This window comes from Pholcus phalangioides, unplaced genomic scaffold (assembly GCF_987345545.1).
Source record: "Pholcus phalangioides strain wild (caught in Gottingen) unplaced genomic scaffold, Ppha-v1.0 ptg000008l_1, whole genome shotgun sequence".
Classification (NCBI taxonomy): Eukaryota; Metazoa; Arthropoda; class Arachnida; order Araneae; family Pholcidae; genus Pholcus; species Pholcus phalangioides.
Window position 1 is genome coordinate 8,767,462 of NW_028301601.1, and position 72,089 is coordinate 8,839,550.

Genomic DNA, 72,089 nt, shown 5'->3' on the forward strand with positions numbered 1-72,089 from the left:
CCATTCAATTTTCTCCATAGTTTGAATTTTACAGAAAAAAACCACTTTTCTGCAATTATGTTTATCACTTAATCGTGAAAAAAACACTATTTCTCTACAGAAATTAAGTCGTATAAAGATTCATATCTTTACGGAACTATAGACTCTCTGTCTGATACTCTTAAATAAAGAGATTCACTATGTTCAGGAGGGTTCTCCCTGAGTAAATTTATAGTGTACAGCATCGCAATTGTGTGATTGGCCAACCCGTTCATCTCTTGCTGATCACGTGCTGGAGAGACAAATAGGCAACAGCTTTTTCCGCTAGAAAAACCGTTTTATGATCCAACTTTCGATATTCAGATAAATTTGATAGTTTGTCTAAAAATCGATTCATGGTTATGAAACACTAGAGATCTAAAATCACGATGAAAAATTGTTGTTCATGTTCGTAATATACTTGGCTACCATGTATTTTAATTCGTTTTGAAACTCGTTTCAGTGACTCGCATGAGCGTGATCCTTTACTACGAACAAACAAGCACTTTGGATATCGGCCCCGTCAGCACGTTCATCGATAACCTCCGAATAGGATTCGATCTCAAGAAATTCGTTCAGCAGTTCGACCTTGTGGAACCACCCGTCGCTGGCAATTTCTTGCTGTCCGTGCTCGTCTAGATTGATGCCAAGGATGTATAAGGATGTTTATTAAATGGATAAATGTATTTTTATTGACTTTGCTTTGGATGTTGCGGTTTTTATTGGACATCGTCACACTAGTTCGGTCAAGTGCGATGATCTGTCTTTATACAGTGTGCATAGCAAATAGGGCGTATATGGCATTTTACCGTTGGTCCTGTAGGTATCCCTCCAATTCGAAAAAGTACCCAAATAACGTGTAGCATTCAGATAATTATGTCATTCATGTTTCAAAGGGGTCGTATAGATATTAATATAAAAAAATCAACTTTTTTTTTATACCGTCCCCGTGTCCCCAGTTAGAAAGTTGTTGTCCTGCCTCTGCTTAGAGGCCAACTAAAAAAATTCCCCGTTTCCATGTGCAATGGTAAGAAATAATCACTGAGATATTCGAATTCGAAAAACGGATGAAAGTTGGGAGAAATCAGCTCTAAATGCGGAAAAACCGTTTCACCCGCATTTAACGCTGGTTTTTTTTTTTTAACTTCCCTGCGTTTTTTGAAATCGAATATTTCAGTGAATATATGAGCACTTAGAATTAGAAACATGGGATTTTGTTGGCATCAGGAGAGACAGGGCAAAAACTTTTTAATTGTGTTTTAGGGCACGTGGGTGTATAAAAATTTGATTTTTTTAAATAACTATACAATTCCTTGAAACATTAATGACATATCTGAGTACTACACGTTATTCGGAAACTTTTACTAATTGGAAGTATACCTATAGGATCAACGGTTAGGCAGTAAAATGTCATACCCTCTGTTTGTTATGCACCCTCTATAATGTTACTACCAAAGTCCGCCAGTTGACCCTGCTAATGTCCGAATGTCGGACTTTGACCGATCCCTATATATATATATATATATAAATCCCAAAGATATTCCGATTCATTTGATTGTCAGGGTTGCCATAGCTCACCGTAATTATTAAAAAACGATGATAATTATCATAAAAACACACTCTAACGGAGTGATGACCCCGAATCACAGAAATATATTTATAGGGACCGGCGAGAGAGGGAGAAAGCCTGAAATTCTGACATTGGCTAAAGTCAACTGGGCCGTTGAGTTCGCGCACTGACCGATTTCGGGCTTTGACAGTAACAAATACACACACATCATGTGCAATATCATTGGGTGGTTGGTTGTCTCACAGGGTCATGTTGAAACTTTGTTACGGGATGTCACATAAGGCTGACGATATTGATTCGTTCCTACTTAGCCTGAACCAGAGTTTACCCGATTCATAAAATTAGTACATGTGCTGCTTATGTTACTATGAATCGCGCCAAAATGGACACAAATTTGGTAGAGTTTGGCGTCATTGACAATATTTGTGACGTGGGCTGAAAGATTATGGGTGGTAAAAGAAGAACGGGAGTTCTCTCTCTCTCTCTCTCGCTGTTGTTCTTGAATCTCTGTGAGTAATTGGTGTTGGTGTTTGTAAATAGTGCAAACTGTTCTTCTATGAATATATTTGGGACGTCCTGTATTCTGGTATTTGTGGAATTTGTCAACACTCACAAATGAGATCAAAGGTATCTGCATCTCGGTTTTTTTTAATTGGACAGAGAGACAAAAAAGTAGGACTAATGTGTGGTAGCATACAGATATATATATGAGTTCTCTTAGCCACTTCACGTACAAGCTTTTGGCAAGAAGTTTGGATTATCTCTATTTAACGAATATCGGAGATAAATTTGGTAACCTTTAGTTAAAACAAGGGTTTTCAACCTTTCTAAAGCTAAGGACCTACTTGACCGCACATCAACTCCGGTCGTATATCGCCATTTGCAACCTGTGGATCTGGGTGGGAAATGAAGACTCCGTCCATCGGAGGTCGCTCCAGGCCCGGTAGAAGAACTTGGTAAAGAACTTGCTTCTGACGTACTATGCCCGGATTCTGACCCTTTCTTTCTTTCAAACCGATCACAACTCAGCACAACTCACCATCTATGGGCGATTTACTCTGCATAACGGAAGTATAACGTGTGTGTACCTAACAGTCTGAGTGCGTATGTAGTGTTTTATTTGATTTTTCAGTGCCGTCATCTATATTTCGGAAGCGAAGTGAGTAATGTGTTATGATTGAATTACATTTGTACTGTTTGTAGGTCTGTTGCTCTCTGTGGCGAGCCCTTTTAAAGGGGAGATCGGCTCGCATTCGTTCCTTCAAGTTCAGAACCACAGAAAAGGATTCGAACCCATGGACTATTATGGCAGCCTTCTTAGTGGATAACGAGCATCTTACCACTAAATGTGAGTTGGACTTGAGCAACATATCTGCCATAACTACAGATGGTGCTCCCTCTATATCAGCGGTTCCCAACCTTTTTCGGTCCGCGTACCCCCGACCCGAATCTTCCGGACTCCCCCCTCCCTCCAATCTGTTTCACCCATTACAGTTTTCGAAAACTCCAAAAAAAAAAGGTACACGTTGAATTAAATAAAATAAATTCATTATTTAGCTTTTTTACTTTTCAAGTAAGCAAACAAATTAACACAAATACTGGAAAAAAATTAATGTGATATTTGGGACTGTAAATTGAATTACAAAGTTTTGAAAAATTAAACTCAAAAGAGGATTAATACAAACTCAAATCCGGAGCTGCGTTCAATTTGCTTCTATATTTATTTTTTATGGAAGTATACAAAGAAAACGCCTGTTTAACAAGCTCCGTGCTAACAAACGGCAACAAAAGTATTATCGTTTTCTAGAAAGTTCAACGTATTCGTCACCGCGGCAAGCCCAAAAACTGACCAGGTTCACAGTATGTTCACCATTTTGCCATTGAAGAGGATGTTCAGAGGGGTATTTGATGCGAGCTGTAGCAATTTCTCTTTTTCTGGAATCAACAATGACGCCGCGGTTCAAAAAATATTCTTCTTTGAAAGGATTAGATGTCCACCAATCTCCCATTACCGGTTCTGAAAAATATTTTTCAAACCAGAATTTTAATCCTTCCATGTGACCAACTGTTAAATTTAGCTCAGCTTGTGACAAGAAATCTGAAGTGTTTCAAACGCTTCCTAAAAATAGGGCTACGTCGTGCCGAAGTTCGAACAGCAACGTCAGGACTTAACCCCGGGGCAACCACCTAACTTCGGTGTGGAAAAGGATAGCGTTGTGAAGGATGTCCATGTCTTCACACCACAATATAAACAACCTGTAGTTGGTAGGATTCACCTTGACGAAATCGACAACCTTGACCGCTTCATCAAGAACGTTTCGCAATTTCGGAGGGAACGGTTTCGATGCAGGGATCTGTCTGTGAATATAGCAGTCAGTCCATTTCATTTTGGGGGCGACTTCTGCCCCGCGCGCACGACGGCCTGAGCAGCAACCTTCCGTGGATTTTCCTCCATCTGTTGTGAGCCCAATACATTTTGACCATTGAATTATTTCAACGAAGTAATAATTAATTGCTTCAAATAAGTCTGTAACAGTCGTACGACCCCCTTCAATGGGTAACAAATAAAAAGATTTACTTCGAATTTTTTTTCCAGTGCTTAGCAATTACAAGTAGCACAGAATATTGCGGAAGCAACGTCGATACTTTCGTCGACTTGGATAGAAAAAAAATTCACAACCTTTGACGTAACTTATGACTGTGCTCCCAACATCGTCTGGCATGTCCTGTTCTCTTCGAGACACCGTATTATTTGACAGAGGAATTAAACTCATTATAAGAGCACTTTCCTCTGCAAACATGCATCTGACAGCATATTTTCACCAATAGTGTGATTTTTTTTCTCGTCTCGCAATACGATAGCTAATATAGTAGGAAGTCTCGGTAGCTTTGGCAGCATCACTTTTGGAAGATTCAAAATATGTTTTCAAATTTACAGGTGCACGGTATTTCATTTTGGTGTTTCAGTCCGCTTCCGCAAAGATCTAGTAGGTGTTTGGTAAAAAAGTTGACGTAGAGAATTGCGGGAATAACACGCACACGCCTCAATACAAACGCCCACAACGAAAGATAAACACAACACGAATTAGTTTTTCGCTTTTACGCACTTCCCGGCATATGTGTCAACAATCAAATCTAAAACACCGAAGAAAAGTGAGCCGAGAGGAAGGAGTTCACGAATCCCGATTATAGGTTGGGCGCGGGTGGGAGGAGGGATGGCCGAACCCCTTCCAGCGGACGCAATTTACAAGAAGTTAATAGAAGATTTTATTGATAGGGAGGTCAATTTATATTACAACTGACAATGTTAGTAAAAACCTCTGCCTACTTTTAAAAATTATTTTTAATATTTTTTAACCATTTTGATCTTTTTTTCGATGGATGGCCGCCATTACCATTTTCTTTTCGCGTACACCCTAACGGCCTCTCGCGTACCCCTGGTTGGGAGCCACTGCTCTATATGACCGGTCAGAAGACAGGAGTAATCACATCGATAAAGTCAGTAATATGCCGAAAAATGGGGAAATACGAAGATGATGGCTTTCCACTGCATCATACACCAGCAAAACTTGTGCAAAAAGTTTTTCTTCCAACTTTGAACATGTAAGGTCAGTTGTAGCGAAAGCGGTTAACTTCATTCGATCCGAGGAAGTTGATGAATTCATGAAATCCAAAGGAAAGCTTATTGGAGTGTTTCAAGATAAAAAGTGGGTGAGAGATTTCGCATTTCTTGTCGATATCACTGGTCATCTGAATGATCTAAACTACCGCTTATTGGCAAAAGACCTACTTGTCCATAATCTTTATCACAACGTGTGGAAGCGTTCGAAACTAAATTAGGAAATTTAGTAAAAGTTTCCCAAATCCTTTGGGAACGTCAATTGCAAAAGAAAAACTGCATTCATTTTCCTGAATTGTTGGTAAATAGATGTAATACTTGGAAACCGGACAATTATGTACAACGCATTTCAAATCTGAGAATGAAATTCAGAAGTAGATTTTCCAACTTTCACGAGAACGAAATTTCTATGAAAATGTTTCCTTCACCATTCTCGGTCGATATCGAAAGTGTTCCACTAGAGCTGCAATTAGAATTTGCAGATTTGCAATGTGACTCTGCAGTTAAATGCAAGTTTTTTTGAAATTCCTTCATTAATTGATTTTTTTTTTTATGTGTCCGAAGAAAAGTATCTAGGAATACGCGAACATGCCTTGTTCATGTCTTCTATATTTGACAGCACTTACATATGTGAACAGTTGTTTAGTCGTCTCCCCAGCGTGGTCCAGCCCCTCGGGGTAAAACGCTTACATCCCTCTTGGGACAGAGCGTGGACCATGTCTGGTCTTACAGTTGTTTAGTCGAATGAAGAATACAAAATCAAAAACTTGAACACGTCTGACTGATCGGTATTTGGAGGATACTTTACGAATAGCAACAACAACAACACAAATTTTACCTGACATTGAAGCTTTAGTCAAGCAAAAACAATGTCAAGTTTCGCATTAATTTAGAAATTACATCCACTCCCATTCGTAATGTAAGTAACTAAAGACTTTCTTTCAAAACCAAAAGCATTTTTAAGTAACAGAAATGTATTAATATAATAAAAAAAACATTTTTCGACACTATAATTTAAAATGTTTTTTTTAAATCATTCAAAATTAATATTTGTTAAAATTAATTGGATTGAATGTTTAAAGTTTTAAAACAATTTTGAAATATATTTAGTGTGTGATCTTTGGAAGGACCAATACCCCCCCCCCCCACCTCATGCTGTTAATCTGTAAAATGCTGAGCATTTCGGTGATATTCAAAAGAGGCTATTGATGCTATTGATGCCTGTCCATTGTGCAGCAGAATGGTTCACGGAATCTTTGCCCTCGACATTTGGGGGGGGGGCAAAAATTTGGTACATAACCAAATGTATACCGGGAAAAAATGTCAGGGACGAAATTTCCGGGGTCGAAACGTTCCAGGGGTGAAACGTTTGGGACGAAATGTCGGGGGAGAAATTTCCGGATCCCCAGCAAGAATGAATCCGAAACCATCAGTGAACTACCACCTTGTCCATGACTACAATTAGTTCGTGATTCCTTGCGCAAATATTACTCAGCAAGTATTACTTTTATTATTGAGCAAGTATTACTTTTATTATTGAGAAAGTATTACTTTTATTATTGAGAAAGTATTACTTTTATTATTGAGAAAGTATTACTTTTATTATTGAGAAAGTATTACTTTTATTACTCAGCAAGTATTACTTTTATTACTCAGCAAGTATTACTTTTATTATTGAGAAAGTATTACTTTTATTATTGAGCAAGTATTACTTTTATTATTGAGAAAGTATTACTTTTATTATTGAGAAAGTATTACTTTTATTATTGAGCAAGTATTACTTTTATTATTGAGAAAGTATTACTTTTATTATTGAGAAAGTATTACTTTTATTATTGAGAAAGTATTACTTTTATTATTGAGAAAGTATTACTTTTATTATTGAGAAAGTATTACTTTTATTATTGAGAAAGTATTACTTTTATTACTCAGCAAGTATTACTTTTATTACTCAGCAAGTATTACTTTTATTATTGAGCAAGTATTACTTTTATTATTGAGAAAGTATTACTTTTATTATTGAGCAAGTATTACTTTTATTATTGAGAAAGTATTACTTTTATTATTGAGAAAGTATTACTTTTATTATTGAGAAAGTATTACTTTTATTATTGAGCAAGTATTACTTTTATTATTGAGAAAGTATTACTTTTATTATTGAGAAAGTATTACTTTTATTATTGAGAAAGTATTACTTTTATTATTGAGAAAGTATTACTTTTATTACTCAGCAAGTATTACTTTTATTACTCAGCAAGTATTACTTTTATTATTGAGCAAGTATTACTTTTATTATTGAGAAAGTATTACTTTTATTATTGAGCAAGTATTACTTTTATTATTGAGAAAGTATTACTTTTATTATTGAGAAAGTATTACTTTTATTATTGAGAAAGTATTACTTTTATTATTGAGAAAGTATTACTTTTATTATTGAGAAAGTATTACTTTTATTATTGAGAAAGTATTACTTTTATTATTGAGCAAGTATTACTTTTATCTCTCTGAAGCATCCACTTCTTATATACGTAGCTACACGTGCAAATGTTATTCATTCGACGTTAAGAAACTGCTGTGCAGTAATCCCTTGCATATTAATCTTGCAGTAATCTTTTCTCTGTTACGCGTGGCCTTTCTGATGGGTGTTTGGCACTGTATATGTTACGATAAATGTGTTAAATCGGTTAGTATATATAATATAATATAGTATGTATAATTGTAAATTAATAGTACGCATACTTACCAATCGTCTAATTTAAGTTTGATTAATTTATCTCTTTTACCTATGAATTTGCGTAATACCCGAGCGGAGTTGTTAAATTTAACTAATACTGAAAACATTTTCACTTTTACCGGTGATTATGCATAGCAACCAAGTATCGTTGGCAAATTTGGTAATAATGAAAACGTTTCCAAACGAGTTTAGTACGAGTGGGGGAACATAGTCGGACCCCGATATTACGATAAATTTTATTATCGTATCCCGATGCAATGATACAATGCATGCGTGAATTATCATGTGTAGTATATCAAATTGTACGATTTACCATGTTTACTAACGACGCTACACGTGGGTGTTATGCATAATCACCGGTAAAAGTAATTAATTTAGGGAAATTTATCAAACTCACCAAAATGCTCAGTGATTATGCATAAATGACCGAATTTATCTCATTTGCCACATAACCATACAAATTCCAGATAATAATTGGTAGATAGACATTTAGAATGTTTGAAGATAGTAACAATTTCCTAAACAGTCTTTCTTCCCATATAAGGTTTACTTCTTCGGAACTATTCTCCGTAGCTCGTGGCATCCCAAATACGGGATGCTATCACGTGGAGAACATAAATACAGTACTGGTGGCATCATTTCTGGAGAATTTGCATATTCTGATGATCGATATAGCGGAAATTCTTCATAGTCACTAAACTTTTGTAACCACGAGTTTCACTCCTTCAGAAAAATCAGTGGACAAACAAGCTCTCTGTGTTTTCTTTCCTCTCTCTTCACCATCGGGAAGCTTTGTATTATCCCTTGCTTTTTCTTTCGCCGCTTCCACTTCTGATTTTTCTTCCAAACATACAGCAGAGCCTCCATAATCAGAGGTAGATGGAACCGAATCGACCTCGGATTATTGAAAAACTCCAATCATTCGAAAAACAATAAAAAAATGTTTTAAATGTTGGTTTCTTTTTTTTTGTTAACAAACTACTGCTTCTTGAAAACAAACAAAAAACAAAGGTCAAACTTTTGCTCGGTAGCACAGGTCGATAAGATACTCGATTAAAGTACCAAAGGATGTTTAGAGGCGTCGTGAGTTCGAGACCCGGTTCGTCCTTGTCAGAAAAAGTTCTAGACACGGGGGTACAACAAAAAAAACGACGACATGACCGCAGAAAAAATTGCAATGAGTATAAAAAAGACAAGCCTGCCACTCGGAATCGGCAATAAATTGTAGGTCTAATGAAATGGTCTAATTCCATTCGTGGGAGTCTGATATTTTTATTGCGCCAATTATACCCTTTATAGGGCTGGGTCCTGCCTAGTCCCTTTCGAACTGTAATTACTGTAAAATACGTACGCATACTACATAGTACTACTGGGGAAAAAAATAAAAAAGTTGATTCTTGGAGGGAAAAAAATGACAAAAGAGGGTTTCGAGAAATCGAAAAATTACCGTGCTTCTGATTATCCGGAAACACGAACTTTCGGGGCATGGATTTTCGAGTCTCTACTGCATATTTCTATACATGTAAGAGGGAAAGCGAACACTTGGGTGAGAGTGAAAGAAGACTCTATAAAATGCCTCTTATTTACCTTACCTATAACAATTTTTCCTTCTGTACATTGTTTTTTGTCTTACCCACTTCTTTCGTTTTCTAACGTGCGGTTAGGTCAGGACAAGGTTGCCAGATTTATCGCCGATACGTCACGTAGAGATAATCCAAATTTCTTGCTAAAATCTCGTACGTGAATTGGTTAAATGTCTAAACTTTTGCGGTGCACGGTCGACATTGCAGGGTAAACTTGCGTTTCAACACCCTGAACAAACGAAGTGAGAATACATTGGGTACTATCGCCATCTACAAGTCATTTATTCATGCATCGAGGTGGAAACACTAAAATATTATCTAATAGTTTTATAAAAAATGAAATAGACAAATCAAAATCTGATGTCAATTGAAGTAATTTTAAATTAAACTTGTGAGTATTTAGTAGAGATGTCTTAAAATTCCTTCTGTAATAATCAGATTGGTTATAAACTATATACCTAAGATGTTCTCTGTACCCTGCACTGAATGGAAATTTCCGTGCTTTCGTCAGTAGTGTATATATACATCTCGATAATTTACGCCTATTGAAGCAAAAATAAGAAATAATTTTGCTGAGCACTTGAACTGTAGATTTTTTTACCAAGCGCATCACTTTAATAATTGACCTCGTCATTAAATTTGAACAAAAAAATGTGTCGTTAGACTTCGGAACTTTTGATTTGAAAACTATTTTTGATAACAATTGCAAAATTTTTGATTCGAAAATTATTTTATCAATAAATGCGAAATTTCCGATTATTAAATTTATTTTTTTTGCGAAATCTGGATTTTTTCATGGGAAAATCTACGTGTCTATTGATTTATTGACATGAAATAATGTTGTCTTAAGAGTGAGGGAAGCTATGCTCTGGCTCTTGAATTTTCACAAAAAATTATGTGCACGACATTCTCCGATCCAATCAATAATTCCTATGCAAAAATGAGCCTAATCATTGAGCAATTTTTATTGCATAATCGACACTCCTTAAGCATGCAATTTTCCTATAAAAAAAACTAATAAATTTAAAATTTTTTGCCGCCCCATTGAGCTATTTTATTACAAAGCAATAACGAAATTAATACTTAGTGCAACCTGCGCGCGCATGTTCAGACTTTTTTTTAAAATCAGATTCTTCCGTTTTAACCGCATGCTTACAAGCACGGAAAAATAGACCGTCGTGCGGATTCAGTAGCGTGCTCTTCAATAAGCTTGCTTATTCCGAATGTAGGGTGGTAATCAATTGTTATTGTTAGCATATGCTCGAAATTAGCGTGCTTTCGTGCTATTAGCAGCATGTGTATACTGGTCCTATGTTGCCAAAATGAACTCTTTTCATTTTCAGTTAGGGCAAAAATAAACAATCACGCGTTCGTATCTGAAATATTTACATGGTATTTGATTCAGCCTTCTCTTCCCCGACTTTGGATATATCGAGGCTTATTATGCCAGGTTCTTCGCAAGCTAACAGTTTCGACTTCCAATCAAATTCAAACAATGTATGGGGGGGGGGATATATATAACTAATTGTTTTCCAAATCAATACACCCACAAATTTTCTTTTTTAAGCAGAAATAGCGAATTCATTCATTATCCAGAGTCATACTACGGATACGCTGGGATATCATTATGGCAGGTGCCTCTGACATCAATTTATGAATCGGAAAATATTCATAAAATGCCATTATTTTGAAAAAAAAGTGTCAGTTTTTCGACATTGAAGGTTGGCATGTGTCCAACGCATATTGTCGGAGGGATTTCGATACTCAATTAGGAATAAACGTGGCAAAATTTATATTAAATATAAAAAGAATTAGTAGCGAATACGAATCAGGAAATTCGTCAAATGACATTTTTTGAAAACGCGTGTTATTTCTTGAACTTGACAAAATACATGTCAAACGTCAATCTTTTGAGTTATTTCGATGTTGAATGAGTAAAACACGCGGAAAGAATCGTGTATAAAAGGAAATGATTTCTGAACGGGGCATGCACACAGTGCGGATCAACCGATAGTCATGAAACAGTTGGTATTGTTGGTTCCAGCTCTCGCTGCTCTGATCGCGGTGTGTTTTGCCAATCACCTGGGGAGCGACGAAGCTTTCCGTGCAGCCAAGATCGTTCCGGCAGTCATTGACGAAGCTCCGACTTCCCAGCTCGAGGTATGAGATACAATATTTCTCTTCGTTAGTCACTCAAATTTCATTAAATTGATACATTTTTAGTCATATTCCGTGCCATGTTTCAGTTAATTCGAAGGCCATTTTGATTAATTTTGTCTGGTATGGGATATCAGCGATTCCGTGTGTTATGCGTACGAACTTGCTATACAGGATGTTTTGTGAGTCCTCATTGGGCTTTTATCTCATCATCCGTTCGTCGTAGAGCTATGGTTCTATTTCAGAAATGTTCAAAATATGTTCATATATCTCCCTGTACAGCTTTCAGGACTAAAAATACAGTGTTACAAAAGACAAAATATCTAAATCTTCAAACGGGGTCCCTGTCCTCTAACTTCCAATTGAAAAGTTTTTGCACTGTTTCTCCTGAGGCCAAGGAAAAAAATTCACGTTTATAAGTGTCTTATTCAATGAGACATTTGAATTAAAGAAATTGGAGAATTATTGGGAAAGAACAGCATAAACGAGAAAAAGCAGCGTTGTCCGTTATTTTATGCTGTACTTTCATAACTTTTCCCAGATTTTTGAATGGAAAAATATATCGGCAAATATTGCACTTAGAAAAGTGGAATCTATTTTGTTAGCCTCACGAGAGACAGGGCAACAACTGTTTAATTGGAAGTTGGAAAACGGGGGCGGGGGGACACAGTATAAATGTTTAGATTTCTTATTTTATGACACATATTTTCATCCTGAAAACTGGTTCAGAGTGATTTTCGAACACATTTTGAACATTTCTTTTAAATTAGAACCATGCGTCCGTAGTATAGTTTCCCAACCTTTTTTGTCCCATCGCTCCCTTCTTCAGAATTTCTTTTTTCCTCCCATCGCAATCTAACCCATAGGATCATATGCTAAACCCGTAGCTTCTTCCTCCCCCCCCCTGGAAGATTCCATCGCCCCCAGGAGGCTTTAACGCCCACGTTGGGAACCACTGGTCTATACGATGAACGGTGGATGAGATAAAAGAAGATTTAAAAATAGTACTTTTAGGAAACACTGTATATTGCCGCACATTTCGAGAAAAGATATTTCGCTTCTTACCTATATTCGAATGAAATTATAGCTGGAGCTAGATTATTAATAGGTGCATTATATACGGCCTGCACTTTGTTTTTAGCATTAAATGATTTTGCCAATTTGTGATCACACATCAATTTATTTTTCGAATTTTATTCTGCTTTCAATGTCAAAGCATTTTAAGGAATCATTTTCCACAATGAGTTGCCCCTGACTGGATTTTTTTCTTGTCTTTCTGACTTAAAATATTGCATTTTAGTACGTCGAGGAGGCGTTACTTTAATGACCGTACTTAAGTGTGTGACATTTGTTAATTAATTCGAATACAAGGGTCGCAACAGGAAAATTCCCAACCAGATGGCTGGAAAAAAAATTACACTAATTAAAATATATTGATGTCAAATATAACCGAAATACTCAACCCGGGGCATATCACCAATATATATATAGAAAAAAGAAATAATAAATAGAAATATATATATAGAAAAAAGCGCCACATAGGGGCAGCTGTAATATGTAGTGTAGGGGGATCGAGCGTCTATTTAGGCTATGGAGTTCAAGAAATGCTCTCAGAAACGTTCTGTGTTAAGCCAATGTAAGGGTGTTTCCCCCTGATGTGAGCCCTGGACATAAGCTATCACTTTTTCTCATTTTTCAATTCTATACAAAATGGAACTTTAACAAAAAAAAAACCATATATATATATATATATATATATATATACAGTGGAACTTCGGTTAACGAGCTTAATTCGTCCCGCCAACGTGCTTGTTATCCGAATAACTCGTTATGCGAATCAAACTTCCCTATAGGAAATAATGGAAACGTGGAAAATTCGTTCCACAATTAGTCATTCACATAAAAATGACTGAACAAAACGGCATTCAATCAATAATTAAGGACATTAACAATTATATATGATGCAATAAAACATGTGTAATACAAACAACACCATAAATAAACGTACAATAGGATAATGTTTACAAATTAACTTGCTCTAAACGACGAGAGACAGAAGAAGAGTATCGTTTAGAATGATTTTAAGGGGGTGTTCGCATTACGAGCAAAAATTTGTGCTTTTCTAATTTATTTTCTCGTTATTACAATGGAGCTGATGTGTTTGCTTTCGCCCAAACACGTGTACCTTCCACGTAAATCAGGGTTCGTGTGTTGTATTACAATAACAATTACTTTGTGCTAACGTAATTTCCATGAAGTGTGATAACTTTAATATTAATATCATCAACAACAAAAAACGACTCACTGTTCTCGCGTGACTTTCAAAAAGAACCTTATCCAATGACACTTGCTTTTGCCTCTTTTTTAGGATTTCCGGGAAATCCTAACGATTCCTAACACCTAATTAAAATTAATTAAAATAACCGTTCACCATAACCCGCCGTGACCTATCTAACAACCACGATCCTATAAAATTCAACACGTTGCCACCAATCTCATGTTAAAACGCTTCAAGAGTTTACTATGCTGGACCCGATCTTTCGCCTTCTGAAAATCAAGATAAACTATGTCGATGTTTTTGCCATTTCTCATAGCCTTAAGATCATAATATAGTTATTCAAGATATGTGTAAAATGTGAATACGAGGTGGATCGACCGCCCAATAATTATACCCAGATTCCTTGTGGAAAACTTGCGAGGAAAAGTGTTTTTAGTTTTTTTGATTCGACCGTAATTATGGAATTATGGCGCATTAAAATTGACGACTTCGGTTTTGAATTCCACCATATTCACCGAACGTGCACCAAAACGCATAACTTTGGCGTTTTTAAGGTAATACAAAGGTTTAACCTTGCAGGTAATCAAGAGAGCCATAAAGCTATAGAAACTAGTTTCTTTTCTTCAAAAAAATTGTCTTACAGCGAATGAAAAAAAAAACATTTTGGCAAAAAAAAATGTGGATTTTGGAAAAACAGATTTTCAAATAGATCTTTTGGTTGACGCTCTACAAATCTCGTTATAAATATGCCAATATAGCGAACAAGAGTACCATGTAATAACAAGGTTATAACATCACACTATACATGGAGAGAATAAGAGCCAGTCGCGAGTAAAGGCGGCCGCACTTCGATTCCAACGGGATTGAATACTTTAATTAATTTTTGAAATAGTAGCAACAAGCTGCTGGCGGAGAAATTTACTTTCGTTGGTTTTGTAGAGTGTAACTGACCGCAACAAAACTGACATATGCCACAAAATTTCAAAACGTTATTATTTCCTTTAATATTTGTCTGATCCTAAAATGGGAAAACACTCTCCCTTATTCGTTTTCCACAAGGAAACACGTGGGTAAATATTGGGCTGTCGATAGTGTCCAACCTGTATATAATTTGATTTCCATGTGATTTGGGGGGAGCAACGAAATTCACTTTGCTTAATTAAGTAACGAAATAATCAGTGTACGTCCTTTAGGGAAGTGGCTCATATTACTGTTCAGTATAACACTTTGATATTCGATTATTCTTTTCTAGAAAATTAATAAGTATGTTTTCGAATAGGTGACTTATGGCGAAAAAGATGTTGAGTATGGAACGAAGGTTCCCACGTACCAATCAGTATTGCCGCCAACGGTGTCATTCGCATCAGCGAATAAATCCGCCAACTATACCTTGATCATGATTGGTGGGTACTTGAATATAAATTCCTTTATTTTTGTCAAATAAATTTCTATGAAATTATTTTTCCATGATGATATACGATTTTGCGCTTAGGACCTAACGTGTTGACTGGAAGTCTGAATAACAGCCAGTTCCTGGAATGGCTCGTCGTCAACATCCCCGGCAATAGGATCAGTGACGGTCGAACTGTGGTAGCTTATGTGTCGCCATCACTTCCAAGCGTACTATGTGAGTATCGACATCAAATAACATTAGATTATTTTGTACACTGGGTAGACTTTATGGCTTATAAACAAAATATAGTGGTTCACTGGATAACTTAGTCATAATAATTTATATTTTTATATAATTGTAGTTTGAGGGCTATCCGTCGGCTATTAGTTAGAGCCTTTTGTGTAGCTCCCTGTCTTTAGCGGGGTCCCCAACATCCAAGAATAAACTATTTTCTATTTATTAAATCGGTTTTAGAGTAAATTTGTAGAGCATATTATCGACATTGTCTGATTGATCAATTCTCTTCATTCTATTTTTGACCAAAAGTTTAGTTATGAAATCGCTCTTCAACTAGAAAAATCATTCATGATCTAAAAGAATGTTCACTCTCGTCAAGTAGTTTAGGAGTAGTTTCAAAATGTATACAGATTTTAGGAGCCGTTCAAACGCCTTTCAGTTGTGAAGTTGTCAAGTAGACAAGTACGTAGAATTTTCCGTTAAGCAGGTTCTTTGCGTATGGGCACCTCGTACTATCTGTGACGTGCGAATTCCACGCCGCATAATTTTAATGAATCAGAATTCATAACATCTTTGACGTGATAATCACGTCACGTCACGGGAGAGTACTGTGTTTCGGACTTTTAATCATAATCACCCTGTACTTACGATTATAGAAACTGTATATTGGAAATCTATAATCACGATGAAAAATGATTGTTTGACACATACCTACTATAACTGTATGTTCATACATTTTTGAACTCGTTGCAGTGACTCGCATGAGCGTGATCCTTTACTACGAGCAAACCAGCGTCTTGGAAATCGGCCCGATCAGCACTTTCATCGATAACCTCCGAATCGGATTCGATCTCAAGAAATTCGTGAAGCAGTTCAACCTTGTCGAACCTCCCGTCGCTGGCAATTTCTTATACTCCGTGCTCATCTAGATTTACGACGAGAATAAGGCGAAAATGTGTAGGGAAGGGCAAATGGGAATAAAAATATATTTTTGTTGATTTTTTGAATGATATGGTCTTCATTAGATATCGTCTCACTGTGACTTTGCTATTACTTGTGGTGCCATTATATGAAATTTATTCATAGGAACAGAGCAGCAAAAATTTAAATGATAACTTTGAGAAAATGTGTCTTATTATTGAAAATTCATTTGAATTAATTGCGTGATATTTTATTTCTGTTTAATTCACGTCACATTTATTTATGACTAATTTTGATGGGACTGAATAAAATATAAAATCTACATTTTATTTCGTATGTTTTCCTTCTTGGATTATTCTAAAACACCTGCTGTAATAATCAAACGGAATTACGTAAACACGGGTTACTATTGCCTTGTTGCGTTGTCCCAAAACGAAAAAATGTTAGAAATATGCATGCAACACAAGCTAATTGCTCCAGGTTCGCGTAGTAGCTGACGATTCCTCCAGACCGTAACCACTGGTTAAGGAAACTCTCACCTTCAATAGAGGTCTAATATTCACCGCTATGTTGCAGCAGTGCTGTTCTCATAATCTTGTTGAACACACGTGTTTCGTTGTTGCCAAACCTTTATTTGTGGAAGGTATCCAGTTCATTTTTTAGTTTAGGTAAATAACAAATTTTAAAGCCAATAATTCTGATTAGGAATATATAAAAGCTACTTTCGCTACTTTCGTCCCCAAAAAGTGGGACAAAAGTAACGAAAAACGCTTGAGCCATCACCTGGAACTGCTAGTGATAAACAGCAAGTCTGTTGAAAAAAAATGTAGCATTCGAGTAAAATGTATGGGCTTTTTTATTGTATAAATTTGGGGGTTCTTTAAATCATGGGGGTTCGTTTGCAAATGCCAACGGTTTCCCATGCGGAAATTGGGTCCTGGTCTCATCGCAGAAATTGTTAGAATTATCACAAGTTGCGATCTTTGTGGAGTTTAATTTTTGTATTTTTTTCCTTCCCTTTCAGCTGCGGATGTAGGAGTCGTATACCGGGTGTCCTGCAAGTGCTAGCCTTTGTCTCATCAACCGTCCTTGGTAGAGGTATGATTCCAATTTAAAAATTGCTCAAAAGGCGTTCAAAAATAACTCTGTACCAGTTTTGAGAGCGAAAATGCAATGTTTCACAAAATAAAAAAAAAATCTTAATTTGTATATGGTCTCTCCCTTTTCTCTAACTTCCAATCAGAAAGTTGTTGCCCTGTCTTTCAACAAAACAAGGAAGTTTCTAAGTGCAGTACTCGATGAGATATTCGAATTTAAAATCGGAGAAGAGTTGGAAAAGAACGGCATAAATGAAGGAAATGATCGTTGTCCGTCACTTTTTAGTGTTCTTTCATAACTTTTCTCCGATTTTGAATTCAAATATATTGGTGGATATTGCACTTAGAAACATAGAATTTTTATGTTGGTATCAGAAGCTACAGGGCAATAACTTTTAATTGGAGAATGGAGAACGAGGAGGACGCTGTAAAAATGTATATATATATATATAAATATTTATTTATTTATTTTGTGACGCACTGTATTTTCACTCTAAAAACGTGTGCAGGGTAATTTTTGAACATTTTTTAAATTGGAATCATGCATCTACGACAGACGGTTGATGAGATAAAGGTCGCGTTAGCCCTTACAGCACACCCTGTATATAGATTTGTTATGTGCTTTCATCTTGCGATTGTGATGATTATTGTGTAACTTGTTTTTCAGCTGAAAATATTGAATAAATATCACGCATTTTACATTTACGCTCGGGATGCTTTTGAGCCTCCTACAAACACGCATGCGTTGGTAGCAGAACGTAGTTCATCTGATTAAAACGAGACTTGTACAAGCAACGGATTGAATTTAACGAGTTGTAAAATTTTGCCGGTTGTTAGAAATGAACTTTATAATGATAGGACTTTGCCTTCGTTAATTCCTGGCTTGAATGGAGGTAACTACCGTATTTGGGCAATTAAAACTAGAAGCAGCATTGGATATCAAGAAAAGCCTAATCAGCATATTTGAAAGAGCATCAACTTGGTGCTGCAGATCCGGCGTTATCCAATTGGAAGAGAAGAATGATGAAACGGTCGTCTACATCAAGCTAGCCCTGGCCGATGAATAAGTTCTGCAGTATGCTGATTATGAAATCGCCAAAAATGTGTGACTAAAACTCGTGAGTAAATTTTCTTCGAAATTTGCGAGTTCAAGCGTAGGGTTTACAGGGCCGAAATTTCAGAACGATTCGTCTAGTATTTTTCTGGAAATTTGAGAAAATCTCCAAGTGGGCACTGGCACTTTTGACTATAAAGTGGATATTCAACAGAGTAAACTATGTTTGTAGTTCATTTTTCCAGCACTGCTCTAAGTCAGGTCTCTGCTTATTAGTTTCGACAATACCGCCATTGTTATGGTTTGAGTATCATGTTGCCAATATGAGCTCGTATAATGTTAGGTTACGGCTAAAAAAAAAGCATCATGTGCGGATCTGAAATACAGTCATTGATACAGCCTTTTCTTCTCGACCTAGGATATTTCCTAAAAGACCATAGGGCAAAAGCAGTACAGCGATAGCCTTCGTCGTTCACAACAGCGGCAGTTGTACAGAAAAGTAATCATCCACCAAAACAATGCATGATTAATTTTTTTAGCATTGAATCATGTTTTAATACAGTTTGTAAGAATATGCAATACGCGTGCAATAAATTTTGTCAAATATGATCGTTAGCCTCAATGGCAGCAGAAGATGAAATCGACGAATGTAATCAGGTAAAGTCTGGACAGCGAACGGTTTGATAGAAAGGAAGATCAAGGGAGTACTGGTCAATAGAGACCATTCCCAACTGAATCAAGATACGCTTTATCTAGCGTCGTTTGTGGATCATTAAATCATTAATATCATTAAATTCAATATCATTAAGTTTACGTTTTTCTTTTATAGTTAAATAATTAATGCATATTTGAGGCAATTGACAATTGATAATGATTTTTTCAAATATTGTGGAAAAATGGTTTTACAAATTCATTTGGAAGAATGTTTTACACAGAATCCGAAACTATTTTATTGTTGTTTATGTAATAAGTAACAACAAAGTTATGGCTGATTTAAATCATCTGCAACAATGGTTTCGAAGGCAACTAGCAATTTTCAAACGCGTTTTTTTGAAGATTCATTTTTTCGGTACTTTATTCCACGCGAAACCAAATTTTTAAAAACCTATGAAAGATATTCTCAAGAAATTGTTTGCCACAGTGTTCCAGATAACGTTAGCTGTGCAATGAACTAGGATCTTGTGGATATATGTTCAGAATATAATATTTTAAAACCGTGTTAATTAAAAAGTTTGATTTTTTTTGTGAAAATTCACGTATTGTTTCACGAAAAAAACTGTCATATCTGAAAGAATATATTATGTATCTTAAAACATTTTCAGTTCAATGCCCAGATAACACTCATAGAAACATACAGTATAAAAGTATTCAAATAAATTGTGTGGTTTTCAATGTACAATGTCCGGCGTAAGTACTGGAAATGAGCCAATTTTGAATACATAATTTAGAATAGCTCATTGACATTTCAGAAATTTCACTGGATTTCCTTATTTCATACAGTATTTTGATTCAAACCCCACTTGTTTTGTTAAATCGCAGTTTTTTTTCAAAAACAAAGTGCCCCGTACGTAGTCCGCTGCCTTAGTCAAAAGAATGAAAATTGATCGTTCTTCATTTTTACAGCTGCGCTCCGGGGGTCGTCTCTGAGCACATCAGTTTTAACAAAAGCTCTTGTCACTTTTAACATGAACTCTTACACTCACTATACGGCTAAAAGAAAAATGTCATCGCGTGCGTATCTGAAATCCATGGTCATAGAGAAGCAGCTTTTTTTTCTCGATCTTGCATATTTGCCGCGCGTCAATATGCAAAGATTAAAACAGCTAATAGAGTGTGCTTCGAATTAAAATAAATTATAACGAAGAAACGTTATAAGTGGCAATTATTTTCAAAATCGATACATCTTATAATTGTCTTTTTTAAGTAGAAATAGCCAATTCATTCATCCTTATAATGTCTTACTACGTATGTGCTCTGATATCGCTATGGAACGTGCCTCTTAGATCAAGTTGTATAGCACGAATATGAATCGGAAAATTCATGAGACGTCATGTTTCTGGTAAAACCCGTGTCACATTTCGATTTCGAAATTCAAGGATGACGTGTGTCAAACACTTACTGTGGCAGCGATTTCGATACTTAATTAGGAATAAGCGTGGCAAAATGTATATAAAAAGAAACGATTTGCGAACGAGGCACACACAGTACGGATCAACCGATAGTCATGAAATCGTTGGTATTGTTAGTTCCAGCTCTCGTTGCTCTGATCGCCTCGTGTTCTGCCGATGACACGGGGGAGGACAAACTTTACCGTGATGCCAAGATCGTTCCACAACTCATTGACCAAGCTCCCGCTTCCCAGCTTAAGGTAAGAGATACATTATTTCTCTTCGTTGCTAGAGTCACTCACATTTTACTAAATCGGTACACATTGTTGTGTCATACTCACATATTAGTATAATTCGAGATCCATTATGTTTAATTTGAAATTGCTCTGTTATGGAATATCGGCGATTCCGTGTGTTAGCTGGTAAAAACCTTTGTATGGATAGCGGACAGTGACGTCACACTCAAATAAAATCTTGTTTAGCAAACTTGAATAACTTTTACCGCGAAGTTTATTTCCAATTTCCCCGATTTGATGCGATTTTATGAATTTCCAAACAAGTAATATCTTAGCAGCTCTGAAAAATAGACACCAACAGGGAATTTATAATCTCTCGTTTAGAGAGATAAATTTGTGCAGCAGGATTTTGTATAGTTTTTGACACTAAAAGAGATGTACTTTCTCCAAAATAAAAAATTGTAAAATGGGGTTTTTTTTACCATGTATACTCAAATATACCCGACCAAAGGGTTAACAAAATTTCAACTCACTAAACTCGTAGGTAAACGTTGAAAAATTCTCATTAAACCGTTTTACCCGCAGTTAATGTTGCTTTTTCCCGTCTTTCCTCCGTTTATTGAATTGCAATATCTCAGTGAACATCGCACTTAGAAACATGGGGGGAACTTTTTTTTTTGTTGGAATCGGGAGAGGCAAGGCGACAACTTTCTTCACACTTGCTATACACGATGCCCTGATCAGTATCGGGGTTTATAAATAATCCTCAGTATTGGGGTCGTAAGTAGGGCCCGATTACTGAGAATTACATAAACATAGAGTATAATGTACAAAATGAACCTGACAAGAGACAGATATTGACACCCTAATTGAGAATTTTCGATGAAGTTAAAACAACGTTTTATGCTCTTAAAAAACTGTAAATATATGCCCTATAAGACGGAAAGTATGTCTTAATAATTGTTTCTTTCTTATCTCAAATAACATTAGTTTCAGCAAAATAATATGATAATGTGTGAGAAGTGGTGATAGTCTAAATTAATAGATAGATAGTCTTAAATCATTACCCACTTATTTTTGTATTGAAAAAACTCTTTTTTTTTACTAACTAATCTCATCCAGCTGAAATTTCCCTTTTGTGTTTTTTTCCCTACAAATTCAGAACTAGTGTGCCGCCATCTATAGGTAGAAATGCCTAGCCAAGTACAGTATTTATCTTTAGAGAAAAGCATCGCACAAAATTAAAATAAATAATTCTTTTTATTTGATAGAAACTCTTAAAATTTCCTACAAACAAAAACTGAAAAAATTCTCCCATTTACCAATTTTATACGAGTACCGACACCGATTCAGATGATTAATCTATTTACAGCCACACACCAGTGCCCTTGAAAGGCTAGTGTTTTTACGCTTTAAAAATTCAATGCCATTGCTGATTGGTTGAGAAACCTGAATTTCAGGATTTTTCACCAATCGGCAATGACGTTTCATTGTAAGTGTATAAAATCCCTAGTCCCAGGAGCTCTCGGCACACGCGGGAACCGCAAAAACCAGTTTGAAGCGAAATCGGAATAGCGAGGAAAAAATTAACTTTCTATCGGAAATTATGAAATATGCCAATTATGCCTTCAAATTGTGAAATATGTTGTATCACGTAGTAAAATTAGCGAAATATGCAAAGACATAGAAATCCGAGACCCACTAATTATAGACTAATTATTTATTTTATCTAAAATTATTTTCAATATCTTCAAATAATTTATTTTCACTTTATTTCAAGCACACACAAGATAGGTATGTACATAGTTTCCCACATTATGTGAATTGAACCTTTGTTAACCTGGAACCTGTGTTCAGCAGAAAAGAAAATCTTGGTCCTTTGGATACCGTTGAAGACAGGTTTTTACTGTAAAAAAATATTCAGGATATATCATTTGATGTTTTCATGCAGTTTGATCTTATATTCTTTGAAAATTAAGGAATTCACGGAGGTCACTGCTGATCTATTGCTTTTAGGATTTGAGACAAACGGAATTTTATCGTCCCATCTTCTATGGAGTTCCATAGGATTTCTAGTATTTGTTTTTTGTCATATTTCTTTTTAAATTACTCGAGAAATTTCCAGGACAGGTTGTTGCCATTTTCGCACCTCTAGTTCCAAACCTGCTGTTGATGATCTGAGCTTAGGCGTCCATTTCACATTTCATTCATTTTCATTCGCCCCATATGAGTGATAAATGAGATAAGTTTATGGTGTAAGGCAAGAACACTATATGCATGTAACAAATTTCCAAACACAAGAATGAATCTACTTCTGGAGAGATTAAATTATTTTCTTGGCCCCTAATACATACATTGGGACCCGTGCAGAGAATTTTTCAGTTATGGAACGCTATCAAACCCATTTGCTCAGCAATGAGGTGTTAAGGAAGAGATGACTCCCTCCGATAGCATTCCCATTTCGTTTGTTCTTTTTGTATCCTGTGTATATTATGTATAAAGTGTAAGACAACAGATGAGATGGCATGGTAGCCCCCCCCCCCCTCCAATTGCTTTTAAAATATACGTCCATCCTAATATGCGTACATTCATCCGTCTTAACGAAACCCAGAAACTTTTCTCCAACTCCCAACCCCATCTCGTCTGTAATCACCACAAACTTTGTTAATCGCGAAAGTATCCAATTGTCCGGGGAAAATATATTGTCAAAATGTTTTGTTTGCTCTTTTTTTTTTACACAAAATAAAGTGTCCCAGACTCAGCCACGAAGCTGGGCTTGTAGAGATCTCGGCAACGGGATAAGTCCAGTGGCAAAGTTATGGCGTTCATTCATTCATTCAGCTATGTATGAGACGCTGCAAATAATTTAATATTTATGCGTGCTATAAAAAAAAGAAAGTTCTGTCTCTAGTTTACATAATGCAAGGAAACCTGGATTCAATTCCTGGAGAAGTTTTTTCCCTCAAATTTCGCATCGGCATAACAACCAGGAAAATCTTTCTCCTGAATATACATGTTACTGCCAAAGCTCGAAGTGCAGCCGACTCGCGACGGCGAAGGCCACTTCGCGACTTCACCAAGAGTTTTGGCCAAAGTCCGAATCGAAAAAATGATTCTGACTTTGGGCTGCCATTCCGCGAAGTGGCCTGAGATCCTTGGCAAATGCTCGATGTAAGACGCCCGGTAGGAGCCAAATCCATTTTTTTTTAATCGCCAACGTACGAGACATGTCTATATTAGATTAGCTCCATGTGACGAGAGAGAAAAAAAGTGAAATTTGAAAGGAAATACTATAAAAATAATTATACAAGCACATATAGTTTCTTCGCCAAATTTCAGAAGGAAAAATAATTACAGTATCGTGACTGCAGTTTGATTGACATAATTATCACGAAAAAATACGGCTACTTTAACGAAATTGGCCGTTACATATACAGTATATATATATATATATAAGTTAACAAACGAACGCCAACGTTATATATATAACTTTGGCGTTCGTTTGTTCATTCGTTGCTTTAGAACTAATAATTATGTTTCGAATAGGTGAGTTATGGCGCAAAAGAAGTTGACTATGGGACAAGTGTTAGCGTGATCCAATCACTATTTAGGCCGACGGTGTCATTCCCTGAGGCGAAGGAATCCTCCAACTATACCTTGATCATGATTGGTAGGCAATCGAATATATATAATTCTTTATTTTTGTCAAATAAATTCTGTCAAATTATTATTTTTTAAAACATACGATTTTTTGTTTGCTTAGGACCAGGCGGTTTGTTTGGAAATCTGAACGGCAGTGAGTTCCTGGATTGGCTCGTCGTCAATATCCCCGGCAATAAAATCAGTGACGGTAGCACTGTGGTATCTTATGTATCGCCATCACTACCATACATACTATGTAAGTATAGACATCAAATAACACATTGGAATATGTTGCTGCACGGAATATAAGTTGGTTAAGAACAAAATAGTATTGTTCTCTGGATAATTTGGTCATAATAATTTATATATTTGCATAACTGTATTTTTTAGATGGTCCTTCTTTGTGTTGAGCTATATTTTCTCCGGCGGCTCACTGTACTCAGTCACTGAGCAGGGTCCCTGAAATCCAGTGGTGAATTCCTTTTTTTATAAAGGAGTTCATCGTGCTGAACGCTCATCAGGATGATCCAGACCCCATTGGCGGTACAATAGTGATTGGATCAAGTTGGTTTTCTACGGTGTTCCAACTTCAAGGCGTGAATACGAACCGATCTCTAAAAAAGTCTTCCACGGAGAGCAGGCAGAAATGCAACACGTACGCGCACCATCATTTCAACATATACCGATTCGTTAACAGATCCTGAGGAATATGAACGATGAGCGTTTGTTTTAGTAGTAGTAGTAGACCTACAACACAATACTTACATAACGTAAAAATTCAAGCATTTGCCATCTTTACTTCGAAACATGGCGGACAAATGGCAGCATCAACAAGAACACGAAACAAACGCGTTTTTCACAACATAAATACGTTTACAACTGAAAACTTTTATTCCGGCATGTACCGATCTGTTAGGGATTCCGCAAAGGAATGTGCACGAGGTGCATGTACGGTCATGTAGTAGTAGTGGTACATGAAATGCCTGATTGGTAATCAACTTCAGTCTATTTTGGGGCCACGGCCAGATAACCATACACATGACGGCTGTTTAGCTCCGAAATATCATTCACGATCACACATTCAATATTCAAATACGTTTGCTCATTTTGGGGAAAAAACACTTATTGTTATACCTGAGATCTATAATCACGATGAAAAAGTATGTCGTGTGTTCATTTAGTAATGTATAGCTAATATGTACGTATGTTCAAACGTTTTCATACTCGTTGCAGTGAATCGCATGAGCGTCTTCCTTTACTACGAACAAACTAGCTTCTTGGAAATCGATGCGCTCAACTCGTTCTTCGATAACCTCAGATTCGGCTTCAATGTCAGGAAATTCGTGAAACAGTTCAAACTCGTGGAACCACCCGTCGCTGGTAATTTCATGCTGTCAGTGCTCATCGCTAAATGAATGACGAATTGTATAAGGATGTAGTCAAGTGAATAAATATAATAGTTATATTACGTACAAATGTGTGCCAAGATTCAAATTTCTTATTGCCATAATCTTGTTCCTGGGGTCTCTCTTTCATAACGTACGGCATGTGTTTTGTAAATGAGTTGCGGGGGTCCTCTTAGTGTACATAAAGTCTCCCTCCAGTCTTTCCTACTCAGAATGAAACAGCGTTTACACAACTGAAGATTTGTAAGTCAAAATCATTATTTTCTTTCGAATAGCGGGTTCAATACAATCTACAAGCCAGTACCAGTAACAATCGGAACAGCGCAGTGCGAAAATGTTCGTCTTCCACCCTGAAAGCTACCGTAGGGCTCCACGGGTTCGATTTGGGGGAAGACCATCGAAAGCAAATTCTTTACCTCCTAACCAGATCATGACCCAACGCTCTGTCACAATGAAGAGATTTTAGCTGTTGGTCGAAAGAGACCTGGCCGTGCATGTCTGTGGTCAAGTGCCGCCACCCATGTTTTAAAAGAACGTCTGACAAATATTCTCATGAGTGAAATTTCAATATTGAAATACCTGCCAAAAAATTCACGCGGTTATTCTCGAGAATAATATATTGATAGCAGTTCCCGCTGAGTATTTAGAGCCGATAATCCCCATATAAGTGACTGTCGAGCCTCTGTGACCATATTCTCTTGAATCGACGTTAGCAACCTTGAGCTACCTTCCCACCACCCCCCCCCCTCTCTTAAACTGCTAGAATGATGACTAACCAGATATCCAATGGAATGATTCCAATTTTACTTTGATGATGGGTGCCTTTCAAGTTCTTTCGGCTGTAATGAGAAACGAAGGCAGGGTTTCGTTTGGCTTGTAATGCTCACACATTACAAGGCATTTCTCCTTACGCAAAGCGCAAATTGAGCCGCGTGCAGCGATCGCGACACGAAGCAGGGTAGCAAGCACTCTGTTTTTCTGCCAACGGAAATCAGAAGGACAGCACAAATTGAGACGCGAGGTGACATTACGCTAAGCGCGTGCACGCGCGAAAAACGGACAGCGTCACCACTGGCAGGGCTGCTCTTAAAACAAGTAACTGGTGTTGGGGTCGACCGCGCCGGGTAGGGATGGTCATCTCTGATGCACGGTGGAGCCCCCTAGCGGCTCGAACCAGAATTACAACGCGTGAAAAAAATGGATTTTCCTGACTGAAGTGTCTCCGTCAACAGTCTTTTTCATGAATGCCGACCGGTGAGCAATTGTTTTTTAGAGTCCCGTTTCTCGATTTTCCGGGGCTAAATTTTTTTTTTTTAATTTATTTGAATATTTTGTGGGCTTAAAATAATTTCTGTCAGTTGATAAAAATCAAAGGGGCTTAACAATTTTGTAATATTTTGATGGATAATATTTTACAGCAAATTTTAATAGCTATGGAAAGGGATTTCCGCTGTGCTCTAGGGCATACGCCATCGGTCAAAGTCAAAGCAGCATGGGGCTGCATTAATTACAGTAACTAGATATGCTAATCCAACAGCGGAGAGTTTTGGGGAAAATGTGTTTGAGAAGTTTCAAACACTAGTTGTTGAAATCAATAGACTATAGGATGATAATCTGCCAGTTGGTAGTACAGGTAGTACAGTCTGTAGGGATGCTGTTAGACTTAGAAAACTTATAGAATTATATCATAGATGTAATAGTGCTAAAAGTAGTAAAGTTACGATCAAAAGACAGTTGGTAGATCTTGTTGGGAAAGTAGGGGAATTTTTTTCAAAATGAATGTAGCACAATGGAAAGTTGTCAGAAGAAAATCAAAAGTAAATGCCAGGAATATTGTGAACTCTGAATTACATTTTTCTAGCTCTGAATCAGCATCAGAAAATGAAGTTGTGTCCAGAGGTATTTTCAGGTTAAATTGATTTACATACACGACAACACAAAAAAATACTCCGGACAGTAAAAGTACGGATATGACAGAGGATAAAATTAAAGAAATGACGTCAGAAAATGTTGACATGGTGATCGCCAAAATAAGGGACAACAAAGGGATAAACATTGAGAAGAAAAGTGTAATAAACGATGATCCCTCAATCGTAAGGGGTGGGGCCCTTTGACACTAGAAATGGGGAAATCATGCAAAAAGAAGAAAACAGTTTTAACAGAGAAAAATAAGGAGAATATGAAGGTTCGGGCAAGTACATCAAAAGAACATGACAGTACTACAGTAATACCCCCTGTGGAAGGTATTTCATATAAAGGGATAGATGACCCAGATATAGAGAACACTGAAGATGAGGAATTACAATTTGCCACCAAATTACGTCAAGAAATTAAAAAAGACAATTTCCAAACAGTAATCAGTAAGGACACAAAGAAAGCAATGAAGAAAAACTTCAAAACCCCTGGCATCTATCTTACAAAATTGGATGGAGCCTAGAAACAAATTAAGTGAAATTTGTAAAGTGGCATTTAAAGGTACACAAAAAAGAGACGCATGTGTTCTACAGATAGAATCAATACATGACTAGACAAAAGTAAAAATATTTCTGAGTGCAAATAAATATGAATACCACAGTTCCAAGATCAAAGAGAGCAGGAGGAATTAAAAATTGCCATTAAAATTATACATGAATCATGTGAGTAACGATCCTCCTCTTCGTGGCCGAGTAACTGCACACATACTCATTGACGAGTCTTTGCAACATTTTTCATGTATTCTTTCCTAATATACAAATACAAATACAACGCCACAACAGGCAAAATACCCAACCAGGTTTTGGATAAAAAGATGCCCATAAAGATATGGTTGTCATATATTTCAAAAATACAGCAACCCAATTAAAAATGCAATTAACACAAATTATAAACAATATATACACATGAGAAAATATTATACAGCGCCCATAAAGAATACTTATGGTTGTCTTATTCTAAGAATGGATAATTTTCTCGATTTACCTTAACATGTTAATCGTATTTCTTTTTAAACGTGTCAATTGTGTTACAATTTACTACCTCCGGGGGTAAGCTGTTCCATTTATGAACAACCCTATTGGAGAAAATTCCCTGCGACACCATAACCTCGCATTTTTCCTTACCAATCGATAATGGAAGCCCCGTGTGCCAATAAGGACACGCGTAGCTCTTCTCTGAACCCCTTCAACCAAGTCTATGGTGTGCCCTTGTGTCCCCTTGTAAAAGCAGTCGATTGGCGGTGTACTAAAAGTTCATGGTCCATTCTATCCATCTCATTGAAAATTTTGAACACTTCGATCATTTCTCCTCGTTCATCCAATGTGAACATATTCAAAAAATGAAGTCTCTCTTCATAACTCAAGCCCTGTGTGCCAATAAGGACACGCGTAGCTCTTCTCTGCACCCCTTCAACCAAGTCTATGTCCCTCTGTAGGTATGGTCTCCAAAACCTTACAGCATACTCCAGTCCAGGACGAACTAAGCCTCGAAAAAGCGGAAGAATGACTTTAGGAGAACGCGAAGAGACTTTTTTGAAAATGAGACCAAGCATTCTATTCGTTTTTTTGACCACCGCTGAACAATGCTCAGGAAACCTAACCCGCTCGTCAATGAGAATTCCCAAATCGGTGACCCTAGTTGCATCCGGAATAGTGACACAATTCAACTCGTAAGAGAACCGTGGGTTGTTCGAACCAAAATGAGCGACCATGCTCCATTCATTTGCCCATGCTGCAATCCTGTTTAGACTGGTCTGGAGCGACTCCCTATCGCTTTGATTCCCGATTACCCCCATTAACTTCACATCATCTGCGAATTTGCTAGAAATCCCATCAATACCCTGATCGAGTTTAACGATAAAAAGTGAAAAAAGTATGGGGCCAAGGACACTTCCTTGAGGAACTCCACTTGTGACGTCTGTCCAACCAGAGAATTCCCCGTTCACCATAACTTGTTGCGACCTATCTCTTAACCACGATCCTATCCGATTCAGCAAGTTGCCCCCAATTCCAATCTCGTGTAAACGCTTCAAGAGTTTACCATGTTGGACCCGATCGAATGCCTTCTGGAAATGAAGGTAAACAACGTCGACATTTTTGCTCTTACCCAAAGCCTTAGTCACGTAATCATAGAAGCAAAGGAGGTTAGTTACACATGACTTGCCCTTCCTGAACCCATGCTGATTATCCGACAATACATTATTCTCGTCTATCCACTTCACAAATTGCCTTTTGATGATAATTTCCAAAATTTTCGAGAGGGAACTCGTCAAACTCACTGGACGATAATTTGACACCGCTTCTCTACTACCTTTCTTCAATATCGGAACAACGTTAGCAAGTGTCCAATCCCTTGGGACGATACCATCAGCAACACTACTCTTGTATATCTGTGCGACTGGCCCCAACAATTCATTAGCACATTCTCTGAGGACAAATCTGAGGACAGACACCACCAAATCATCGCTCCTTGCACGCCCGAGGTATGCCATGTTGCTTGGTATATCGTTGTCTTTTGTTTTTGTTTTTTAACTTATAAATGTCCACACTTAGTCTACGTCCACCGTCGTATGCTAATGACTAATAATTCGAGAAAAAAAAATGCATATATAGATAGATATATGCTCAATAATACTCACGTATTTCCAACAAAACCAAAAAAAAAAATAAATAATAAAATCGTGCATTCAAAGGTATTCAATCGTTGAAAAAAATAGTATGTGCGATAATGCTGCTGCTCAAAAAAAATCATATTTTCAATAACAAACTGACGTGTCAAAAAGAAAAAAAATCATTTGCTCAGCGAATAATACTGACGTATTTTCGAATGACAATAATAAAGAAATCGTACGTGAAGCGAATAATACCGACGTATCTTTCCAGAGGAAAAAAATCAGTATTAACGTAATTACCGCCGTTTCACTGACCGTATTTTTTCAAATACGTTCCTTAAAGATATTTTTCTAGTAATAACGTCTTTCGACGCCTCTTTTCATCTTGCACCGGACGCACTGCCCTAAGACCTCCCCTGACTGGAGAGAGTATGACGTCATCGGTCTCCGCTTTGGCAGTGCTGAGAACGGTGTCCCCCAACATCTTTCGTCGGAACATCACGTGACTCAGTGAAAACAAACACGATTCCCCGTTATTTTCTTATGGCATAAATAGGAGTTTAAAACAATAAATGAAAAATATAATTTCAGCATCGATGAGATAATTCCAAAATTAATGAAAGAGATAATTTCAGCATTAATGAAAGATAATTTCAGCATTAATGAAAGAGATAATTTCAGATTAATGAAAGAAAATATTCTAGAATAAATGTAAGAAATAATTTCAGCATTGATAAAGGTGATAGTTCCAAAATTAATGAAAGAGAAAATAATAAAATTAATGAAAGATAATTAACAAATGAAGGAAAGAAAATTCCAGAATGAAGGAAAGAGATAATTCCAAAATTAATGAAGGAAAGAGATAATTCCAAAATTAATGAAGGAAAGAGATAATTCCAAAATTAATGAAGGAAAGAGATAATTCCAAAATTAATGAAGGAAACAATTTCAGAATTAATGAGATAAAATTTCAGGATCAATGAAAGAAATAATTCTAGCATTAATGAAAGAAATAATTCTAGCGTTAATGAAAGAAATAATTCTAGCGTTAATGAAAGAAATAATTTCAGCATTAATGAAAGAAACAAATCCAGAATTGATGAAAGCATTTATTCCACAAGTAATGAAAGAAATAATAATTAATAAAGGAAATAATTCCAGAAATAATGAAAGAAAATTCAAGAAATAATGAAAGAAAATTCAAGAAATAATGAAAGAAAAATCCAGAATTTTTGAAGGAAAATTCAAGAATTGATGAAAGAAATTATTCTAGTATTAATGAAAGAAATTATTCTAGTATTAATGAAAGAAATAATTTCATATTTTTTCATCTTTAGAAGAGTTCTCTATCCCTTTATTTAATCTTTAAAAAACAATATTTAGAGACCGAACCGTATATTTCTATGGGAAAGTTGCCAGGCGGGAACTTTGTTTTCACGGAGTCACGTGATTTTCTTGTATTTGATGTCGCTGCAGTCGCGGTGGCTGGGTGCTCAGATTCTCTGTCGTCTGCTTCTCTCCAGGTTCCTTGTTTTGGACGTGTCCTTGTGTCCTGAAAAAATTACTGAACTTCCAGTTCTGTTTGTGAGCTTAGCTTGTAGGGAACCGAACAAACCGTCTGTCGTCTGCTCATTAAGAGGGTCTTAGTTTCGGACGCCTCCTTATGCTCAAATAAAATAACCGATCATTTAGTTTGAATTCCCAGTTCAGTTTATGAGTTTTTTTTATAAGGAACTGAACGGAATAAAGAATATAGTTTTTTTTTACTTTAAACCTCATCATCACCACATGAGTCACATTTAAATGTGTGATTAGATGGCAGCACATTACTATAAAGTGGGAGTGTGGAAAAATTCACTTTTTACGACCTTACCTGTCGGATGCTTGTGTGGAGGTCCTTTGTTTAGGATAGCTCATTGGCATCGAGCTTATATTACTGGAGGGAACATCCACAGACGCCGCGACGGCGTAGACATCAAATGCAAAGAAACCACGTGACTCGGTGAAAACAAAGCTCGTTTGCCCATAAAAATGCACAGTTCGTTCTCTAAATATTGCGTTTTAAAGATTAAAAAAAAGTGATAGAGATGAAAAAAGATTCTATTTATAGACATTATTTATTTTTCATTAATACTGGAATCATTTCTTTCATTAATGCTGGAATAACTTTTTTCGTTAATGCCAAAAAATTTCATCAATGCTTGAATATTCCTTCATTAATTTTTCTTCATTTATTTTCCTTCATTAATTCTGGAATTTTTCTTAATTTATACTTGAAATTTTGCATTAATTTTTGAAACTTTCCATTAATTCCGGAATTATTTCCTTTATTAATTATTATTTCGTTCATTCCTTCTGGAGTAATTGCTTTAAACAATTCTGTATTTGTTTGTTTCATTAATGCTGAAATTATTTCTTTCATTAATTTGGAATTCTCTTTAATAAATTCTAGAATTTTTCTTTCATTAATTTTGGAATTATTCCTTTTTCTTAATTATGAAAATATTTCTTTCATTAATGCTTAAATTATCGCTTTCATTTATTTTGGAACTGAAATTATCTGCTTCATTATAACTAGAATTTTTCTTTCATTTATTCTGGAATCATCTTTCATTTATTCTGGAATCATCTTTAATTTATTCTGAAATCATCTTTCATTTATTCTGGAATCATCTTTCATTTATTCTGGAATTATCTTTCATTAATGCTGGAATAATCTTTCATTAATGCTGGAATAATCTTTCATTAATGCTGGAATTATCTTTCATTACTTCCGGAATTATCTTTCATTACTTCCGGAATTATCTTTCATTACTTCCGGAATTATCATTTTCATTAATTCCGGAATTGACACTTTCATTAATTTTGAAATTATCATTTTCATTAATTCTGGAATTGACACTTTCATTAATTTTGAAATTATCAATTTCGTCAATGCTGAAACTATCTCTCATTAATTGTAGAAGTATCTCTCATTAATTGTAGAAGTATCTCTCATTAATTGTAGAAGTATCTCTCATTAATTGTAGAAGTATCTCTCATTAATTGTAGAAGTATCTCTCATTAATTGTAGAAGTATCTCTCATTAATTGTAGAAGTATCTCTCATTAATTGTAGAAGTATTTCTTATTAATTCTGGAAACATCACTTTCATTTATTCTGGAAATATCACTTTCATTTATTTTGGAAATATCACTTTCATTTATTTTGGAAATATCACTTTCATTTATTTTGGAAATATCACTTTCATTTATTTTGGAACTGAAATTATCTGCTTCATTATAACTAAAATTTTTCTTTCATTTATTCTGGTATCACCTTTCATTTATTCTGGAATCATCTTTCATTAATTTTGAAATTATCAATTTCGTCAATGCTGAAAGTATCTCTCATTAATTCTGGAATTATCTTTAATTGCTCTCATGAAAGGAATGACACATGAAACTCATGAAAGGAACAAATCGAAATGAAAGAAACATAGAAATGAATCGATCTGCCCCCTGTTTTTGCTTCAAAAAATGCTTGATTAAAGCTGCGGAATTTCTTCAATGTAATTTATATGGACCCACAATTAATTTCAAAACATCCTGAACTATTTGGATTGAGATTTAGTTAAGACAATACAAATACAAATACAACGCCACAACAGGCAAATTGTCCAACGAGGTGGCTGACTTAAGAACATCATGGATCCCGGAGCCATTTTTGGAGGCCCTACCTACCACTGCTACACCACACATGCACCCCCCCCCCGTGCGGAACCCCCAACGAGTCGGTACATGCGGGAATGTGCGTGTACGTGTAGTGAAACCTGACGTGAAGTTTTTTGTTTCTCTGTAATGCTTGTTATGTGTAGTGCTGCCATCTGCCACCAGTTTTTCTAACTATGAGTGAAGTGTTATGATTGAATGATTTATCGTTGTAGGACTGTTGCTCTCTGTGGCGAGACTTTTTAACGGGGAGATCGGCTCGCATTTGCGCCTTGAAGTTGGGAACCACAGAAAACCAACTTCAGCCGACCACCACTGTGGGGTTCGAACCCGGATCCTAGCATCGCGAGTCCGTCACTATTAAAATTACGGAGACATTGATTTTCGTGCTTGAGAAGTTATAAATGACATGCTGAAATTAATGTTATTGCATGGATATCAACCTCAAAAGGGAGTGTGGCTCATTATTTTATATTTAATTTTCTGGGCTTCGTATCTATAAGCGAACTCAATGTTTCGAAAATCCAAAATTCAATTCGAATTTTAAAATTATTGATGTGGCGGAAAACCTTACCAAATTTCCGCATTCCTATGCTAAAATCGGCAATTTTAACATTGATCTCTATATAGTATCGTGCTTGTTTGCACCAAGGGATCTTCCGACGGAGATGTTGGGGGCACCGTTCTCAGCACTGTCAAGGCGGAGATCGCTGATGTCATACTCCCTCCAGTAATATAAGCTCGATGCTCATTGGGTCTTGAAAAAATTACTGAACTGCAACTTTTTAATCATTCAGGTCAGTTTATAAGCTTTGTTTATAAGGAGCAAAGCTGAATGTGTGAAAGAATTTAGTTTTTTTTACACCTGAGCTTCGTCATCACCACATAAGGCACTTCTGATTTTGAAAGTAGATAGCAGCACCAACAATATTTTTAAAAATGAATGTCTTAAATTATTCTAGAGTATTAAATTAGTTTTAATTTCCTTGAAATTGTTAGTGCCATTGTGAATTCGCTGCAAGTGCTACAAGGCAAAAAAAAAACAAAAAAAAAACTGTTCCTAATATTTTAAACCGAGCACAACTCAGGTCTATCACCATCTATAGAGGATTTACTACTTAGTGAGCTGTGCCGGAAGTGCAACTGTGTGTGTACCTAACAGTCTGAGTGCGTATGTAGTGTTGTGTTTGACTTTTCAGTGCTGCCAGCTATATTTCAGAAGTGAGTGATGTGTTATGATTGAATCACATTTGTACTGTTTGTAGGTCTGTTGCTCTCGGCGGCAAGACTTTTTGAAGGGGAGATCGGCTCGCATTCGCGCCTCGAAGTTGGGAACCACAGAAAACCAACTTCAGCCGACCACCACTGTGGGTACGTTGGGGTTCGAACCCGGGACCTCGCGAAGCGAGTCCATCACCATGACCACTCGAACGCCAGGGCGGCTAAAATGAAGCTGCTATTGGCGGACGGCGTAACGTTTCGAGTCACCCGGTATATACGGGGCTCATTACTTCAAGCACTACTCTAAGAAAGGGTGCCAAAAAATGAGGGAAAGGATCGTCGTCCGTCAGTTTTTGCTGTTGTTTCTTAACTTTTCTCCGATGTTTGAATTCAAATATCTTGGTGGATATTGCAGTTACGAACATAGAATTTTTCTGTTGGGATCAGAAGCTACAGGGCAATAACTTTTTAATTGGAGGGTGGAGGGCAATGGGGACGCTGTAAAAATGTATATATATATATAAATATTTATTTATTTATTTATTTTGTGACGCACTGTATTTTCACTCTAAAAACGTGTGCAGGGTAATTTTTGAACATTTTTTAAATTGGAATCATGCATCTACGACAGACGGTTGATGAGATAAAGGTCACGTTAGCCCTTACAGCACACCCTGTATATAGATTTCTTATGGGCTTTCATCTTGTGATTGTGATGATTATTGTGTAATATCTGTTTTTGAGCTGAACGTATTGAATAAATATCATGCATTTTACGTTTACGTTTGTGCTGCTTTTGAGTCTCCTGCAAACACGCATGCGTTGGTAGCAGAGCGTAGTTTATCTGATTAGAACGAGATTTGTGCAAGCAACGGATTGAATTTGACGAGTTGTAAAATTTTGCCGGTTGTTAGAAACGAACTTTATAATGATAGGACTTTGCCTTCGTTAATTCCTGGCTTGAATGGAATCAACGAATTTCTTGAATTCTGGCTAATAATAAACTACAAATGGATGTAGGAAAAAACCGCTTCTTGTGGCCGCACCCAAAGAAAAAGATGAAACCTAAGATCTACATTGGAGGTATACGAATTCGACCGTCTCAGATAATACGATACCTTGGTTTGTACTTTGATAGTAAATTGAACTTTATGGCGCACAGGTCGACAAAAACAGGTCGACAAAGTAAATGGCACACTGCAATTACTGCGCAGATTGACCGGATCGAAATGGGGAATGCAGCGAGCGTTTCGCAACATCTTGTATAAGACTATTGTACAAAGGCAACTTTCATACGAATGCGCCACTTGGTATCAGCACCCAACTCAAAAACAAAAGAGAGCTCTGGATATCGCAGAGCGTCCCTTTCTTCTACATGTTACAGAAGCATACGTTACAACCGCGAACGAAGTTCTGTATGTGGCCACAGGCAACCAAGTTTTGAGTATTTACATGGAGTACGAGGCTCTTAAGACCAGACTGCTACATCTTGAAAAGGACATAATATTGGACGAGCAGAGAATTTCGTCAAACCAATTTGAGCAGCGGCATAAGCAATGGCTGTTTCACCCAAGCAGACATCTCACCAAGTCTCAAATAATGCCATTTGGTATTGATAATATAGATTCCTTGGGCTCTAAGAAAATATTCTCTGATGGCTCTAAAACAGAAACGGCTACTGGCTGCGCGTATGTGGTACAAGCGGAAGATGGTTCAATAGAGGAGCAATGGAGTCGAAGGTTAGCTAAAGAGAATAGCGTATTCCAAGCCGAGATTTTTGCGATACTCAATGCTGTTAAACGTGCGGAAGAGATGCTTTGTCCAGTAACAATCTTGACAGATAGCGCATCTGGCCTCCTAGCCATAAAAGATCCTCGTTCACCTAACCCTGACGGACGAAGTATTCGTCTTATCCTACGCGCTCACGACAGCATAAGGTTAGTCTGGGTCAAAGCGCACGTATGTATTGCTGGAAATGAAAAAGCGGATCAACTTGCCAAGGAAGCGACGACATTGAAAGACTTGGTTGTTCTACCTTGGCCGAGGAGTCATGCCCGCAATATCTTGAAAGACAGAATGCTTCATCTTTGGCAAGTTGAATGGAACAAGAACTCAACGGAAGACGCCTACAAGATACAACGTCGAGTGACTTTGCGCAAGTGTGTATGGCCGCGAACAAAAACAATCCTTTTAACTGAGCATGGTCCATTTCCGACATACTTGCAGCGCTTTGGACGATCATCTCACAATGCTTGTAAGTGTGGTGCTACGGGCTCGCTATGGCATTACGTCTGCCAATGTCCACACACATCAGCGTTTCATTTTGGTCAGATGTCACAAAGTCAGATGACGGCATTCAAAAGAAGAATACTAAAAAGTCCGATGAACTTCTCGCTCATTCAAAATTTGATTCAATTTTTAGACCATAACCTATATTTGCTGCACGACAAGAAGGGAGGACTACGGAAGAAGCAGGATGAATTTCAGCCTTCCAAACCAGTAAAGCTGATACCAGGGAGAGTCTACACCTTGCGGCCACGTAGGGGTACTGGAAATTCACGAAACTGATGCGTCGTTGAACGGTGAACTTTATTGGAGAAACTATAAACACTTAACATGCTAACGAGGTGAATCAATGCCGCCCATAATCCAGCTAGCCAGCCGATGTAGCTTCGGGAATGATGAAAATCTTCTAATTGCCCAGGAGAATTGAGACGTTGGATGCTTATGGAACAGTAATGTGTGCCTATAATGAGCTAAAACATCTGGGTGTCCGAACATTGGCTGACTTGGACACTTGGACCATGACATGTGACGTAAACATGACATCGATTCGTCGTTGTACGGCCTACACGATTAGTGACATCCAACGAACGCGGACGGACCGCCACCAACGGAATTTGATTATCGAGTCCGGACATGCCAAGGACGTTATAATATCAATTAACATTTCGATTTATCATAATTATTCCGTTGATTTACTTCTGTAATTGGACTTGTTATTCTGTTATACAAATGTATATACTGTAGATATATATATTCATATACTGTAGATAAATATATATATATATATATTTAATAAAATTCCGGATGCACCCATCTTTCGGGAATGCTTTGATATCTCCTTGAGATGGGAAGCGGGGTGCGTCCGGTCCTTCAATGTTCAATGGCTTGAATGGAAGTAACTACCGTATTTGGGCTATAAAAACTAGAAGCAGCATTGAATATCAAAAGCCTATCAGCATATATGTCTAAAGAGGGCCAACCTAATGCTTCAGATCTGGTGTTATCCGAGTGGAAGCGAAAGAATGATGAACCTATCATCATCCTTTCCCTTCCCTGGCCGATGAATACGTTCTGCAGTATGTTTATTATGAAATAACCGAAAAAGTGTGAGTAAAACCCGTAAGTAAATTTTCTTCGGAATACGAGAGTTCAAGCGTAGGGTTTACATGTCCGAAATTTCATAACGATTCGTTTAGTATTTTTCTGAAAATTTGAGAAAAAATCTCTATGTGGACACAGGCACTTAATGACTATAAAGTGGATATTCAGCAGAGAAAAATGTATGTTTGTAGTTAATTTTTCCAGCACTGCTCTAAGTCAGGTCTCTGCTTATTAGTTTCGACAATACCGCTATTGTTATGGTTTGAGTATCATGTTGCCAATATGAGCTCGTATAATGTAAGGTTATGGCTAAAAGAAAAAGCATCATGTGCGCATCTGAAATACAGTCATAGATACAGCCTTTTCTTCTCGACCTAGGATATTTCCTAAAAGACCATAGGGCAAAAGCAGTACAGCGATAGCCTTCGTCGTTCACAACAGCGGCAGCTGTACAGAAAAGTAGTCATCCACCAAAACAATGCAAGATGAATTTTTTTAGCATTGAATTATGTTTTAATATAGTTCGTAAGAATATGAAATACGCGTGCAATAAATTTTGTCAAATATGATCGTTAGCCTCAATGGCAGCAGAAGATGAAATCCACGAATATTTCCGGTAAAGCCTGGACAGCGAATGGTTTGATAGAAAGGAAGACCAAGGGGAGTACTGGTCAATAGAGACCATTCCCAACTGAATCAAGTTCAGTACGCTTTATCTAGCGTCGTTTGTGGATCATTAAATCATTAATACTATTAAATTCAATGTCATTAAGTTTACGTTTTTCTTTTTTAGTTATATAAGTAATGCATATTTGAGGCAATTGACAATTCATAATGATTTTTTCGAAAATTGTGGAAAAATGGTTTTACAAATTCATTTGGAAGAATGTTTTACACAGAATCCGAAACTATTTTATTGTTGTTTATGTAATAAGTAACAACAAAGTTATGGCTGATTTAAATCATCTGCAACAATGGTTTCGAAGGCAACTAGCAATTTTCAAACGCGTTTTTTTGAAGATTCATTTTTTCGGTACTTTATTCCACGCGAGAAACTAAATTTTTAAAAACCTATGAAAGATATTCTCATGAAATTGTTTGCCACAGTGTTCCAGATAACGTTAGCTGTGCAATGAACTAGGATCTTGTGGATATATGTTCAGAATATAATATTTTAAAACCGTGTTAATTAAAAAGTTTGATTTTTTTGTGAAAATTCACGCATTGTTGCACGAAAAAAACTGCGATATCTGAAAGAATATATTATGTATCTTAAAACATTTTCTGTTCACTGCACAGATAACACTCATAGAAACATACAGTATAAAAGTATTCAAATAAATTGTGTGGTTTTCAGTGTACAATGTCCGGCGTAAGTACTGGAAATGAGCCAATTTTGAATACATAATTTAGAATATTTCATTGACATTTAAGAAATTTCACTGGATTTCCTTATTTCATACAGTATTTTGATTCAAACCCCACTTGTTTTGTTAAATCGCAGTTTTTTTTCAAAAACAAAGTGCCCCGTACGTAGTCCGCTGCCTTAATCAAAAGAATGAAAATTGATCGTTCTTCATTTTTACATCAGCGCTCCTGTCGTCGTCTCTGAGCACATCGGTTTTCACAAAAGCTCTTGTCACTGTTAACATGAACTCTTATTACACTCACTATACGGCTAAAAGAAAAATGTCATCGAGTGCGTATCTGAAATCCATGGTCGTATAGAAGCAGATTTTCTTCTCGATCTTGCTCATTTGCGGCGCATCAATATGCGAAGATTCAAACAGCTAATAGAGTGTGTTTCGAATTAAAATAAATTATAACGAAGAAACATTATAAGTGGCAATGATTTTGAAAATCAATACATCTTAAAATTATCTTTTTTAAGTAGAAATAGCCAATTCATTCATCATTATCCAGTCTTACTATGGATGTGCTCTGATATCGGTATGGAACGTGCCTCTTAGATCAAGTTGTATAGCACGAATATGAATCGGAAAATTCATGAGACGTCATGTTTCTGGCAAAACCCGTGTCACATTTCGAAATTCAATGATGACGTGTGTCAAACACTTAGTGTGGCAACGATTTCGATACTCAATTAGGAATAAGCGTGGCAAAATGTATATAAAAAGAAACGATTTGTGAACGAGGCACACACAGAACGGATCAACCAATAGTCATGAAATCGTTGGTATTGTTGGTTCCAGCTCTCGTTGCTCTGATCGCCTCGTGTTCTGCCGATGGCGTTGGGACGGACGAACTTTACCGTTTTGCCAAGATCGTTCCACAACTCATTGACCAAGCTCCGGCTTCCCAGCTTAAGGTAAGAGATACATTATTTCTCTTCGTTGCTAGAGTCACTCACATTTTACTAAATTGGTACACATTGTTGTGTCATACTCACATATTTGTGTGGTGTTTCACATAACTCGAGATCCATTATGTTTTATTTGAAATTTCTCTGTTATGGAATATCGGCGATTCCGTGTGTTATGTGTACACACTTGCTATACACGATGCCATGATCAGTATCGGGGTTTATAAGTAATCCGCAGTATCGGGGTCGTAAGTAAGGCCCGAATACTGAGAATTCCATAAACATAGACTATAATGTACAAAATGAACCTGACAAGAGACAGATATTGACTCCCTAATGGAGAATTTTTGATGAAGTTAAAAGAATGTTTTATGCTCTTAAAAAACTGTAAATATATGCCGTATAAAACGGAAAGTATGTCTTAATAATTGTTTCTTTCTTATCTCGAATAACATTAGTTTCAGCAAAATAACATGATAATGTGTGAGAAGTGGGGATAGTCTAAATTATCTTAAATCATTACCCACTTATTTTTGTATTAACAAAAACTCTTCGTTTTACTAACTAATCTCATCCAGCTGAAATTTCCCTCCAAAATTTCCCTTTTGTGTTTTTTTTCCTACAAATTCAGAACTAGTGTGCTGCCATCTACAGGTAGAAATACCTAGCCAAGTACGGTATTTATCTTTACAGAAAAGCATCGCACAAAATTAAAATAAATAATTCTTTTTATTTGATAAAAACCCTACAAAAATTCTCCAATTTACCAATTTCAACCAATTTCATACGAGTACCGACACCGATTCAGATGATTAATCTATTTACAGCCACACACCAGTGCCCTTGAAAGGCTAGTGTTTTTACACTTTGAAAATTCAATGCCATTGCTGATTGGTTGAAAAACCTGAATTTCAGGATTTTTCACCAATTGGCAACGACGTTCCATTTTTAGTGCATAAAAGGCCAGTCCCAGGAGCTCTCTGCACAGGCGGGAACCGCAAAAACCAGTCTGAAGCGAAATCGGAATAGCGAGGGAAAAATTTACTTTCTATCGGAAATTATGAAATATGCAAAATATGCCTTAAAATTGTGAAATATGTTGTATCACGTAGTAAAATTAGCGAAATATGCAAAGACATAGAAATCCGAGACCCACTAATTATAGACTAATTATTTATTTTATCTAAAATTATTTTCAATATCTTCAAATAATTTATTTTCACTTTATTTCAAGCACACACAAGATAGGTATGTACATAGTTTCCCACATTATGTGAATTGAACCTTTGTTAACCTGGAACCTGTGTTCAGCAGAAAAGAAAATCTTGGTCCTTTGGATACCGTTGAAGACAGGTTTTTACTGTAAAAAAATATTCAGGATATATCATTTGATGTTTTCATGCAGTTTGATCTTATATTCTTTGAAAATTAAGGAATTCACGGAGGTCACTGCTGATCTATTGCTTTTAGGATTTGAGACAAACGGAATTTTATCGTCCCATCTTCTATGGAGTTCCATAGGATTTCTAGTATTTGTTTTTTGTCATATTTCTTTTTAAATTACTCGAGAAATTTCCAGGACAGGTTGTTGCCATTTCCGCACCTCTAGTTCCCAACCTGCTGTTGATGATCTGAGCTTAGGCGTCCATTTCACATTTCATTCATTTTCATTCGCCCCATATGAGTGATAAATGAGATAAGTTTATGGTGTAAGGCAAGAACACTATATGCATGTAACAAATTTCCAAACACAAGAATGAATCTACTTCTGGAGAGATTAAATTATTTTCTTGGCCCCTAATACATACATTGGGACCCGTGCAGAGAATTTTTCAGTTATGGAACGCTATCAAACCCATTTGCTCACCAATGAGGTGTTAAGGAAGAGATGACTCCCTCCGATAACATTCCCATTTCGTTTGTTCTTTTTGTATCCGGTGTATATTATGTATAAAGTGTAAGACAACAAATGAGATGGCATGGTAGCCCCCCCCCCCTCCAATTGCTTTTAAAATATACGTCCATCCTAATATGCGTACATTCATCCGTCTTAACGAAACCCAGAAACGTTTCTCCAACTCCCAGCCCCATCTCGTCTGTAATCACCACAAACTTTGTTAATCGCAAAAGTATCCAATTGTCCGGGGAAAATATATTGTAAAAATGTTTTGTTTGCTCTTTTTTTTGACACAAAATAAAGTGTCCCAGACACGAAGCTGGGCTTGGAAAGATCTCGGCAACGGGATAAGTCCAGTGGCAAAGTTTTGGCGTTCATTCATTCACTCAGCTATGTATGAGACGCTGCAAATGTTTTAATATTAATGCGTGTTATAAAGAAAAGAAAGTTCTGTCTCTTCCTGGAGAACTTTTTTCTCTCAAATTCCGCATCGGCATAACAACCAGGAAAATCTTTCTCCTGAATATACATGTTACTGCCAAGGCTCGAAGTGCGGCCGACTCGCGACGGCGTAGGTCACTTCGCGACTTCACCAAGAGTTTTGGCCAAAGTCCGAATCGGAAAAATGATTCTGACTTTGGGCTGCCATTCCGCGAAGTGGCCTGAGATCCTTGGCAAATGCTCGATGTAAGACGCCCGGTAGGAGCCAAATCCATTTTTTTTTAATCGCCAACGTACGAGACATGTCTATATTAGATTAGCTCCATGTGACGAGAGAGAAAAAAAGTGAAATTTGAAAGGAAATACTATAAAAATAATTATATAAGCACATATAGTTTCTTCGCCAAATTTCAGGGGGGGGGAAATAATTACAGCATCGTCACTGCAGTTGATTGACATAATTATCACGAAAAAATACGGCAACTTGACAACGATTATAGGATTTTGGCCGGAATCAGTGGCCACTTCGCGAACTGGTGGGTTATTAACGAAATTGGCGGTAACATATACAGTATATATACGGGGTGATTATAAAAAAAACTATCCCGACATATGGGCCCCTAACTATCATACCATTCACAGAAACTGAATGAAATTTTGGCATAAGGTATTTTGAGGTATGCGCTCAAGAATGATATGGGAAACAACAGTGTCACTCTAACAGTTACGGTTACAGTGAGAAAATTTCGAAAATATCAAATGGCAACACCAAGTTTTTTGTATTGGAATGCGATCTCCATTGTGAAAACCCCTAAATAGCGTTGGAATGGCACCTGTAGCACGAAAATCCCCGGAGCCAGGCAAGGAAAAAGTAAAAAGGACTTTGCCGTACACCAGAGCATTAATGTTCGTTTCATTCGTCACACCGTTTCTTCGATCCCATCCTGATTAGTCCTCCACAAGGTCATGTGGAAAACACAATAAAATGCTTTATTTTATGCCGCTTCTCTGTCCTTATTGGTTGTCCTCACTTTTAGCCTATCTACCGCCGGTGATTTTCATGCTACAGTTGCCGTTCGAACGCTATTTAGGGTTTTTCACAATGGAGATCGCATTCCAATACAAAAAACTTGGTGTTGCCATTTGATATTTTCGAAATTTTCTCACTGTAACCGTTAGAGTGACACTGTTGTTTTCCATATCATTCTTGAGCGCATACATCAAAATACGTTATGCCAAAATTTCATTCAGTTTCTGTGAATGGTATGATAGTTAGGGGCCCATATGTCGGGATAGTTTTTTTATAATCATAGATATATCTTTGGCGCTCGTTTGTTCATTCGTTGCTTGAGAACTAATAATTATGTTTCGAATAGGTGAGTTATGGCGCAAAAGAAGTTGACTATGGGACAAGGATTAACGTGCTCCGATCACTATTTAGGCCGACGGTGTCATTCCCTGAGGCGAACGAATCCGCCAACTATACCTTGATCATGATTGGTAGGCAATCGAATATATATAATTCTTTATTTTTGTCAAATAAATGTCTGTCAAATTATTATTTTTATATGACATACGATTTTTTGTTTGCTTAGGACCAGGCGGTGTGTTTGGAAATCTGAACGGCAGTGAGTTCCTGCAATGGCTCGTCGTCAACATCCCCGGCAATAAAGTCAGTGACGGTAGCACTGTGGTATCTTACGTATCGCCACAACTACCATACATACTATGTAAGTATAGGCATCAAATAACACATTGGAATATGTTACTGCACGGAATATAAGTTGGTTAAGAACAAAATAGTATTGTTCTCTGGATAATTTGGTCATAATAATTTATATATTTTCATAACTTTATTTTTTAGATGGCCCCCTTCTTTGTGTTGAGTTATATTTTCTCTTCCGGCTCACTGTACTCAATCACTCAGCAGGGTCCCTGAAATCCAGTGGTGAATTCTTTTCTCATAAACGAACAGATTCTTAAGTAAATTCGTGGTGTCCAGTACGCGAAATGTAGCCACTGTGCGGTCGTGAGGGCATCGTGCTGAACTCTCATCAGGATGATCCAGACCCCGTTGGCGGTACAACAGTGATTGGATCAAGTTGGTTTTGTACGGTGTTCCAACTTCAAGGCGTGAATGCGAGCCGATCTCTAAAAAAGTCTTCCGCAGAGAGCAGGCAGACATGCAACACATACGCGCACCATCATTCCAACATATACCAATTCGTTAACAGATCCGGAGGAATATGAACGATGTGCGTGTGTTTTAGTAGTAGTAGATCTACAACACGATACTTACATAACATGAAAATTCAAGCATTTATCTTTGCTTCGAAACATGGTGGATAGATGGCAGCACCAGAAAGAACATGAAACAACCACATGTTCCACAACTGAAATACGTTTTCAACTGAAAACTATTATTCCGGCATGTAGCGATCCGTTAGAGATTCCGCAAAGGAATGTGCACGAGGTGCATGTACGGTTAAGTGGTAGTAGTGGTATCTGAAATGTCTGATTGGGCATTAACTTCATTCTATTTCGGGGCCACGGCCAGATAACCATACACATGACGGCTGGTTAGCTCCGAAAAATCATTCACGATCACACATTCAACATTTAAATACGTTTGTGATTTTTGGTAAAAAACACTTATGGTTATACCTGAGATCTATAATCACGATGAAAAAGTGTGTTGTGTATTTATTTAGTAATGTAAATAGCTAATATGTATGTTCAAACATTTTCATACTCGTTTCAGTGAATCGTATGGGCGTCTTCCTTTACTACGAACAAACCACTGTCTTGGAAATCGATGCGCTCAACTCGTTCTTCGATAACCTCAGATTTGGCTTCAATGTCAGGAAATTCGTGAAAGAGTTCAAACTCGTGGAACCACCCGTCGCTGGTAATTTCATGCTGTCAGTGCTCATCGCTAAATGATGACGAATGTGTATGAGGATAAAAGAAAATTAAAGGAATAAATGCAATAGATATATTACATACAAAAGCCAAGATTCCAATTTCTTGTTGTCATAATCTTGTTCCTGGGATCTCTCTTTCAAAACGTACGTCATGTGTTCAGTAAATGAGTTGCGGGGTCCTCTTGGTGTACATAGGGTCTTCCAGGAGCGTCGCGAAACAAGACGTCATATCTATCTGACAATATTGATTCATGCCTACTCAGAATGAAACAGAGTTTACACAACTGAAGAGTTGTAAGTCAAAATCATTATTTTCTTTCGAATTAGTGGGTTCAATACAATCCAGAAGCCAGTACCATGATGAATGAATGAATGCCAGAACTTTGCCACTGGACTTATCCCGTTGCCGAGATCTCTTCCAGCCCAGCTTCGTGGCAGAGTCTGGAACACTTTATTTAGTGTCAAAAAAAAAACAAAAAAAAAAACCATACAAACTTTTTTTACAACATATTTTCCCCGGACAATTGGGTACTGTCGCGATTAACAAATTTTGTGGTGATTACAGACGAGATAGGATTAGGAGTTGGAGAAGTTTCGGGGCTTAGTTAAGATGAATGCACACATATTAGGATGGAGGTATGTTTTAAAAGCAATTGAGCGCCCGCAACCCCGCCCCCCCCCCTATGCCATCTCATCTGTTATCTTACACTTGCCATATTATATACACAAAATACAAAAAACGAAATGAGAATCATATTGTGAAATATAAAATAACCATCGGAGCGAGTCTCTCGCTTAACACCTTATTGGTGAGCAAATGGGTTTGATAACTTGCGGCTAGAAGCCAGCATCAGTTTTATTGGATTGAGTTCACTCTCTCTGGTGGATTTAATGAAAATATACAAAATAGAAGTATTGTGTGGGGGAATATATACAATTAGGGAGCACCCGTGGCATCTCGCTTAGCACCTTATTCGGTGAGCAACATGAATCCGACAATATGAGTACGCACGTGTGTTGTGGACATGAAATGCATGGACAACTTGAATGGAGGAAAGAGAAATACACACATTTATATGCATATATATAACTGCCAGGTCGAGTCGTCTCGTCCTAAACCTATTTTGGTGAGCAATGTGGGCTTGATTTAAATGGGGGATTGTCTGGAGAGAGCCTTAGCTAAGGATCAGCTTCGGTTTTGGTGTTTTTGTTGACTCGCTCTAACTGGTTATATTTATATTTAGAAAAAAAAAATAATATATATATATATTATAAACTACATGTGTAATGGTTATTATGAAACCATTCGTGTCGTCCCGCCTACCACCCTAGCTAGAATAGCGGCATGAAGGACACTTGTGGTTATCACATTTACATCATTGTAACGGGAATGTCATAAAAATTCTTGTTCGGGTCCCGTTAGTACATGCTATATCATGTATTAGTAGTGGCAGTCATGTGGATATGGTTTTTGTTGCTGTTTTTATCCATTTCTGTTTTTTCTCCCACTTATTTTTGTAATATTTAAAACATTATTTTATAAATCTGGTGGACAGATTTCTTGTTTTTCGTTGGCGTGTATATATCTGGCGAGGCTTGTAATCCTTGCTGCTGCGTTTTTGTTTTTGATTATTTGAGTGAACCATTGTTTTCTATTGTTTTCGGAATATTTGTACATGTGTAGATGTTTTGTAAATTTGCACTCTGTTGCATAGTGAACAGGAGTACCCACCATACCGCAAGCACATTTGTCTGTTCGGCGGCGTTTCCGTTCGTGTAGATATATAGGGAATGGGCCGTGTCCTGTTATGAAGATAGTCACCAGAATGCAGTACCAGTAACAATCGAAACAGCGTCCGAGGGTTGCAGTGCGAAGATGTTCGTCTTCTACCCTGAAGGCTACCTTAGGGCTTCACGGGTTCGATCTGGGGGAAGAACATCGAAAACAAGTTCTTCACCTCCTAACCAGATCATGACCAAACGCTCTGTCACGATGAAGAGATTTTAGCTGTTGGTCGAAAGAGACCTGGCCGTGCATGTCTGTGGTCAAGTGCTGCCACCCATGTTTTAAAAGAACGTCTGACAAATATTCTTATGAGTGAAGTTTCAATATCGAAATACCTGCCGAAAAATTCACGCGGCTATTCTCGAAAATAATACATTGGTATCAGTTCCCGCAGAGTATTTAAAGCCGATAACACGCTTAACCGGAACCAAATGACATGCAGAGACCATGTAAAGACATGAACCAATAGACGCTATAAAAATTGATGAACACCCCCCTCCCTAAATAAATGCCCACGAAAACCTTGCCGTTCTTTGAAGTTGAACGTTTATTTCTGAATGTACCAACCAATAGAGGTTGAGGAATGTCCCGAGATAATCCCCATATGAGTGACTGTCGAGCCTCTTTGACCATATTCTCTTGAATCGACGTTATGTCATCTTCGAAGCTAGCTCCCCCCCCCCCCCCCTCCTCTTAAACTGCTAAAATGATGACCAACCAGCCATCTAACGGAATAATTCCAATTTCACTTTGATGATGGGTACCTTTCAAGTTCTTTCAAGTAATGAGAAACGAAGGCAGGGTTTCGGGGTCTGTCACACATCACAAGGCATTTCTCCTTTAGGCAAAGCGCAAGTTGAACCGCGAGCAGCGATCGCGACACGAAGCAGGGCAGCACTCTGTTCTGCTGCCAACGGAAATCAGAAAGACAGCGCAAATTGAGACACGAGGCAACACCCCCTATGGATAAGAAAGCCTCCACACTGAAGTCGTGACGTGACGGAGTGGAGGCTTTGATCGCGGAGACGATCGTTTTTCTTCCTTCATAATATCTTGCCTTTCAAGCCAACTGAATCACAGTTTTCTTTTACAGATTTCTCAAGTTCATGATATAAACAAACTATGAAAATCGGTTGCTTGCATTGACTTTTTTTTTTTTAATTTAAAAAAGTATTTGCTCTCAATTCCAACTTACTACCTTAATCATAAAGCAAAAATTTAAATTTTTTTGCAATATATATCTTCCCTTCCATTATAATCTTTTGAAAATAAATACAAAATAATTATTTGCAAAGCTAGACCAATTAATATAAATGAGCATAAAATGAATTATAAACATCCCTTTTTTTACAGCTCTTATAGTTGAACTGGTAATTTCAAAATAAATCAAGGAAGCAAAGAAAACAACACACAACTTCAAATTACAAAAATTCCGATATTTATTCACAAAAATTGATAAAATTCATAGAAAATTGCCACAAACAACATATTTGGCCGGTATTACACTATAAAAGTCTGATAAAAAATTTTTTTATAAAATTTGACAAAAATCTTTTATGAAATTTGACAAAAATCTTTTATGAAATTTGACAAAAATCTTTTATGAAATTTGACAAAAATCTTTTATGAAATTTGACAAAAATCTTTTATGAAATTTGACAAAAATCTTTTATAAATTTTATATTCAAATTTTTTTATAAAATTTATTTTATAAAGGAAATGGACCACATTACACTTTAAAAGATTCATATAAAATTGTTTTTGCAAAAGTCAGTTTGTCATTTCGACAGTCTTCGTTAGTGTTGTGCTGTTGCTGGTAGAAATTATGGATGAAGAAATTTTTTGTTACCATTTGCTATGGGGGGAAATTTATCATTTGCAACCTCTGTAATGGCTCCGGTTTTAAAAACATGAAGCTTATGTGGATGCAGGGGCGTCGGAAGTGTTTCTAAACTGTGGGTGATCGTCTTATATCTGAAAAATTTTAATTTCTGGATCAATTCTGGGAGTGCTCGGATCCATGCCACAAATTACTGTGGATTCTTGAGCACCCCAGCTCCGACGCCACTGTGTGGATGATTGTATTGGATGAAATAATTTGCGGGAGAAGCTAATTATTTTGATGCATTAAATCTATCTGGGAACGCAACTTAATGAATGATGAATATGTCAGTTTATGAAGAAGTTGAGGAATACACACACAACGCCCAGAGTGAATGTTTAGCGACTAAAAATTGTCCATGTTTCATCATATTACGTATTGCGGCTCATATGTCACGGTAAAATCCCAGAGACTCGGATTTTGTCAAGGTGAGTCGGTGAAAGTCCAAAAAACGCTTGTAAACGTTTTCATTTCGGATTTTTACCGAGTCAAAGTCCGTTTTAATTGAATCAATTAATCACCATAAACCTATTAGTTTCTGATGCTTATTAGTTTATGAATAATAATTTAATAATTATAAACAAATAATGAATTAAACGAAATAACCACCATGATGAGGTTTTGACGCTATTTAAGTAATTGATGCTTATAATTAATTTACTCCTACCAGTTAAAGCACGTTTTAAATGAATTAATTTAACATCATTAATTTAATAGTGCCCCACCCGTCTTGATTAATTAATAATTGTTCAATAGTTATAATTACTAGTGCGAATAACACTTATTAATTGAATTAATAGTGATAAGTATTTAAGTAAAACTTATTTCGTTATGAGATGGCTCGCTTCTCATTCTCACGCACAGGGGTGCTGAGTGCGCTTCGCCCACTGATCTGCCTCTCCACGCATTGCATCATGACCCCGGACCCCTCTGGAGATGTTGGGACACTAACTAATTAGTACAAGTGAACCTAAACCTGGATAAGTGGCAGCATATAGGAAATGAATAAGTTCATTATCGTTTTTTTATTCTTCAAAACGGGGTTTTACTGTTGAGAATAAATAAAATAAATAATTAATTAATCAACACATTAATTCCTAATTAATTTAATTTTAAACTGTTCAATCACGATATTTATTGAGTAATTAATAAGTGTCTAATAAGCAGAACTAATAAGTTAACGTTGGTTTATTGACTGGATAAAAACGGGCTTTGACTTGGTAATGAGTCCCAAATAAAAACGTTCGCATCATTTTTCGGACTTTTACCATCTCACCTTGTCCCCGAGCTTTTACCATGAACCGTGGCATATACATCGGAATGGACGTACCAACTGAACATTATATTGGCATTCGAATAGAAAGAAGCTGGCCACCCATGATATAATAGATTAATTAATTGTGGCTCCACAACCTCAGATGATAATTAAATAAATGTATTATTAATTTCAACCATCAAATCCAGTGATGTGATATGATTGGGTGTTCAAATCATGCCAAATCATACGGGAACGTGAAAACATTCGACATTTCCGATATTCGTGAAAACCGATACACCATAATTATTCGAGTTTAATGAGAAAAACTATTCGACCTGTTCGCGATGGGTCTGTACGAGGACCACCTGTTCCTCGTACAGACTTGGAAATTTAAGAAAACTAAAATTATTTATGTACGTGACAAAAGTATAACTTTTGATTTTATGGAACTTAATCCATTGAAACGAAAATCCACCAGTGTGTGGCTTCCCAAGGGAAACCTTGGAAACTACTCGCCCCCCCCCCCTAAAATTTGCGGACTCCATGGCCCTGCCCCGTCCTAGCTATAACCCATGTCTGTAAACTTAAGAGCATCATGGGCCCCCGGGCCAAATGATTTTTCTGGGGCCCTACGTGGTCAATTCTCGGAAATTCAACCACATTCCATTTTTGTGAGGCCCCTTTTCTCTTGAGGCCCCGGGCCGTGTCCGGGTGGGCCCATGTGGTAAGACGGCACTGAATAAAAGGCCTTCCAATTTACATATATGATTTACGGAAGTACAGTATTTATCACTTCATATATCTACCAAGCAAATATATATATATATATACCAAAATTTCATACATACCAGCCCAACATATACCCAATTTCATATTTCCCTACCTCTATTGCTCACACAATGATCATTTGAACACCCCCGTCCACCTTGTCATTAAAAGTCAGCAAATGCCAACCCCCCCTCACGATTGGTGACGTATTACTTGAAGATGACCCCTTATTACACTATCAAATTTTTTGGTCAAACTTATTTTATAAATAATCTTTGACAAAGAAATTTTATAGTGTAATACCAGCCTTAGGTCTCACTATAAAAGTTTGATAAAAGTAATTTTATAAAACTTGTAAAATGCCACCAATAAGATTATCAGTTTCATTTGCTCGAATGTAACCTATGAACTTTATTGGTTGAATTTTTTGAGTTTTACACAAGGGATTTTATCAAACTTTTATAGTGTAATACCGGCCTTAGAAATAATTTTCGCACAGTAATTTTCGCACAGTAGTAAAAGAAAAAATTCCCATTTAATGTATGGAAGTTAGTGTATGGCAATATTTGTTTTTCTCTTGCTCATCATACAATTTTCGCAACGCTGCAACTGAAACACATTTGAGATTCTTCGATACACCCCTCCTCAAAATATGTGACACTCTCGTAGAACCCCTCCCCCCCCCCCCTCAAAATCAAGGAATGGTTTGAGATTGATTTCATCCATTTTAGAAGCTTCACATTTTGTCTGATTCATTCAAGTAATAAACTTGTACATACAGTAGTGATTGGTCATCAGATTGCTCTGCACTAGGATTGACGATTTTATCAGAAATTCTCGTTCGAATAATTTGTGCATGAGGAATTACTGTAGATTAACTATCTATATGTTGGAATAATATCATTTTCCCCACTTTTACTGTGTGTGTATTCATGTTCTTTCCCCCATATACGCAACGTTTCCCTCTTTTGGGAACTTTCTTTTTCCCTCAACTTGACCACTGCTGTATGATAGTTATTCTCTTTGCTTGTATTAAATGTCGTTCGTCTGACTAGACGTGTGTTTCGTTTCTCTCTCGTCGCCGTCTCTTTCCCTTCCACACTCTGCCCGCCCCCACTATAAATATCTATGCATGGGAACATATTGAGTGAAGTAAACACACACAAAATTATAAAATATGTAGAACAGCTACATAGAGTTCAAGTACATTTAATCAAATAGATTTGCTCTTTTACAAAAGCCATTGTTTTTGTTTGGCTTCAACATAAACTAGCAATTCATTCAAAATATCCTCACAGGCATTGAATAAGTGATTAAGACCATCACTATCGGATTCTTTTCCATATAAAACGCATTTCAAATTGCCTTCGAGATCATGTATATGAATGAAGAATGGGAATGTAAACTTGCCTAGTTTTGTTAGTTTGACAATTGCAGGTTTAGCGCAGCATAAAATTTTGGAATTTATATCAGTATATCTGTCACATCAAAGAGGGTCACTGTGCCCTGAAAAGTTTAAAAAAAAATTTTGACCTTTTCCTGCGGGTAAAAATTTTTTTAGCAACTAAAAAATTGTTGGGGTGCCTAGATTTTATTTGCAATTTGTCCAGCCCTGTCCTATTTTTTGATAGTATAAATTGTTTTCTTATTTATTTGATAACAGTTTGCAAACAGGTGGTAGAAATTTTTCTCTGTGTAGATCATCTGCATTTACCATACATTTTAAAATAATTGAGATAATTTATATGACTGAATTAAAAATGAAAACTTACCCAGTTCTGAATCACAAATCCTGACAAAAACATGCAACATTAAGTTAGCTTTCAAATTATCGTCAAAATTTTTGTGTGTTGATAATATGAATGAAAAAAAAAGTTCTTCTTGGTCATGTCTTTCAATTTTTTTTACACTGGCAGCACATCCAAAGACGAAAAACAGAACTTTTCCTTGTAGGCTACTCTTATTAGGGGTTGAAGCTTTTAACTATAGGTGTAGAAATGCACTAGTAAAAAACCACACTAGTAAAGAATAGTTGAGTCGCGACAAGAATCCGCAGGCACTTGTATACTGGAGTGAGAAAAAAATCCCGTAAGAAAATATAGTAAAAAATATTACTCATAAATAGGATTACATATTTTTATATCTCATTACATATTTTTCAGTTATCTGCGTGACTAAACACTAATTCATTTATATGAAATAAGTCCTTCCCTTTATTAGATCAAAAGCAGTTACTCTAACCCTTGTCCTTCGGTATAAAGATAATAATTGTTTAGTAAAAGTTGATAAATAAGTTGATGAAAAAAAAAATTTTTTTTAATTAATACAATATTCAATACTGTTGCTAAGTGACATCTGAGAATTCTTTCAATGTTTCGAATAATTGCCGTCGCTGTGAATCCTCCAGAGGATTAGATAACACCATTACGTGGTTCCGAATGTCCCGGACGGATTTCATTTTTATGTGAACGGGAGCGTAGTCGACATCTCCAAATTGTACGTCCTGATCAAATATCAGTCCCACTTGTTGTACCCTGGCAATGTATGGCCGTAATTTGTTGAAGTGAAGCTCTCTCACACTTCTATATTTCATCCGAACTCTGGCGGAGTGTGGTCGTGTCACTTCGATGATGGTTGCTGGCCCCGTCCACGTCTTTAGTAGCTTATGAGTTGACGATGGAGTAAGATTAAGTACTTGATCGCCAGAATCGAATTGCTTATTTTTTGCTCTAAGATCATATCTAGAAGCGTATCGCGCTTCGTTTGTAGCCGAATTCTCTCTTGCCAGGTCATGAGCTCGTATAAGTTTATCTTCTGAATCATGAATGTATTCTTCAACTGGTTTGGACACATTCGTTGGAATTTCTGATTATCCAATCCTTATCTCTTTCAACAACCTCAATGGGCCGTTCGGAAGTCTGCCGTACACCATCTGATATGGTGATATTCCGGTGGTGCTGTGAGGAACCTCTCTATACGCAAAAAGAAGGAAGGGGAGATGAGCATCCCAATCATGCCCATTTTCCTGTATGTTTTTGTTCAGCATGTCCTTCAGAGTCCTGCTCCAGCACTCGACAGCTCCCATGCTCTCAGGATGTCCGAGTGTAGCAAACCGTGGAGAGATACCGAGTATCTTCCTAAATGCATCTGATAACTCCTCTGTGAAATTCGTGCCTTGATTCCGGTTTGGGTGAGAATTTTCATCAAAATGTCACATGTAGCTTCAGCTGTGATGATCCTCACTGGCATGGCTTCAGCCCACCGAGTACATAGATCAACTGCACATATGACGAAGGCATGTCCTCTGCGTGACTTGGGTTCTGAAGGTCCAATACAGTCAACGCTCCGGACCTCGAATGGATTTTCGGGTCTCACGATTGGTTGGATGGGTAGGCGATCTCTATACGTGACGGTGCGTCTGACCTGGCATTCTCGACAACTCCTACGAAACTTCTGAACATCTTTTTTGGAGGTAGGTCAGTAGAACGAATACTTCATGTCCTGCCAAAGGTATTTCATGGGCCATCCGAAGGATTTCCATTCGTTTGCAGGTGGAAACAACCTGCACGATATTTTCGCCGTTTACGTTCTCGGAGTGAGTGAGGAAACCATTCCTTACGCCATAAGATTTCTGTCCCAGACGTGCGAAGTCCCAGGCCTCCTTGAGAACGCCGTCTCCAATTTGCAAACCGATAAAGTCTTTGTTTCCTTTCTCGGGAACTTGTGATGCATCAGAAATGCAGTTCCTTCCTTCCACGTTCGAATCCGAGAGTTGTACGAACGATATCGTCGAGTCTCCGGTATGCTGAATGGACCCAGTGAGCTGCACACTTTCTGACAATGCCTCGTACGCAGTTGAGCATATTAACATGTCATTTACAAGTTTCTTCGACACGGCACAAGTTACAGGAATGTCGCTGTGCATACCATCATCGATTCTCATCGGGATAACTTTCAGTGCCGCTACCTCAGTTTCCCCGAACGCAGATATTATTCGTATAGTACCTTTTCCGTCGCAGTTCAAAGGCACCAAATCCTCTCTCAGAACTGATATCTGAGCGCTATCATCGATAATCGCTTTAAAAATTTTCGTTCCGCATTTAATGGGTGCAATTTTAAGTTCATCGATTTTCCCCGTTACCTTCTCAGAAGACACAGGAACCGAAATCTTCACCGTCAAAATATTCGAGGCTTCACTTGGTTTCACTGTCGTTAATTGACTCTGTGCGTTCGCAACGGCTTGCCCTTTCACGTTTTTGTTGCGATCCCTCGATATGTGCCCAACCGAGCCACAAGAATAGCAAATTGGCTTCACAAAGGTTCTACGTGTTTCGATTTTGAGCCCTGGCCTGGCATTCGGTGCTTTAGGAGGAAAACTTCTACTGTTACCATATTTGTCAGCTTCATCTTTCACGTTATCATTGCCCGAGACCACCTTCTTGAAGTTTGACCGCACACTTTCGTATTCATCTAGCTTGTCAGCTAGGATAGGTGGAGATATGGAAGAGGCCCATTCGTTCACGAAATGGTCACGTATCTCGTCGGGAACTCGTGGTCTTAGTTGGTTAGTAAGGATAAGGGTCTTCAGTATCTCGAAGTCACCAACGTCCAAACCCCGGACCCACTCTTTGATAAAATTCGATATTTCGAAGACAAATTCTCGCTATGATTTCGCCGGGTTGCGTTGTTGTTTGGTGAATTTTTTCCGGAAATCTTCTGCACTTAATTTGGATCTCCTTAATGTACTCATAATCATCAAACTTCTCTTCCGATTCTCGGGCGATTAGTTGAGTTATATCTGACGGCAATAAGGTCAGCAAAGTTGATACCCAGTTTCTTTCGTCCACTCCGATACTATTCGCCTGGCGTTCAAATATTGTGAGAAATAAGGCGATGTCCCCCTCTTTGGCATCAAATTTTGGAACAAGCCTCATCAGTTCCGTACTAAATGAGGTTCAATTCTCTCGTCTGTTTGTGGACACACACATTCTTTCCATCTCCATGCGGAGTTTTTCCATTCGAAAGAGGTGTTCTCGTTCTTCACGCATCCTCTCTTCAGCTAGGTCACGCTCTTCTCGTGCCTCTCTGTTTCCCTTGCTGACAGCTAACTTCTGCCAAAACCACCAAAATCATCCCTCCTTGCACGCCCGAGTTGCTTGGTATACCGTTGTTTTTTTTAACTTATAAATGTTCACACTTAGTCTACGTCCACCGTCGTATGTTAATGACTAATAACTCAAGAAAAAAAATATGCATATATAGATAGATATATGCTCAATAATACTGACGTATTTCCAACAAACCCAAAAAAATTAAAAATAAAATCGTGCATTCAAAGGTATTCAATCGTTACAAAAAATAGTATGTGCGATAATACTGCTGTTAAAGCAAAAATGATATTCTCAATAATAAACTGACGTTCCAAAACAAAAAAATCATTTGCTCAGCGAATAATACTGACGTATTTTCAAATGACAATAATAAAAAAATCGTACGTGAAGCGAATAATACTAACGTATCTTTCCAGAGGAAAAAAATCAGTACTCACGTAATTACCGCCGTTTTACTGGCCGTATTTTTTCAAATACGTGCCTTAAAGATATTTTTCTAGTAATAGAGTCTTTCAACGCCTCTTCTCATCTTGCACCGGACGCACTGCCCTAAGACCTCCCCTGACTGGAGAGAGTATGACGTCATCGGTCTCCGCTTTGGCAGTGCTGAGAACAGTGTTCCCCAACATCTTTCGTCGGAACATCACGTGAGACTTAGTGAAAACAAACACGATTCCCCGTTATTTTCTTATGCCATAAATGGGAGTTTAAAACAATAAATGAAAAATATAGTTTCAGCATCGATGAGATAATTCCAAAATTAATGAAAGAGATAATTTCAACATTAATGAAAGATAATTCCAGAATAAAGGAAAGATAATTCCAGAAAGAAGGAAAGAAAATTCCAGAATGGAGGCAAGAGATAATTCCAAAATTGATGAAAAGGGATAATTCCAAAATTAATGAAAGAAACAATTCCAAAATTAATGAAAGAAACAATTTCAGAATTAATGATGTAAAATTCCAGAATAAATGATGGAAAATCCAGAATTAATGAAGGAAAATTCCAGAATTAATGAAGCAAAATTCCAGCATTAATGAAAGATAATTTCAGCATTAATGAAAGAAAATATTCTAGAATTAATGTAAGAAATAAGTTCAGCATTGATAAATGTGATAGTTCCAAAATTAATGAAAGAGATAATAATAAAATTAATGAAAGAGATAATAATAAAATTAATGAAAGAGATAATAATAAAATTAATGAAAGAGATAATTATAAAATTAATGAAAGAGATAAAAATAAAATTAATGAAAGATAATTCCAGAATGAAGGAAGGAGATAATTCCGAAATTAATGAAAGAAACAATTTCAGAATTAATGAAAGAAACAATTTCAGAATTAATGAGATAAAATTTCAGAATAAATGAGATAAAATTTCAGAATTAATGAGATAAAATTTCAGAATCAATGAAAAAAATAATTCTAGCATTAACAAAATAAATAATTTCAGCATTAATGAAAGAAATAATTTCAGCATTAATGAAATAAATAATTGCAGCATTAATGAAAGAAATAATTGCAGCATTAATTAAAGAAATAATTTCAGCATTAATGAAAGAAACAAATACAGAATTGATGAAAGCAATTATTCCACAAGTAATGAAAGAAATAATAATTAATAAAGGAAATAGTTCCAGAATTAATGAAAGAAAATTCAACAAGTAATGAAAGAAAATTTAAGAAATAATGATGGAAAATTTCAGAATTAATGAAAGAAATTATTCCAGTATTAATGAAAAAGATAATTTCATATTTTTTCATCTTTAAAAGAGTTCTCTATCCCTTTTTTTAATGTTTAAAACACAATATTTAGAGACCGAACTGTACATTTCTATGGGCAAATTGCCAGGCGGGAACTTTGTTTTCGCCGAGTCACGCCTCACATTTGATGTCGCTGCAGTCGCGGAGGCTGGATGCTCCCTCCAGTAATATAAGCTCCATACAAGCGTCAGAATCTCTGTCGTCTGCTCCTAACCAGGTCCCTTGTTTTGGGCGTCTCCTTGTGTCTTGAACAAATTACTGAACTGGGAGTTCGAACTCGCAGCTCTGTTTGTGAGCTTGACTTATAGGGAACCGACTTCTTGTATGTCGTCTGCTCATTAAGAGGGTCTTCGTTTCGGACGTCTCCTTATGCTCAAATAAAATAACCGAACTTTCAGTTTGAATTCCCAGTTCAGTTTATGAGCTTCGTTTATAAGGAGCAGAGTGGAATGAAGAATATAGGTTTTTTTTTTAAACCTCATCATCACCACATGAGTCACTTTTAAATTTGAGATTAGATGGCAGCACATTACTGTAAAGTGGGAGTGTGGAAAAATTCACTTTTTACGACCTTACCTGTCTGATGCTTGTGTAGAGGTCCTTTGTTTACGATAGCTCATTGGCATCGAGCTTATATTCCTGAAGGGAACATCCACAGCCACCGCGACGGCGTAGACATCAAATGCAAAGAAACCACGTGACTCGGTGAAAACAAAGCTCGTTTGCCCATAAAAATGCACAGTCTCTAAATATTGCGTTTTAAAGATTAAAAAAAGGGGATAGAGATGAAAAAAGATTATATTTATAGACATTATTTATTTTTCATTAATACTGGAATCATTTCTTTCATTAATGCTGGAATAATTTTTTTCTTTAATGCTAAAAAATTTCATTATTTCTTGAATATTCCTTCATTAATTTTTCTTCATTTATTTTCCTTAATTAATTCTGAAATTTTCCTTAATTAATTTTTGAAATTTTTCATTAATTCTGGAATTATTTTCTTTATTAATTATTATTTCTTTCATTCCTTCTGGAGTAATTGCTTTAAACAATTGTGTATTTGTTTCTTTCATTAATGCTGAAATTATTTCTTTCATTAATGCTGAAATTATTTCTTTCATTAATGCTGAAATTATTTCTTTCATTAATGCTGAAATTATTTCTTTCATTAATGCTGAAATTATTTCTTTCATTAATGCTGAAATTATTTCTTTCATTAATGCTGAAATTATTTCTTTCATTAATGCTGAAATTATTTCTTTCATTAATGCTGAAATTATTTCTTTCATTAATGCTGAAATTATATCTCAATTCTGGAATTATCTCTTTCATTAATTTTGGAATTATCTTTTACTTTAATTCTGGAATTTTTTTTTACTTTTATTCTGGAATTACCGCTTCCATTAATTTGGGAATTATTACTTTCATCAATTTGAAATGATCTTTCATTAATGCTGGATAGTAATTATCGCTTTCAATTATTTTGGAATTTTCTCTTCATTAATTCTATAATTTTTTCTTTCATTAATTTGGAATTCTCTTTAATTAATTCTAGAATTTTTGTTTCATTTATTTTGGAGTTAATCCTTTTTCTTAATTCTGGAATTATTTCTTTCATTAATGCTTAAATTATCTCTTTCATTTATTTTGGAACTGAAATTATCTGCTTCATTATAACTAGAATTTTTCTTTCATTTATTCTGGAATCATCTTTCATTTATTCCGAATTGACTTTCATTAATTCCGAATTGTCTTTCATTAATGCTGGAATTATCTATCATTAATGCTGGAATTATGTTTCATTGATACTGGAATTATCTTTCATTGATACTGGAATTATCTTTCATTACTTCCGGAATTATCATTTTCATTAATTCCGGAATTATCATTTTCATTAATTCCGGAATTGGCACTTTCATTAATTTTGAAATTATCAATTTCGTCAATGCTAAAAGTATCTCTCATTAATTCTGGAATTATCTTTCGTTAATTCTGGAATTATCTTTCGTTAATTCTGGAATTATCTTTCGTTAATTCTGGAATTATCTTTCGTTAATTCTGGAATTATCTTTAGTTAATTCTGGAATTATCTTTCGTTAATCCTGTAAATATCACTTTCATTTATTTTGGAACTGAAATTATCTGCTTCATTATAACTAGAATTTTTCTTTCATTTATTCTGGAGTCATCTTTCATTAATTCCGAATTATCTTTCATTAATGCTGAAATTATCTTTCATTAATGCTGGAATTATCTTTCATTAATGCTGGAATTATCTTTCATTGATGCTGGAATTATCTTTCATTAATTCCGGAATTATCTTTCATTAATTTTGAAATTATCAATTTCGTCAATGCTGAAAGTATCTCTCATTAATTTTGGAATTATCTTCAATTACTCTGATGAAAGGAATGCCACATGCGACTCATGAAAGGAACAAATCGAAATGAAAGGAACAAATCGAAATGAAAGAAACATAGAAATGAATCGATCTGCCCCCTGTTTTTGCTTCAAAAAATGCTTGATTAAAGCTGCGGAATTTCTTCAATGTAATTTATATGGACCCACAATTAATTTCAAAACACCCAAAACTATATGGATTGAGATGCAATTGGATAACATAAGATAATACGGAGATATTAATTTTCATTTTCGTGCTTGAGAAGTTATAAATAAAAAGCTGAAATTAATGTTATTGCATGGATATCCACCACAAAAGTGGGTCTGGCTAATTATTTTATATTTAATTTTCTGGGCTTCGTATCTATAAGCAAACTCAATGTTTCGAAAGTCCAAAATTCAATTCGAATTTTAAAATTGATGCGGCGGAAAACCTTACTAAATTTCCGCATTCCTATGCTAAATTCGGCAATTTTAACATTGATCTCTATATGGGATCGTGTTTGTTTGCACCGAGTCACATGATCTTCCGACGAAAGATGTTGGGGGACACCGTTCTCACCGGGGTTCGAATCCGGGACCTCGCGACGTGAGTCCATCACTATGACCACTCGACCACCACGGCGGCTAAAGTGAAACTCTCTAAGAAACTCTATAACCTCTCTAAGAAAGGGTGCCAAAAAATGAGGGAAAGGATCGTTGTCCGTCAGTTTCTAGTGTTCCTTCATAACTTTTCTCCGATGTTTGAATTCATATATATTGGTGGATATTGCACTTGGAAACATAGAATTTTTCTGTTGGTATCAGAAGCTACAGGGCAATAATTTTTTAATTGGAGGGTGGAGAACAAGCAGAACGCTGTAAAAATGTATATATGTGTGTATATATATATATATAAGTATTTATTTATTTATTTTGTGACGCACTGTATTTTCACTCTAAAAACGAGTGCAGGGTAATTTTGAACATTTTTTAAATTGGAATCATGCATCTGTGACAGACGGTTGATGAGATAAAGGTCGCGTTAGCCCTTACAGCACACCCTGTATATAGATTTGTTATGTGCTTTCATCTTGTGATTGTGATGATTATTGTGTAACTTGTTTTTGAGCTGAACGTATTGAATAAATGTCACGCATTTTACATTTACGCTTGTGCTGCTTTTGAGTCTCCTACAAACACGCATGCGTTGGTAGCAGAGCGTAGTTCATCTGATTAAAACGAGACTTGTGCAAGCAACGGATTGAATTTGACGAGTTGTAGAATTTTGCCGGTTGTTAGAAACGAACTTTATAATGATAGGTCTTTGCCTTCGTTAATTCCTGGCTTGAATGGAAGTAACTTCCGTATTTGGGCTATAAAAACAAGAAGCAGCATTGAATATCAAAAGCCTATCAGCATATTTGTAAGAGGATCAACCTAATGCTTCAGATCTGGTGTTATCCGAGTGGAAACGAAACAATAATAAAACTGTCATCATCCTTTCCCTTCCCTGGCCGATGAATACGTTCTGCTGTATGTGTGCTGATTATGAAATCGCCAAAAATGTGTGACGACAAACTCGTGAGTAAATTTTCTTCGGAATTTGCGAGTTCAAGCGTAGGGTTTACAGGGCCGAAATTTCAGAACGATTCTAGTATTTTTCTGGAAATTTGAGAAAAACTCTCTAAGTGGGCACAGACACTAATGAACTATAAAGTGGATATTCAACAGAGTAAACTATGTTTTTAGTTCATTTTTCCAGCACTGCTCTAAGTCAGGTCTCTGCTCATTAGTTTCGACAATACCGCCATTGTTATGGTTTGAGTACTATGTTGCCAATATGAGCTCGTATAATGTAAGGTTATGGCTAAAAGGAAAGGCATCATGTGCGCATCTGAAATACGGTCATTGATACAGCCTTTTCTTCTTGACCTAGGATATTTCCTAAGATACAAAAGGGCAAAAGCTGTACAGCGTAGGCTTCGTCGTTCACAACAACGGCAATTGTACAGAAAAGTAGTCATCCAACAAAACACTGCAGGATGAATTTTTTTGGCATTGAATTATGTTTTAATACAGTTTGTAAGAATATGCAATACGCGTGCAATAAATTTTGTCAAATATGATCGTTAGCCTCAATGGCAGCAGAAGATGAAATCCACGAATATTTCCGGTAAAGCCTGGACAGCGAACGGTTTGATAGAAAGGAAGATCAAGGGAGTACTGGTCAATAGAGACCATTCCCAACTGAAACAAGCTGCGCTTTATCTAGCGTCGTTTGTGGATCATTAAATCATTAATATCATTAAATTCAATATCATTAAGTTTACGTTTTTCTTTTTTAGTTATATAAGTAATGCATATTTGAGGCAATTGACAATGTTCAGATAATGATTTTTTCGAAAATTGGGGAAAAATGGTTCTACAAATTCATTTGGATTTGAATTAAATTATATTTCAAATGTTAAATATTTCAAAACAATATTTGAATTTAAACATAAATTCAAATAATGTTTTACACAGAATTCGAAACTATTTTATTCTTGTACTTTGGCGGCCACCCCCCTCCCCACTTCTCTTCACAACATATCTTGTTTATTTCGTCCCACTTCATCAGCGTGCTATGGAAAGGGACGTGTGAAAGCACCTGCTTAATGAAGAAGCGAATTCTAATAAAAATAATAATAAAGCAACAAAAAACAAATGAGATTCATCAAGTACCCCTAGAAAACTTCCCCATGGGGGACCCCAGATTCAATTCGCTGAATTTGAGTGGGGCCCCACACTGGATATATCTTGGGCTACCGATGTGTTGCAAATTTTACAATATTAAACAACAAAAATCAATGAGATACATCCAGGGGCCCCGAATTAGAACCTATCAACATTTCCATGGAGCCCTGACTTGGAAGCTTGTCAGACACACCCCTGTGAGGAGCCACGAAAATTTTTCATTTTTATCAATTTTACAACGAATAAAATCCAGGGCCCCACATACAGTAGCGGAGACACAATACGCGGATTTTTAGTGGGGAATATAGACTGGATTTATCTCGGTCTTCCGCTGTTGCAAATTCTGTAATGTTAAACAACAAAAAAGAATGAGATTCATCCAGGGCCCCCAAAATGAAACCTGTAAACATGGAGCCCCAACTTGGAAGCTTGTCGGTCATCCCCGCTGCGAGTGCCATGAAAAATTTTAATTTTTATTCATTTTACCAACGAAAGAAATCCAGGGCCCCAACCAATTACCCGGGACACCAATTCGCATATTTTAGTGGGCCCCAGACTGGCTTTATATCGGGCATCTGCTGTCGCAAATTCTACAACAGAAAAGAATAATATTCATCCAGGGTCCCCAAAATGAAACCTGTAAACATGGGGCCCCCGACTTCGAAGCTTGTCGGTCATCCCCCGCTGCGAGTGCCATGAAACATTTTCATTTGTATTCGTTTTACCAAGGAATAAAATCCAGGGCCCTCAACCAATTACCCGGGACACCAATTCGCATACTTTTAGTGGGGCCACAGACTGGCTTTATCTCGGGCTTCCGCTGTTGCAAATTCTACAACAGAAAATAATGAGATTCATCCAGGCCCCCCGAAATGAAACCTGTAAACATGGGGGCCCCCGACTTGGAATCTTGTCGGTCAACCCCCGATGCGAATGCCATGAAAAATTTTCATTTGTATTCATTTCACCAACGAATAAAATCCAGGACCACCCACGCGACTACCCGTGGCTGAATTCGAAATTTTATGGAGCCCCCAGTCTGGATATATCTTGTGCTTCGGCTATCGCAAATTTTTAAACATTAAAGCATCAAGAAAACAATGAGATCCATCAAGTGATCCCTGGAAATGAAAACTTGTAACTTTCCCATGAAGGTATACGTACAATCTCCCCCGGGTACCCTGACCCTGTGTGTTGGGAGCACTGCTGTTATATGTATATTATACATATACATACCTCTCGGCATGACCCCCCCCCCACAAGGTCAGGGCTGACAGGGACCACAACGATTGCTATCACTTTTTAATTTTTCATACTATAAATTAACCACAGATGGGCCCCTGAAAAGCTGGTTTGGGGGCTCGCCATCTAAATTCCAGCCTAAGGGCTCTGCTGTAGTATGTAGGAGCCTCTCGGTACATGCACATAACATGGTCCCGATGGGTCAAATGGGTCCCGATATATGCTAGAGTATGCAAATGAATACTTGACCCGAAATCGTAACAGACTTCCGTAACACAAAAACGTCACCCATTTCCGTAACATAAAATCGTCACTAACTTCGGTTGCATAGAAACAGGCAATTTTCGAGTTTGTGATTTTATATTATAGAGTAGATATGTAACAACAAAGTTATGGCTGATTTAAATCATATGCAACAATGGTTTCGAAGGCAACTGGAAATTTTCAAATGCGTTTTTTTGAAGATTCATTTTTTCGGTACTTTATTCCACGCGAAACCAAATTTTTAAAAACCTATGAAAGATATTCTCAAGAAATTATTTGAGACAGTGTTCCAGATAACGTTAGCTGTGCAATGAACCAGGATTTTGTGGCTATATGTTCAGAATTTATTATTTTACAACCGTATGAATTAAAAAGTTTGATTTTTTGTGAAAATTCACGTACTGTTTCACGAAAAAACTGTCATATCTGAAAGAATATTTCATGTATCTTAAAACTTTTTTAGTTCACTGCACAGATAACAGTCATAGAAACATACAGTGTAAAACTATTCAAATAAATTGAGTGCTTTTCAGTGTCCGGCGTGAGTACTGGAAACGCGCCAATTTTGAATACATAATTTAGAATATCTCAAAAAGTTCTATAGATATTTCAGAAATTTCACTGGATTTCCTTATTTCATACAGTATTTTGATTCAAACCCCACTTTTTTTGTGAAAATCTGTTGTTTTTTTTTTCAAAAACAAAGTGCCCCGCACGTAGTCAGTTGCCTTAATCGAAAGAATGAAAATTTGATCATTCTTACTTTTTACAGCACTGCTCTTGGGGTCGTCTCTGAGCACATCAGTTTTAACAAAAGTTCTTGTCACTTTTAACATGAACTCTTACACTGACTATACGGTAAAAAGGAAAATGTCATCGCGTGTGTATCTGAAATTCATGGTCATATAGAAGCAGCTTTTTCATCTCGATCTTGCATATTTGCCGCGCATCAATATCCAAAGATCCAAACAGCTAATGGAGTGTGTTTCGACTTTCAATATAATTAAAATAAATTATAGCGAAGAAACATTATAAGTGGCAATTATTTTCAAAATCGATACATTCTAAAATTGTCTCTTTTAAGTAGAAATAGCCAATTCATTCATCATTATCCAGAGTCTTACTACGAATGTGCTCTGATATCGCTATGGAACGTGCCTCTAAGATCAAGTTGTATAGCACAAATTCATGAGACATCATGTTTCTGGCAAAACCCGTGCCATATTTCGAAATTCAAGGATGACGTGTGTCAAACGCTTACTGTAGTAGCGATTTCGATACTCAATTAGGAATAAGCGTGGCAAAATGTATATAAAAAGAAACGATTTGCGAACGAGGCACACACAGTACGAATCAACCGATAGTCATGAAATCGTTGGTATTATTGGTTCCAGCTCTCGCTGCTCTGATCGCCTCGTCTTCTGCTGGCTCGGGGGAGGACAAAGTTTTCCGTGATGCTAAGATCGTTCCGGAACTCATTGACCAAGCTCCGGATTCCCAGCTTAAGGTAAGAGATACATTATTTCTCTTCGTTGCTAGAGTCACTCACATTTTACTAAATTGGTACACATTGTTGTGTCATACTCACATATTAGTGTGGTGTTTCATATAATTCGAGATCCATTATGTTTAATTTGAAATTTCTCTGTTATGGAATATCAGCGATTCCGTGTGTTATGCGTACGCACTTGCCATACACGATGCCCTGATCAGTATCAGGGTGAATAAGTAATCCTCAGTATCGGAGCCTTACTTACGGCCCCGATACTGAGGATTACATAAACATAGACTATAATGTACAAAATGAACCTGACACGCGACAGATTTTGACACCCTAATTCAGAATTTTTGATGAAGTTAAAAGAACGTTAATGTTATTTTTTAGAAGAACACTGTAGGTGTCGGAATTTTATACAGATGCTGTCAAAACCTAAACACAGTATTCAGTAATTATTATAGGGCTAGGATTTTTATGCTCTAAAAACTTTTAAAATATTCTTTATAAAAATACAAATACAACGCCACAACAGGCAAATTGCCCAACGAGGTGGCTGACTTAAGAACATCATGGATCCCCGAGCCCCTACCTACTACTGCTACACCACACCTGCACCCCCCCCCCCCGCGGAACCCCCCCAACGAATAGGTACATGCGGAAATGTGCGTGTACGTGTAGTGCAACCTGACGTAAAGTTTGTTTCCGTGTAATGCTTGTTATGTGTAGTGCTGTCATCTGCCCCCAGTTTTACTAACTATGAGTGAAGTGTTATGGTTGAATGATTTACCGTTGTAGGACTGTTGCTCTCTGTGGCGAGACTTTCTAACGGGGAGATCGGCTCGCATTTGCGCCTTGAAGTTGGGAACCACAGAAAACCAACTTCAGCCGACCACCACTGTGGGGTTCGAACCCGGATCCTCGCATCACGAGTCCGGCACTATAACCACTCGACCACCACAGCGGCAAAAAATTCATTTATGCTCTTAAAAAACTGTAAATATATGCCCTATAAAACAGAAAGTATGTCTTAATAATTGTTTCAATCTTATCTCAAATAACATTAGTTTCAGCAAAATAATATGATAATGTGTGAGAAGTGGAGATAGTCTAAATTATCTTAAATCATTACCCGCTTATTTTTGTATTAAAAAAAACTCTTCGTTTTACTAACTAATCTCATCCAGCCAAAATTTCCCTTTTGTGTCTATTATCCCTATAAATTCAGAACTAATGTACTGCCATCTATAGGTAGAAATACCTAGCCAAGTACGGTATTTATCTTTAGAGAAAAGCATGACACAAAATTAAAATAAATAAATAATTCTTTTTATTTGATAGAAACTCTTAAAATTTCCTACAAACACTGAAAAAATTCTCCCATTTACCAATTTTATACGAGTACCGACACCGATTCAGATGATTAATCTATTTACAGCCACACACCAGTGCCCTTGAAAGGCTAGTGCTTTTACGCTTTAAAAATTCAATGCCATTGCTGATTGGTGAACCTGAATTTCAGGATTTTTCACCAATCGGCAACGACGTTTCATTGTTAGTGCATAAAATCCCTAGTCCCAGGAGCTCTCGGCACACGCGGGAACCGCAAAAACCAGTTTGAAGCGAAATCGAAATAGCGAGGAAATTTACTTTCTATCAAAAATTATGAAACATGCAAAATATGCCTTAAAATAGCAAAATATGCAAAGACATAGAAATCCGAGACCTAGTAATTATAGACTAATTGTTTATTTTTATTTATTTTTAAATTAATTTCCATTATCTTCAATTGATTTCTTTTACCCTTTATTTCAAGCACACACACAAGATAGGTATGTATATAGCTTCACACATTATGTGAATTGAACCTTTGTTTAAACTGGAACCTGTTTTCAGCAGAAAAGAAAATCTTGGTCCCTTGGTTACCGTTGAAGACAGGTTTTTACTGTACAAAAATATTCAGGATATATCATTTGATGCCTCAATGCAGTTTGATCTTATATTCTTTGAAAATTAAGGAATTCACGGAGGTCACTGCTGATCTATTGCTTTTAGGATTTGAGACAAACGGAATTTTATCGTCCCATCTTCTACGGAGTTCCATAGGATTTCTAATATTTGTTTTTTGTCATGTTGACATAGTTTATTTTTAAATTACTGGTGAACTTTCCAGGCTAGGCAGTTGCCACTTTCGCACCTCTAGTTCCCACCCTGCTGTTGATGATCAGAATTTTAGACGTCCATTTCACATTTCATTCCTTTTCATTCACATTTTCATTCGCCCCATATGAGTGATAAATGAGATAAGTTTATGGTGTAAGGCAAGAACACTATATGCATATAACACATCTCCAAACACAAGAATGAATCTACTTCTTGAGAGATAACGTTATTTTCTCCTCCCGCAATACATACATTGGGACTCGGGCAGAGATTTTTTCAGTTACGGGACGCTATCAAACCCATTTGCTCACCAATGAGGTTGTGGTGTCTCACGCAGACGACCCCCCAAGAGTCGGGTCAACGACCTCGAGTGTGTCACGTGATCCCGGGTACTGGAGACGACCGTCTGGAAAACAGCAGAGCAGAGAGTCACTGCACACGAAAGCGTGAGGTTCAAAAATTTCTATGCCTGTCTTTTTCATTAACCCAGATTATCATGTTTGTGTCGTCGTAATAAATGTTTATTAAGAAGCTGTGGCTCTGTGTGGTGACTCCGCAGTGGTGACCAGCGACGTTTAGGAACATTAACCATCAAAGAAAGTCCATCTTCATTGAAGATTTAATCTCATGCATTTTCGGAAATTTTCTTCTTTCCGAGCCTCCATTATGTCTGTGGTTACGACGACTCCATTCTTCCCTCAAACAGGCCCCTGAAGAACAGACCCCTCTCGCCCACGCATCATCGTCTGCTCTTCTTCTCTTCTGGTGTGTGACCTCCTCCTCTCTCTCGTCTTCTCTTCTTTTTTTCTCTCTCTCCCGTTGGAGCTGAGCGATGGCGGAAGAAAATGCTCAAGTTTCGAGGATTGGACTTCGATTACCTCCGTTTTGGAAATCGAATGTGCAACTATGGATTCAACAGTGCAACAGTGCTTTTCAACTGAGTGGAATCACAAACGATGATACGAAGTATGCAGCCTTGGTCTCTTCCTTGGACGGAGAATGCTTGTCTTTCGTCTCGGATCTGATATTAAATCCTCCGGCAATCAACCGCTATCAAGCCTTGTCGGATCGCCTCATAAAGGAGTTCGCTGCGACGGAACATCAAAAAGTCAAGGAACTTTTGAACGAGCTACAGCTGGGTGATCAAAAGCCAAGTCAACTGCTGCGAAAGATGAAAGAGCTCTCCGGCAACAAAGTCACTGACGAGTTCTTGCGCACCTTGTGGATGCAACGCTTACCGCAAAATATTCAAGCAGTGTTATCGGTATCCAGTGAGCCATTAGATCAACTTGCTGTCCTAGCCGACAAAGTGGCTGAAATCACTACCCAAAATTATGTGTGCCGAATCCAGCCATCATCATCATCATCATCGCAAATGCAGTCGACTCAAGATCGAACCGATTCGTCATCAGCCATCGAAACGCTCACCAAACAAGTGGCAGAGCTAACGGCTACGGTGAATCGACTCTCCAGAGGGAGATATCGTAATAGCTCCCAACAGCAACTAGCTAGGCGTTCAACATCTCGTTCAAGTCGAGCACGGGATATCTGCTTCTATCACAACAAGTTCGGTGAGAAAGCCCGCTACTGCCGTCAGCCATGTAAATTCCAGAAAAAAAACGACGACCTTCCATCATCGCTGGTATGATGGAATCGGGCAGCAAATCCAGCAGGCTCTTCGTGATCGACAGAGTTACGGGTGACCATTTCCTTGTTGACTCTGGCAGTGAAGTTTCTGTTATCCCGCCTAAAAAAAATTCGTCAGCACTACATCCAAGTTTCCATTTGTTCGCCGCTAACAACAGTAAGATTCTTGCTTATGGTTCCACGGTGAAGAAACTGGATTTAGGTCTTCGGAAACCTTTTTCCTGGACATTTCTCGTAGCTGACGTCACTTCACCAATACTTGGAGCTGATTTTCTCAGTAACTTCAACCTAATCGTTGATGTGCGAAACCGACGACTCATCGATTCGCAAACATCATTACGGGTACTCGGATCGATCAAGCCCACAACACAACCTTCCGTCACTACCATTGGAGATTCTGAATACAGTGCTATATTTCAAGAATTCCCAGATGTCTTCAACCCTTCACAGATCGGTAAAACAGTGAAACATGTGACGCGACACCATATCATCACTCGAGGACCACCGGTGGCTTCCAAACCTCGCCGTCTCAATCCAAAAATTCAACAACAGGTGAAAACCGAGTTTGAATTCCTTTTGGAACAAGGGATTATCCGGCCCTCCAAAAGCCCTTGGAGCTCACCGTTACATATTGTGCCCAAGGCAGATGGTACTGTACGTCCTGTCGGTGATTATCGTCGTCTAAATAGTGTTACGGAATTTGATTCTTACCCGATACCCCATATTCGAGACTTTTCACAAGAATTGCACGGTAAGTCTATTTTTTCTAGACTAGACATCTTCAAGGCATATCATCAAATTACCATTGCCGAAGAAGATATGCCAAAAACCGCAATAACAACCCCTTGGGGTTTATTCGAGTATACAAGATTGAGCTTCGGTCTCGTAAATGCCGCTCAAACTTTTATGCGGTTCATGCATGAAGTATTACGAGGTTTACCATTCTGCTATGTATATCTTGATGACATTCTATGCTTTTCTGAAAATGCCGAAGAACACAAAATTCATTTAAAACAAATATTCCAACGTCTTCAACAGTATGGATTAGT

General features: G+C 37.0%; 5 protein-coding genes across 5 annotated transcripts in view; all 5 read left to right on the forward strand.

The window, feature by feature from the left end:
* LOC149083606 (26 kDa secreted antigen-like) overlaps positions 1-672 on the forward strand; it is a 13,703-nt gene extending 13,031 nt beyond the window's left edge. Inside the window, exon 4 of the mRNA XM_089235393.1 lies at positions 482-672. Coding sequence (XP_089091519.1) covers positions 482-657 — 176 coding nt within the window. The 3' untranslated portion in view covers positions 658-672. The remainder of the gene's footprint in view (positions 1-481) is intronic.
* Positions 673-11,517: 10,845 nt separating this feature from the next.
* On the forward strand, positions 11,518-16,587 carry LOC149083607 (26 kDa secreted antigen-like). Its single transcript, XM_089235392.1, has 4 exons — positions 11,518-11,684; positions 15,239-15,362; positions 15,452-15,586; positions 16,343-16,587. The coding sequence occupies exons 1-4, from the start codon at positions 11,541-11,543 to the stop codon at positions 16,516-16,518; spliced, it is 579 nt and encodes a 192-aa protein (XP_089091518.1). The 5' UTR covers positions 11,518-11,540; the 3' UTR covers positions 16,519-16,587.
* A 4,265-nt stretch (positions 16,588-20,852) lies between these two features.
* Positions 20,853-26,115, forward strand: LOC149083608 (26 kDa secreted antigen-like). The gene is made up of 4 exons (XM_089235394.1): positions 20,853-21,029; positions 24,552-24,675; positions 24,769-24,903; positions 25,881-26,115. The coding sequence occupies exons 1-4, from the start codon at positions 20,886-20,888 to the stop codon at positions 26,060-26,062; spliced, it is 585 nt and encodes a 194-aa protein (XP_089091520.1). The 5' UTR covers positions 20,853-20,885; the 3' UTR covers positions 26,063-26,115.
* Positions 26,116-41,130: 15,015 nt separating this feature from the next.
* LOC149083609 (26 kDa secreted antigen-like) lies at positions 41,131-46,589 on the forward strand. The gene is made up of 4 exons (XM_089235395.1): positions 41,131-41,285; positions 44,994-45,117; positions 45,213-45,347; positions 46,379-46,589. Exons 1-4 carry the CDS (start codon positions 41,142-41,144, stop codon positions 46,558-46,560), a joined length of 585 nt encoding a protein of 194 aa, XP_089091521.1. The 5' UTR covers positions 41,131-41,141; the 3' UTR covers positions 46,561-46,589.
* Positions 46,590-67,098: 20,509 nt separating this feature from the next.
* Positions 67,099-72,089, forward strand: part of LOC149083610 (26 kDa secreted antigen-like) — a 10,163-nt gene continuing 5,172 nt past the window's right edge. Inside the window, exon 1 of the mRNA XM_089235396.1 lies at positions 67,099-67,242. Within this exon, the coding sequence (XP_089091522.1) occupies positions 67,102-67,242 (141 nt within the window). The 5' untranslated portion in view covers positions 67,099-67,101. The remainder of the gene's footprint in view (positions 67,243-72,089) is intronic.

Excerpts from the sequence above, each read along its gene's own strand:
- LOC149083608 (XM_089235394.1), top strand. The coding sequence starts at position 20,886 with ATGAAATCGTTGGTATTGTTAGTTCCAGCTCTCGTTGCTCTGATCGCC. Across the intron at positions 21,030-24,551 it reads CTCCCGCTTCCCAGCTTAAG|GTGAGTTATGGCGCAAAAGA; the intron begins GTAAGAGATACA and ends TGTTTCGAATAG. Across the intron at positions 24,904-25,880 it reads ATCACTACCATACATACTAT|TGAATCGCATGAGCGTCTTC; the intron begins GTAAGTATAGAC and ends TACTCGTTGCAG.
- LOC149083607 (XM_089235392.1), top strand. The coding sequence starts at position 11,541 with ATGAAACAGTTGGTATTGTTGGTTCCAGCTCTCGCTGCTCTGATCGCG. Across the intron at positions 11,685-15,238 it reads CTCCGACTTCCCAGCTCGAG|GTGACTTATGGCGAAAAAGA; the intron begins GTATGAGATACA and ends GTTTTCGAATAG. Across the intron at positions 15,363-15,451 it reads CTATACCTTGATCATGATTG|GACCTAACGTGTTGACTGGA; the intron begins GTGGGTACTTGA and ends TTTTGCGCTTAG.
- LOC149083609 (XM_089235395.1), top strand. The coding sequence starts at position 41,142 with ATGAAATCGTTGGTATTGTTGGTTCCAGCTCTCGTTGCTCTGATCGCC. Across the intron at positions 41,286-44,993 it reads CTCCGGCTTCCCAGCTTAAG|GTGAGTTATGGCGCAAAAGA; the intron begins GTAAGAGATACA and ends TGTTTCGAATAG. Across the intron at positions 45,348-46,378 it reads ACAACTACCATACATACTAT|TGAATCGTATGGGCGTCTTC; the intron begins GTAAGTATAGGC and ends TACTCGTTTCAG.